This window comes from Glycine max, chromosome 16, assembly GCF_000004515.6.
Source record: "Glycine max cultivar Williams 82 chromosome 16, Glycine_max_v4.0, whole genome shotgun sequence".
NCBI lineage: Eukaryota > Viridiplantae > Streptophyta > Magnoliopsida > Fabales > Fabaceae > Glycine > Glycine max.
This window is the reverse complement of record NC_038252.2, coordinates 9431691-9503779: the sequence shown is the minus strand read 5'-3', so window position 1 is coordinate 9503779 and position 72089 is coordinate 9431691. Positions and strand designations below refer to the sequence as shown.

The following is a 72089-nucleotide window of genomic DNA, read 5'->3' as shown; positions in this document are numbered from 1 at the left end:
GGAATCAGCTTTGTGCAACAAATATTTAATTGTTGCATGACCAGTGTAAATTACGATTTTTGACCCCACCAAATAAGATCTGCATTTCTCAAGTGCATAAACAATTGCCAGCAATTCTTTCTCAGTGGTGGCATAATTGATCTGAGCATCATTCAAGATTTTGCTGGCATAGTAAATGGTATGAAAAATTTTGCCCTTTCGCTGTCCCAGCACAGCACCTACTGCATAATCACTTGCATCACACATTAATTCAAACTTTTGTCCCCAGTCTGGTGTTGTGATCACAGGAGCAGAGACCAACTTGGCTTTAAGGGTATTAAAGGCTTCTAAACATTCATCATTAAACATGAACACAACATCCTTGTTCAGCAGATTACTCAGTGGCTTAGCAATTTTGGAAAATTCTTTAATGAATCGCCGATAGAATCCAGCATGACCCAAAAAACTATGTATGCCTTTAACATTAATTGGAGGTGGAAGTTTATCAGTAACCTCATCTTTGCCTTATCCACCTCAATTCCTCTTATAGAAATCTTGTGTCCCAGCATGATACCTTCTTGAACCATAAAGTGACATTTTTCCCAGTTGAGCACCAAATTAGATTCTTCACAGCGTTGTAACACTTTCTCTAAGTTTGCTAGGCAATTTTCAAAAGATGCACCAAAGACAGAGAAATCATCCATAAAAACTTCAATACATTTCTCTACCATGTTAGCAAAAATTTCCATCATACATGTCTAGAAAGTAGCTAGGGCATTACATAAACCGAATGGCATGTGGTGATAAGAAAATACACCAAAAGGACATGTGAAAGCTGTCTTTTCTTGGTCCTAAGGATCCACTGCAATTTGATTGTAGCATGAGTATCCATCTAAGAATCATTAGAAAGATTGCCCTGCAAGTCTCTCAAGCATTTGATCCTTGAAGGGAAGCGGGTAATGGTCTTTCCTGGTGGCTTCATTTAGCTTCCTGTAATCAATACACATCCTCCACCCAGTAATTGTTCTTGTAGGAATTAGCTCATCTCTATCGTTCTTTATCACTGTCATACCTCCCTTTTTCAGAACAACTTGAATAGGACTAACCCATGAACTATCCGAGATTTGGTTAATGAGCCCTGCCTCTAGCAACTTGAACACTTCCTTTCTTACTTCTTCTTTCATTATTGGATTCAGCCTTCTTTGAGGTTGTCTCACTGGCTTGTAATCAGCTTCCATATTAATTTTGTGCATGCAATATGATGGACTGATTCCTTTTAAATCAGAGATGTGCCAACCAATAGCAGCTTTGTGACTTTTCAGAATCTATACCAGTTGATCCTCTTCTTTCTTCTGCAAGGAGCTGCTAATTATAATAGGTTTGGTCTCATTGTCCTCCAAGAATACATACTTTAAATGTGTTGGAAGGATCTTTAATTCTACTTTGGGCTTTTCTTTTGGTCTATTGTTTTCCAACACTTCAAACATCACATGACCAATAGATTCATCGTCTGAATCCCCTAACTCTTCAATACAAGCTAGCATTCTTCCTCCATCTTTATTGACTAGACATTCTGTCACATTCATATTCTTTCTCCCCAGGTGTCTGTAATATCATGGCTGAGGCTGTTAATTCCATCTCCTGCTCCAATATTTCTGCTTCATTTCTTTGATATTTCTGCATTAAGATATACATACCAACAACTAGGTTATTGTACCCTGATCCCTCGTGAAAATACGATAAAATAGCCCCATCCTATCAAGTTCTAAGGATCAAACCATTTCCCAATGTTGAATGACCCTAACTGAGCATACATCTACGTGATCAAAGCAAAGGCATACTAAAATGAAGAACTGATAGCACAAATAACACATGCAACATTATTAGATAGATATAAGAGTATTTACATCAAGTACCCTGTAGGAAGAACCAACTAAGGATTTAGCTCTCCATAGCAGGGAGGCTTCTTTTACAACAAATAGAAGAGAAAGTGAAAGATTGAAGAATTACAGGTAGTGGGGATGTCTCCTCCTCCTCTAGAAACCTACCAATCACTCAAAATCTTGTCCAATGCTCTGCAAAATAGCTTCCTCTTCAAGCTCGGTTCTCTCCAGTATCTTCCACAGCCAAAACTCTCCAAAAAACTCAACAACACCTCCTCCATTTCGAGATTCAGCTTTAAATAGGCAAGTCTGTTGAAAGGCGCGTGCTTAGCGAAAGATAGGCTCGCTTAGCGCATGTAAGTGACTTTTGGCTTAGCGCCAGTCATGCTCGCTCAGCATGGAGGTTCAAGCGGTGCGCTTAGCTAACTGATTCTCGCTGAGCGCATCATGACAACTCATCTGCTTCCAGGATCTTTTACATGCTTAGCCATGAACTGCTCCGCTTAGCAGATGGCTCGCTAAGCCAAAGAGTTGGCTTAGCGAGCGGCTCAAAATCAGCACTTCTACAAACTTGCTTCTTTTACCTGAAATTGAAATGGAAAGGTTATTAAATACATAAAAGTGGGATACTAAGTACTTATTACCTGTATTTAACAAAAAGTATTCACAATACTACAAAAAGAACTGTAAATGGAAGGAGTCGAATACAATTTACACAGCTTTTTACACAAAAGTTAGTCATATTAACCGACTAATAGTGACTCGTGCGCATTTTCCTTTTTGGAAGACGCACCCGTTGAGTCTCGCCTCGCCCTCCCATCGAACGACAGATTGTGACAGGTTGTAATCGATTAAAACAAAGAGTTTTTCCTTCTGAAGAAATTTTTCTAACTTAGAAAATTTTCTTATCACTTACTCATGATAATGCATGATGTAAAAAAGATATTATATTGGCTAAGATGCAACATTCAATATAACAACCAATACAAATGCCACTCAAGGGAGTTAAGCGTGTAAAAGACAACATCTTCAACCTTTTCTCCAAGCTTCAAGCTTTAGTCTTCATGTTGTTCCCCCTATCTCTAACATTAGCCTTGAAGCTTGAAGAAGTTTTGTCTTTTACATGTCTAACTCTCGTGAGTTGCATTAGTATTGATTGTTGTGTGTTGTGTTGTAGCTTAGTCTCTACCATTTCATATGTGCATAATATATCATCATGTAGGAGTAAGGAGAAAGTTTCTAAAGTTAGAAAATTTCTTCAAAAGGAAAAACTCTCTATTTTAATTGATTACACAAGTTTATTTATGCCATTAAGAATGTGAGAATACCCAAGTATTTGGACTTAGAGTGGTTCTCTTAGCAAGGTTTCAACTTCCGTAATTTGCTAGAAGCTCAAGGTCTATCCAAGCTTGTGTAGATGAAAGGAACATTTTATTCAAAGCTAGTGAAAGTCTTATACACGTGTACACGCATCAATTTAGAAGGTAATCTCTTTTCTATAGTTAATGGAGTAGAATTGGTTATAGACGCTGATGTATGGAAGGAAGTAGATGGACTAGACATGGGTGGAATTCACAAATTCAAAGAAATTTCTGATGGGTACAAGATATAGAGCTATAGGGGAATGCTTCTCAGCCCAGCAAGGAATTTGAGGAATTGCTTAGGTGTAGGTGGTCTGACGGCAGAAGACAAAATGATTGTGTCCCTTATTACGTACATTTTCACTCTAAGGTCAAGTAATCATGCACAGGTAATTGACAATGATCTGTAGATTGTATGTGGTCTTAAATCTGGTATCAAGATGAATTGGGTACTTTTTATTGAAGTCATTATGTTAAAGAGTCGTTGGTTAGTGGACTATGAATTTTTGTATGTTGTGTTTGCCTCAAGATTCATTTACGATTTCAATGTCGATTTATCTAATGAGATAGTGGATTTTACCAAAGCATCTAGTCAAATCACCAAAAGGAATCTCAAGAAGGTGGGGATGAGGTTTGTTGAACATAAGTGGATTATGGCTAGAGAGCCACCTATAGCAAGAAACAGGGATTAGATGGATGAAGAAGCTAAAGTTGAAGCTCCGCAAGAGCCTACACACCAATGGAGTCCTTTTGAGTCTCTCATGATTCAAAAGATGAATGTTATGCTTCACCTCCATCAAAAGCACTTAGCTGACATTCACAGTACAATAGAGAACATCACAACTCAGCTAGAGAACATAGAAACTAGGGTGACCCTTAGTACCCTCCTTAACCCTGATGAGATGAAGCTTAGTGTCGCAACGTGCCCTTCGCGGGCGAGCGAGGGCGAGGCTCACGGGTGCGCTTTCCAAAGGAGGAAAGATGCGCGGAGTCGCCACCAACGTTTATTTGTGGGAAACGTCGGGAAAACCGAAGGAAACCGGTCAAAATGAAAATTCTAAGTTCGGGAGTTGCATTTACGTTTGAGGAAGGTATTAGCACCTCTCACGTTTGTCTCAAAGGACAACAGCCTATTTTTTAGAATTGTGGAATTGTGTTATCTTAACTTTTATTTGTTTTTATTTTTTGAAGTCGACAAAAGCGGGGCTCTTGCTCCTACGTACCCTCCATCAAAGAGGAAATCAGACCTACGTAGTTCTTCCTTATGCATGAATCAAGTGATTCTTTTTACTTGAGGGGTGATCATTTTAAGGCGTTGGACCTTAAAAATGATCCTTTTTTACTTAGTAAGAAACTGACATGATAAACTTTCAAAAAAACCTATTTTTGTGGACGAGCTTGACTAGGCGAGTTGATTTTAGCCTTAGTTTCACTTTAGTTATTAGTCAATTCAATTAAGAATGAGAAGTCCCAAAGAGAAAACGTCCGATTGATCTTACGCTTTTATTTTACTAAAAGGTATTTTTTGATTATTATATTATTATTTTACCTCTTTTTTGATTTCCAACGTGGTTACGGCATGACCGAATGGTCGGAATTCATTTTAACCGAAATTAACGGATGACACAATTCAAACGATCGGTGGAAATTTATTTTATTTTTAGATTAAGCGAGAAATGACTTAAATAAATGGCTTAAGCACGTCAAAAGGGGTATAAAAAGTAAATGGAAACGAAAAAAAATACATGAAACGAAATGTGGACCACCACGGGTACATAGAATGAATTGAAAAGCTTGGTTTGAGGTACTTACCCGTTGAAGACTGAAGAAAACGAAGAACGAACGATGAATCTTGAAGAACGGTCGAGAATCTTCGCGTAATTACTCACGGAAACGTTACGGAAACGTTACGGAAGCGCCTCGGCTTGGATTTTCTTCACGGAACTAATTTTCCTCGGCAAATTCGAAAGAGAGAGAAGTGCCTAAGGGGCTGAACCCTTTTCTTCTTCACTTCTCCCCCAATTTATAGCAAAATAGGGGAGAAGCTTGCCGCCCAGCTCGCCCAGGCGAGCTCAGCTCGCCCAGGAGAGCAAAGTTGTTTCCTCCAGAAGCAACAGCCTTCTGGAGGAATCTTCTGGAGGGCCCAAGTGGGCCTGGTTGCTATTTGCACCCCCATTTTTACTAAATACACCCCCTTCTATTTTTTTGGTGATTCTTTTTCCGTAATGTTACGAAACTTTATGAATTTCATAACGATACTTATTTTTTCTTCCGAAAGGTTATGAACCCTTACGAATTATGTATTTACTCTTTTTTAGCTTTCGAAGAAGTTACGGAAACTTACGGATTGCGCAAAAACACCTCTTTTCAACTTCCGCCACATTACGGAATTTCACGGATCACGCAAGCCTGCTTCCTTTAGATTTCTGAGACGTCTCGGGACTTCATTTATTGTGCAACAAAGGACGCCAAGTATCTCAAAGCGGCTAACCAAAGATTGCATGTCATCAAGTAATAATCCCCGGACGAAATTAGGGTATGACACTTAGTCATGTTTTAGTGCTTGTTTTTGTTTTTTGATGGTCTGTTCTTCCAATATTATGTTTGCTTTTGTTTGTCTCTGATTGATCAAAAAGTTGAGACATCGTTTAGTAGTTTAATGATTAAAGTTGTAATGTTTTTATATTATGAAATGTTATGGCTTTTTCTGTTCAAATTTCTTTTGTATGTTTTGATTCTATGTATCATTCTAACTTTTTGGCCTTGTTAATGCCAAAAGGAGGAGAACTGGCATTAGCATTTGTTAGCATTAGCATACCATATTGCATTACATTAGCATTGTTAAGCATTTTGCCTACTGCATTGTGTAAAAAGATGAGAATATACTACATTAGCATTGCATCATTAGGTAGATATATAATGATACTTCTCTACACTTGTTAATGATGATGATGATATGAATTGATAATTCTCTTAGTGTTAAGATATTTTCAGAATTGACTAAGAAAAGCAAAGTCTCTACTCTTAAGACTCAGACCCTCCAAATGCACTCGCAAATTCAAGTTTGGCATCATCAAAGCCCAATAGGGAAAGATTGTTAGAGATAAGGAGAGCAACATGAAGACTTAGCCATAAAACTTGAAGAAGAGCTTGAAGAAGTTTTGTCTTTTACATGTCCAACTCTCTTGAGTGACATTTGTATTGATTGTTGTGTGGTTTGTTACATCTTATTCTCTATCATTTCATACGTGCATCATGCATCATCATGTAGGAGCAAAGAGAAAGGTTTTAAAGTTACAAAATTTCTTGAAAAGGAAAAACTCTCTGTTTTAATCGATTATAGCCTTACAACAATCCATTACACAAGTTGTTTTAAGCTTACAGAAAAATGTCTCATATTGGTTTAATTGATTACATGCTTATCGTAATCGATTACACAGTTGTTTTTTTAGACAATGATTGATTCATTAAGGAGTCTTTGCTTTAATTGATTACCACGTGATATAATCGATTGCTTCTCTTTCTATAAGTTTTTCAGAAGTGATCAAGAACACTTTAATCGATTACATTGAGGATCTAATCGATTACATTGTTCTTAAGAGGTTTCCAGTTTTTGAGAAGAACACTTTAATTGAGTGAAAAGATAATATAATTGATTACTTCATTGAAATAATCAATTACATTGTAGATTTAATCGATTACAGGAGGTTATAATTGTTTTCTCTATATATAGTCATCTTGTGCTCTCACTTCTATGTACAAGTTCATTAAGTGTGAAATTGCATCAGCTAATATAAGTGAAAGAAGAGAAGAAAATGCTTAGAAATAGTGACTCACAACTTCTAACCTTTGATTATGAAGATCTTTTTGTGATAAGTGAGTCGTGATACTTTCTTGAGTTCAAGAAGACACCTCATTCAGTCAAGCAACATTTTTGTGGAAAGGATTGATTAGGTTGTGTCTATCTTTGACTCTATTTCTTCGTGTGGTTTTACACATTACTTTTTTGGGCATGAATTGCAGAAGGCATGCTAGAATAGATTTTTCTAGTTTGGGCTAAGGGTTGGTTTCTCTTAGGCTCTTATTCATAGAGAACCCTAGGGTTAGGTACCTTAGTCTTTTTTTCTGGGTAGGAATTGAGATTGCTTGTAGGGATTTGATATGCATATTCAAAATCTAATTCGAGTTTAAATTAGATAACTTATTAGCTTCTCTAGAGATAAAGAGTGAACTAGTATAAAAAGTAGGGTACTTCTTCTCTTGATCTTATCTTTCTTTCTCATTTTTGTCTTAATCAATTTACTAAAGGTTAAAGAAAATATCTTTTTGAAAGAAAGAACTTTAACAAAGGATCTTGTGTAAAGGGTGATTGATTAAGTATTGGTTTATCAAAGTTTGGTGATACGATTTGTGCAAAATAAGTTGTTTTTTAACTCTGGTTTTAAAATTCTGTTTTGTTTTGAAAACCAATTCACTCCCTCCCCCCCTTTTGGTTTATGAGTTCCATCATCTTTTTTAGACTGGACAAAGAGTAAAACAACCAGTGGTTCTATTTTCTTCTGTGAGAATGTAAGGTTGCATTGAGGAAGTGGATGATAGACAGAGATACACTGGGGTGTAGTGGGCGGAGAGGTTCGAAAAACCTAGGGGAATTAGCGAGTGGTGACTACCCTGCATTTGGTACTCCTAACAGGCTCCGAGACTATGCTTTTTGAGTTGGAAGATGAGGGGTCGGTATACGATGTATCCATATGTAGTGATCACATCACTCCCGACTGTCATGCACTTGATTTTGTAAGACCATTAAGACCTGGGATGATTGGTGGCAGTGATTGGGCCTAATGGTGAATTAAGTGTGATAGTTACGTGTTTAGAATGTGAGAGTGTTGTTTGTTTGGATAACCACATGCAAAGGTTATGTAGATTGTATGTTTTAATTTTGTTTTACTATTGCCTGCTATTTGTGGCGTTCGAGGAGTAAAGGACTTACCCCTACAACCAACAACTTTCAAGTATTGATAATGTCGAGCACACCAAGGCGTCTACAAACTCAGCGTAACTCGCAAAGAGAGTAGGTATGACCATGTAACATAACACGGACTACACGTTACACATATGTAATACTTGAGTCCACGTAGTGCCAGCTGATAGATTGGATACAACATGCATCGAGTATACCCAGTGGAGGTTAAAAAGGACCAAGGTAACCATTCGGACATGTCTTCCAAGGAGATGGAGGAGTACCGAGAACTACTGAGGCAATTGGAACTAACGTCTAAGGAGGAGAGTGATGATTCTTCTATGGACACATCTTAGTTCTCTACTTATGGTGTGATAAGTGGTCTACTATGGTCCTAGTTTCTTTATTGTTTTGATATATTTTGAGAGATATTTTTTCCACATACATGTATTTTGTTGTAACAAGGATGAAAAATGTACTTTGCTTATTATTACACTATTATGGGATGTATCTCTATATTTCTCAGTGACACTACAAGTTTTATTTTATTTATGTATGGAAAGTGAATTACTTTACACGTGCTTTTATTTTAATTTGATGTAGCTATTTAGCATTTTCCAACTATCGTGTTTTGTTTTATTTTAAAAAAATACTATAGGAAGATGTTTTTTTATTATTTATAAGTAATGGTTAACAAAAGTGACACACATTTCTAAAATAAATCAAATTATAACATTTTCAAACAATATTCTTAGTTTAGAATTTGAGGTGTTACAATATATAAACTAGAAAAGCTAAAAGATAGTATGGCCTATAGTTATTAGGATGTGTGTTTTAATAGCCTGTTGATACTTGAATGTGCGTGTCATGCATCATAGGCTAGGAAAGCATTTAACTTTACAAGTTTATATATTATTTTCAATTAAAATGTTGCTCTATGTTTATTCAATGACTTAAATTCATTAATAATTAATATATAAACACCTTTAAAAATAGTTTTAAAAATAATATAAAAATATTATTTAAGGCAATTCATATAAAGTAATGCAGAATATAAATTTTATTGATAGTATTCTTCAATGTTTTGTCATTGATCATAGTCGTACAGAATGTTTAGGGTATATAAAAACAATTCATATATAAAAGTATTAATATTATTTAAAGCAACACATTATAAAAATTGTAGAAAAGTTTGGGGGGCATGGCCCCTCTTTGCTCCATCAATGCTCCGCCACTGAATTGAATCCTTTAACAACTTTCTTCTCTTTAACTTTGATTTGAATGAAATGCTGACTTAACAAGTTGCTTGGACAGCTAATCTTGCTACACGCTCGTCAACATTCATTGGACCAATTGCTACACCAAATGCTTCTTTTGTCACCATAAATCCACAACTATTCCTCCCTACGCATGCAGCTTCCACCACAGATTGGCCATCAGTAGCTTCCCATGTACCTTTTTTGAATGAACCACAGTTACCTGTTGGATTTCCAAAGCTAGAAAATTGGATCTGTGAGATTGTTTTCCCACCTTGGCATGATAGCTCTAACAATGCACCTTCCTGGACTTGGGCACAAATAGTTCCAGTTATCACGGTTTGAAAGGAAACATTTTGAGGATTTCCACCTATTTCTTCGAACAAAACCAATGTGTTCTTGTCATTTTTCAAGAATGACCTTGGTACATGGTACCACCTTTGTGATGGATTGCCACAATTGGTGTTGCATTTTTGAGCCGGTACGTATTTTCCACGGTAGTCACAAGTGTCACTGCACCCATTGGTAGCAGTAATCCAAGAAGTCCAATAACGACCAATGCTTTGTCCATTCACCCAAGCTTCTCCTTTACCCAAGCCTAGCAAGTCCACAACCACAGGGTCATTTCCGGAAGGAGCTACAAAGTCAGCCTTATACCAAGTCAAGGATCTCCCAATAGGATAAGGTGAATTAGTGCGCCATGATACACCAATGCGTGGTTGCGGATCATATAGACGCTTTTTTTCGCCATTCAAACCTATCTTGTAAGACCAAAGGTTGGTTGACAAATCTATGGTCTCATTATTGTTTCCAATTAATTGAACAGGGCCACCTGCTATACCAGTTTTAATCTTATCGAACTTTGCACCATAGTTTGGAAGCCCAACAGTGGCACTAAGCAAAGTTATGACGTTTAGTCCCTTCTTCAAAGAAACGTATTTCTCATATGTGAAATTGCCTCCCCATTGGCTAAATTTGTATCCTACATGCCTTCCATTAACATAAGCACGAAGGGTATGCCCCCTAGTGTTCACACGAAGAGTTGCATTGCTCCAAATGGAAGTGTCATTGATATCAACACTAGTCATGTACCACAAGTAGTCACTGACATCGAAAGTTAGCTCCTTCTGCTCAAGAAGTTGATTTACCTTGAAGTTGCCCTTTCCATGCATGGTGTCTTTCTTTTTCTCTGGTATCCATGCCCAAGTGAGCTTATTAGAAGCATCATCACTCTTCTTCACCATTATCGAGGTTTGACTATTAACCTTTGCAGTGTTGAAAACTTCTTTGTTGCAACCATCAAGAATGGTCACAGACCAAGCAGGGAGAAAGTAGTTTCCATCTTGTTGCAAGTCAACATTTGCATCCTTGCTATCGTTTGTATTGCTCAAGAAACAAAACCTTTCCCCATTTGTGTGGGTATATGTTGTTAATGTGACTTCATTGCCAAAATCCTTGTCCGTCCTTGTCCCGTTGGTGATGATTTTTTCCCCTAATTTTATTGCTGCATGAAGTTGCTTAAGATGTCCCCATTTGGGTTGATTCAAATTGCCATACTCATCAAGTGGCGCATCATACTCGTAAGATGTTGTCATATACGGGCCTCCTGCCGTGCGACCAAAGTTAGTTCCTCCATGGTACATGTAATAATTATTCAATATCCCTCCATTTTGGAAAAAACGTGCAACTGAGAAAGCTGAATCTTCAGCACTTCTGTGAGGCACCCTCTCGCCCCATTTTTGGAACCATCCAATCCAATTTTCAGTGAACATTTTGGGACTTTTAGGGTTATTGGGTTGAAAACTGTCACAATAGTGCCCATTGCAAGTGTTGATCATAGGTTGGGGAGCATCGTGTTGCTGACACATGATCCAAGGGACACCGATATTTTGTGCCAAAGCCATTTGTGCACACCATTTGATATATGTCTTCCCTGCCTCTCCGTAATCCGTCATAATGTTTCCATATTCATTTTCAATTTGAGCAAGAATAATGGGTCCTCCTTGTGATGCAAACAACTTTGCTTCTTTAGCCATGTTCACAATCTTTGTAGTGAAAATTTGCATTTCGTTCTTGTAAATTGGGTTATCTGTTCTCAGCTCAATCCCTGGCATATTGTGTAGCCACAATGGGAAGCCTCCAAAGTTCCATTCGGCACAAACATATGGACCAATCCTTAGAATGGCATACAACCCAGCCTCTTGGATTATCTGAAAAAATTTGATAAAATCTAAATTTCCTGAGAAATCATATTCACGTCGAACGGGTTCATGACGGTCCCAAAATACATAACTTTCAATGGCATCAAGCCCTCCATCCTTTGCCTTTTGTATGATGTCAGGCCACATCTGCACTGTGCTTCGAGGATAATGGACCGCACCAGAAAAAATAACACGTCTTTCTCCATTAATAATGAGAGAACGTGCATCATAAGTAACCTCTGTTGCAAAGCATGAGGCTGTGAAAGCTAAGAAAAATAAGGCAATCCCAACCCACGAAGAAGAACCCATTGGAAACATATATGACTATTCAATCTTTGTTATTACTTCATATATATGTATATAAAAAGTGAGATCTACATATAGAGAGAGAGAAAGAGAAAGATCGAGAGATAGAAATGTTACTTGCTTAAAATAGATAATGAATAACTAAATTGGGTTTGTTGTCAAATTTTGGATCAACAACGTGTTTGGTATTATGATAATCACAAGTAAGAAAGGATTAGAATGACACAAATAAGGAGCAAATATCCTTTGACTCCTTTAATATCCATAACTATATATATCCAACTATTTTTTAAAAGTATGACCTGTACCAACTAATTTTGTATCTTAAAATTTCTATTTTGCTAAAATATTTATTTACTCCTATCTATTTATATTCAATATTTGTTTTGTTACAACTATATATAGGATAGCCAAATGGTAGTTATATTGTGTATGTGATGTGTTATCTTGTTGTAGATAATAGGGTGTGTGAGATGTAAAATTGTACAATTTGTACATTGTCATTTCATTTTCTTTTTTTCATCTTGCAGTTAAGCCTATTATTGTAGCATGTGCATAATGCCAGGTTAATGGCATGTAATTCTCTTTCTTAGGAAAAAAAAACATCGATATTATTCACTTCCACGGGATTTCTCATTTTTTATTGAAATTAATATCTTTCTTTGTATTTGTCTTTTATTACTAAGACATTATTTTTCTTTTCAAGTTTTAAGTTTGACATACACCTTATATTTTTAGTGAAAACTTTTATTCATGGACAAATAAGTAAGTTTATTAATCAAATAAGGAATTAATATTAATTATTAATTAAAAAAATTATTTAGGGGGATATTTCAACCTCTTGACTTCAACCAGCATCACTTGTACTCCAATGATGCTGACTTAGGGGCAACTGTTATGGTAATCACCTAGGCTATGGGCTCATGCACTCCAAGTCACGGCCCACAAAACTACCATAGAGGAAATATCTATAGGGAAAAGCTCAAAATAACTAATTGAGAACATAAGAAACTCTAAAAGGACTTTTGTCTTACCGAACAAGGCATTTTTTACTATTACTAACTTTGAGAAGATTCACCCACATTCAATTGCAATTCTCGCATGATCTCATTTTCACCTCCAATATCACACCATTGTGTTCAAACCTTATGCCACCACGAGGGGCAACTGTTTTGAGGGATATCTTGACCTTTCGACTTTAGCCAATATCACTCGTACCCAAGAGATGCCAACATAGGGTCAACTCTAATGTTAATTGCCTAGCTTTGGGTTGACCCACTCCAAGTCAAGGCCCACAAAACTACCATAGAGGAAATATGTGGGGTAAGGCCCAAAATAACTAACTGAGAACATAAGAAACTATAAAAGGACCTCTGTCTTACGGAAGAAGGCAACTTTTACTTTCTCTTACTTTGAGAAGATTCATCCACACATTCAATTGTGATTCTTATTGGATCTTATTTCTACTTTCAATATTGCACCACTACATTCAAACCTTACGCCACCACGCCGAAGCTTGAATTCTAGTCACCTTGAGTTCAGATCACATCATTAGTGCTATCTATGGGAATCAATCATCAAAATTTCGATTTGATTCACCAAACATCTTGAATGCTTCCTAATTTGAGAAAGATCTCTCAATTTGTGATGGTAAGCACAAGGATTCGAAAAAGAGCCTTTGCGGCTTCACAGAAAAATCGACCACCACCTTCACAAGTGGAGGGAATAGAAGCCTCCATAAAAATGGAAAATAATGATAGGCATGAGTTTGTTAGTGAATCTCTGGCTAACTCCATTATAGGGTTGGCGACAATGCTCCAGCAACAACAAGGATGATTCATTGAGGAATTGTGCATAGAAAACAAAAATAGTCAAGAGCGAATGAAGGTTCCAAAAGAAAAAAAAAGGTCGATGAAACCATATGAAGGAGATGGAAGAAATGATTTCATTCAACATGCCATTATCTACAAGGATTTTGGTTGTTCAAGTTCCCAAACAACTCCAAAAGCTTTTGGCAATGGAGTTGTAATATGGATCTACTGATCCTAATGATTACCTGATTTTTTTAAGCTTTGTCTTACAAAGGTGCTTTTGTGTTGTTAATTTGAATAGCATTTCCATTGTCATTGAAAAGATCAGCATTAAAATGGTACCAATCACTTCTCATAAAGTCAATAGACTCTTACATGGATTTAAGAGAGAAATTCAAAGCCACCTATGTAGCAAGTCAAGTCATGCCGAAAATAGAGCAGGCTTAAAGAAAATAAGACAATGTGCACTACTACAAAAATGGCATTTTACGACATGGACACTACGACGGTTGATGGGGAATCGCCTTAGAAAGTTGTGTGGTGGCTTTTTTGTAATTATTTGAACAATAATAGCATTTTACGACATTCATTCTAAGACGGTTAATAAAAACTGCCTTAGAATGTTATATATAGTTAAATTTACGACGGGTTTTATAAAAAAACCGTCTTAATTGATTTGGATTAAAATTTCGCGGTGAACCTCACCTCTTGCCTGTCCCCTTTTGCGCTGAACTCTCTCTAACCCTAGTCTCACTTCTAACCCTTTTGCACCTCTTGCCCTTTCGCGCTGAAACCTTGCCTCTAGCTTCTTTTTGAACCTCAACACCTCTTTCTTTTTCTTCAAATCTAATCGCGCCCACGCATCACCTCTTGATTTTGTTCCACAGCCTCTTCGTTCCTTCCAATGAGTTCAACCTTCTCGGCAAGGCTTTCGCAACACCCCTGGAACTTCCGAATCAAGGACTACCAGCAGGGCTTTCGATCCAACGTCAGCAACAAAGACATTGGTTTGACTTCGAAGAAAGCAGGTTAGTGACTTAATTACTTAAGAGAATTATACCAATCAAATGTGATGGGTCGTTTAACCTCATTTTTAATTGGGACAAGTTAGGTACGTAACTCCATAAATCTGAATTGTGATGGGTTAGTTGCTTATGAATGTAGAGGGTGGCTTCTTATGGTGGAGTTTTAAGGGATGATGATGGTATTTTTATTTGTGATTTTTTTTAGTATCACGAATGGGATGAAATTAACATGGAGGAGAGGTTTTTGTCAGATAAAAGTGTATTTTGGTTCTCAAGAAACTTTAAATTTGTTGACTAAAGGATGTTGTTGTTCTTTCACATCCTTGTTATAGTATGGTGCATATGATCCATAGTATTTATCAACGCAAAATGCATGGAGTGCAATTCTTAGTTAATTTTCATGTTTTGAGGTGGTATCTGATTTTATTTGTAATGTCGCACACATAGATTTAGCATGTTATTAGCTCTTCTTGAGATTCCTAGTCAACAATAACCTTGCTATATTTTACTCCAATACACAGGTTGTTTTTAAAATTATTTTGTTATTCCTTTTCAAAGTAGTTTTATATTTAAATGTTATTTTGTGTTGTAGATAAAAACTGGAAATCAAATAATAAAGTTGAGTAATCACCAGTTTTCATGGGCTTTTTGACAGTAGTACCTTGGGCGGGACATGAAAAAAAATGATACATAGGAAGAGGTTGAGAGAGGTAAAATAAAATGGTAATGAATCGGCAAACCAAGAATTCAAATCCACAATGTTACTCCTTTTATGAATCTTTCTCTGCCTTTTTTTTCTGCATGATGTCCATTAATGTTTTCCCTGTTGCGGTAGTTATATCAATAATTTTTTTGTATATGATGTCATTGGTAAATGCATTTCTAATCTGGAGAAAGCTTATTCATTATTCACCGCACTCGTTATCTATTAAGGTGAAAAAACTTAAGACTTCAATTTTGCTTCACAGGTTTTATTTGTTTTAATTTTGTCTTAAAAGTTGCATAAATGTTGCATTCATTTCCTCTTACATAACTTCGACCAACTAGCTGGCTAGATTTCTGCTTTCATATTCGGAAGATCTAGTTGTTTACGTCCTCACTGTTCAAGTAAATATCTTGGTTAACAAATACATATTTAATAAAGGAAAATTGTTCACAGTAGACCCTGACGAGGGAATGATTAAGGAAAATTTGAATAAACTAATACCCAATGCATATCTCAAAACTCTACAAGATGAGTTATTCTGATGGAAGATATATGCAACTAATAATAACTAGAGTAATAAAAACAAGATAGGGTATATATTTGACTGCATGAAGTCTCAGAAAAGAATCAATACACTGAGGCTCTTCTGTTTTGTTTTATTTCTATTTAGTTAAGCTTGTGTTAGGCGATGATGTGACTGCCCTATTTCTTGTTTGAGAATATGTGACTGCCTTGTTTCCTTTTGTAATCTAGTCTCTACTTCTAGTGACCATTTGTTATCCCTATATATGTTTGAATAGTTAGCTAATAAAATTAAAATTTGCTAGATGGTGGATGCCATTCTTTAATGTTGTCATTTTCCTAACTTGTGCTCAAAACATGACAAGTAAATTAGATCCTTATCCTCCAAGAATGAGGATAAATGAGTAATTATGTAAATATAATAACAACGATGATAATTAATTGTGAAAATTTTCTATTGATGATATACTCCTTAATGATAAGGATAAAAAGGAATTAAGCTTTGTATATATAACAATGTAACTCTCACTGTGGTGCTTTGTTTGCATAATTGGTGTAATTGTCAAATTTTCCATCTAACTTCACCTAAATTTTGTTACTTTCTGAAATTGAAGAATATGAAAGAGGGATTTTTTTTTTGTACCAATCATATTTGGAGGGGCATGGATTTTTAGAATGGAACCTTAAGTTAGGACTTTAGTTCATAATAGGATTGAAATTAATAGGTTTGTTTGCATTTTTTGTTACTCTAGATACATTCAATTCTGTTTTTTTAGGTCAATGTCGAGTTTCTTTCTTTCATTGTTGCAATTTTTACTGGTGTACTAATTTTTCCATATTTAGCAATGAGATAAGCTTTACCATCCTCTCTTCTATCATGGTTTTTTGCCTGTAATAAGGTGTAAACCATCTAACCATCTCATAATTATTTCTGGTTATTAGGATTGGTTAGTAGTTATTCTATGATTTTTATTTTGGCATTTGTTAAGTAGACCTTGAAAAATTTGATAAAACACAATAACATACATGGCTGCAGAACATGCTATTAAGTATTGTACATGATGCCACCAATTTTATTTTACTAGATTTTGATTTTTGCTTTTGGAGAACTTTTGAGAATGAATTTTTCAGTTCAATGTATTCTGTGTTAGCTGACAACACTGTATTCTTAATTAGTGAATAAAGGGCTTAGATGTTTAGAATGTATTCTGGCAATCTTGAAAAGTATTACCGTTGGAAGAGGACTCCCCCTGTGCATCAGTCTATGGCATCTAGTACCTGTATCAGTTTTAGACTAGCTATGTTTTAGGGTTCTATAGTTCATTAAGCTTAAATCAATCAAAGGGATGATGCATTGACACCTAACTTATAGACACATATCAAAATGCTCATATGCTTGACACATGGCACAACATCACCACAACATAATTTACCTTTTAGAAAATTTTGTGCTTTCAATCTCAAATTTGTATAATATGATGGTTTTGATTAGGACTTGATTCTAACAAGAGAGACAATTTTCATAATCAGAGACCAGTCCTTGGAGATATAGCCTTTATGTTAAAACTTTTCTATCTAGATCTATTTCTCTTTATTGGATGTTAAATCACTATTATGGAAAATGGATCGGCTGATTAATTAGAGTGTAAAACTAGTGAACCAATTAAGTGTTTGATTAAAGAAAAAACCACAAACTTGGCCACAGAAAAACTTGTTCAAGGAAAACTGATCAAAATCCACCAAAAAAAAAGGGGCTACGACTGGTATTTGCAAGTGTGCATTTGAAGAAGGAATTTGCATTTAATCTTCAATGCCCTTGTTCTTGAAGGAAAACTGTTCTAATTATTTTTTTGAAAGTAGCTTTATTATATTTACATCTATGCATTTTATATTCCAACAATTTTTAGGCAAACATTTTTGGTCATGCATTGGTTGGTTGCATGTTTGTACATTTCTTCTTCAATTTATAAATTCGTTACAAATGTTTCATTTAAGTAGACAATTGTTGACTATTGTTACCTTTGCAGGTTGTATAACGTGGTTGACCTATGATGACTGTCTTAGTACCCTTAGAAAAGAGCCACATATAAAGACGGTTCCCAGAACCATCGTAAAAAGCACCACATATAAAGACAGTTCAAAGAACCATCATAAAACGTGCCACATATAAAGACGGTTCCAAGAACCATCTTAAATGTTATTTTACCTTCTATAAAGCTCGATTTTACGACGGTTCATAACAATCATAAAATGCTTTATATAACTGACTTTAAATGCGCTTTTTCTAGTAGTGGTGCTCAGGAACCATTAAAGGAATACTTAATTCATTTCAATCAAGAGGCAGGGTAGCAGAGAATTTGCAACCAATAGTTGTTTTAATGTTGGCCAATGATGGGATCGATAAGAAAAACTTTCCTTTCTTCATCTTAATCACAAAAATTTATCCCTAAGAATTTGAAGAATTTATGGAAAGAGCCGAAAAATATGTCAAATGTGAGAATGCCTTAGAGGCAACAAGAATGAATTCAAATGATGACTCAGTTATGGATGCATCAAATAACCACACAAAGTTGCTTCGATATGAAAATCGGGATATCTAAAATCATGATAGCGGAGAAGGCAGAGGTTTATTCTAAAGATGGATGAAGTAAGTACGGGAGACAATCCTGCTCAAGATTATTATAAATAACAAAGTACATTATTTGAGTAGTTAACATAATTGCATACTAAAAACTAAACTTTGCATACAAGGTTAAGTATATATATATTTATTACAAAATAGTTTTTGTCTCTATGTTTAATTACTTCATATATGAAAATTTTATTAATTTATATTTTGTATAAGGTTAATCTCATTTTCACATAGTTATAATAAATATTTAATATTAATTTAAATATATTTTTATTACAAAATATTGCACACTTAACAATATCATAAATTTAATTACTTTTAATAATATTGAATATTTTTCATAAATGCATAGTAAATATATTGAAATAAAATTAGTTAAGTTGGAATTGAGACCAGTAAGAAATGAACTATGGCTTCAATTTTCACATATTCTATAACAAACAAAGATTTAACTAGCCTTAAAATCAAGATTTGGTTGGATTATTTTCTTTGCTTGAATACTTTAATAATTTTTTTCATTTATATAGAATATAAATACCTAATTATGCGTGTTTTAATATTAAAAAAACTAATTTTATAAGCAAGTGTATTTTGAACATGAGTAAAAATGAGGCAGACCCTTGCAAATGCATGAGTATCTTGCTAGTAAAACTTAATACTTGAGCCCAATGAGACCCAATTTGATGAAGGACTACAAAAGGATGAAGATCTTAACTTGGGAGGAGTTGTTACTAGACCAAGGTTAAGGAAGCTACATGAGAATATTAATATGAAGATGATTTTACTTGTGGAGAAGAATGATAAAAGAGACTTGAAGATCATAAATTTGATCCTACTTCTAGATTAGGATTACTTATTTTTTATGCCCCTTTGTTGGGTTTTAATAATTGTGTAATTAAACTCATGTTGGAGTATTCATCTTATTTTAGTTTCCACGGCTTTTTAGTAGTTACCATGGTAATTCTTTATTGTGTTAGTTTTGAGCATGGGGCCAAGTGCTCATACTTTTTAGAAGAATAAATATACCTCTTAAATATTTTGTATGGACCGTTTGCTGATTATTGAAATATTAGCTTGTTGCAAATAGAGAGAGTGTTTCTCTTTGGTTATTCCTTAAAACCTTGATTCTCATAATAAATAAAAAATCATTCTTTGAGGTGGATCTACCTTAACTCATCAATTCATTCAAATTGTGGCATTATTCTTTAATCTTAATCCATCTTTTTATTTTTCTTAATTTTGTCAAAATTCCCAAAATTGATGATGCTAAAATTTGATCCACATTAGGGGTTTTATTACAATCTCACAAAACTCAGCTAAAATGACACAAATAACCATAAAATCATGCTAAAACTTGTAAAAGAATGAGTCATTAATCAATGCTAATAGTGCTCTATCAATACTAAAAAGGAATCTACACTTGATGCAATGCCAGGATCCAACATTGGCTATGCGTCTCAAACATTGGACTAAAAGTATATGAGGAGACCTCAAAATAAGAAGCTAGTGTAGCATCTCAAACATTGAATACTAAGTAAAAATTGTAGTAAGATCTGGATTAGATCCTAACATAACCCATTTTAGCATCTCTAGCATAGATCCTCTTGTGGAAATCAACAATTAATAGCATTAGATCCTGCGTAGAAACTTGAGATCAATGTGTCACACTAGGTTTTATTGAAAACATCAATAAAGCATGGGACATCACTCAACACTTTAGATGTTGCATTCATTCGTAAGTGTTTTTCTTTTTTTTCCTATAAAAAATAAAATAAAATTCTTCATGAAAATCATACTAAAATATTGTTTTTGATTCTTGGACATTTCCTCAATATTAAAAAAAGTAACAATTGTGTCAAGGAATCATCGATCATCATCATTAAAAGTAATCAATCAATCATCATCATTATTATTATAATAAGATGTGCTTTTGTTTCTAAAAAAATTGGTTAAATTTGACCTTATTCTTCCTTGCATTTTTAAAATTGTAGTTTTGTTCCATGAAGATTTAGTCAAAATTGATCTTATTCCTTTTTTTAAAAAAAAATCTTAGTTTTGGTTCTTGATGTCATGCGACATCCACATGGACGCCACATGGTAGGCATCAGTCACATCAACAACAAAAAATTAAGAGTTAGGGTGAGAGACTAATTCTACCTATTTTAAAAATTTTGACCACCAAGATCAATGAAAAAAGTTTAAAGACTAAATTAAAATTCAATAAATTTTCTAAAGACCAAAATCATATTTAACCCATATATTAAGTATCAAGGAAATTTTTACTCTATTGGTTAAATATATGTGAGTTAAGTTGATGTAAACTCCATCACACTCACGTTCAATTCCTAATAATCAAAAGATATAAATACATTAAATATTTAATTCCTTCATTATTTATAAAATTAAATAAACATAATAAATAAATACTTATTAAAGTTTTTAATTGTATGCATTAAAAGCATGAAAAAAAAGTAAAATGCATTAAGTGGAATTGATTAAATTTGAATAGAATTAATATATATTTCCTACTTGTCTAAAAATTGAGGTTTTGTTAATTAACCAGTGTCCTTACTCCTCAGGGCATTAATGGTTAAGGAATTAAAATAAAAATATATTTTATATAAAAATTGTAAAACAGAAAAAAGATTAGACAACATAATTTTTCACCTTCAAGAAAAATATTTATACTTTAATGTTTTAAGTAATGACTTAAAGACACTGATTCGTACTTGAAAATAAAGTAAATTTATATAACTTGAAATGCATGTCAGTAAACATACGCATTAAAAGAAAGCATTAAAGAAGAAAAATACATTTTAAATGAAATAAATAATTTTTAATAAAGTTAGCGTTTAATATTTCATGCTTTAGTAAATTTGAAATGACTTTTTACAATTTACTGTAAACGCATTTTAAATTTTAAAGGGGAAATTTTTGTTATATACTTCATGTTATTAGTTTTTATATTAAATAACTTATATTATGGTACAATATGATTTTTTTTTATGAGTAATTAATCTTAAGAAAATTGATGTTGAAAATAAGAGGTTAAAAAAACTCTAACAATGTTCTTGTTAAAGAAAAACTCCTAAAAATTTTATCACTAAAGAAAAAATCTTTAAAACGATTTTGTTGAAAAAGATAACTAAAAAGAAAAAACCTGTCCAGCTAGGTTAAAGGAACTTATATAAAAAGAGAGGATTTATGAAAAAAAAAAATCACAGTTTTCATAAATTAAATTGATGAAATTCCATTATAATTTTTTATATTTACGGTTCACTAACCAAAGTCCAAAACTCAGTTTTACGAAATAGATAATACCAAACTTTATTCTTCAAACTCAAATATTTTATATTATAAAATCTTGTAAATTTTATAAAATTTAAAAAACACCTTAAACATACAAATGCACGTTGATTTTGTGAAGGAAAGATCCGAGTATATAAAAAAAATACAACCTTTTGAGAGGAATCGCGAGTTTATGTGTGACTAAAGAAGCCAAATATTAGTGTCATAATCAACCCAAACAATTAAAACTTAAGGAAATACATTTAGCTTTCACTAAAAAGTCAAATGGCTATGATGATTAATCTATTTACTTTATTGGATAAACTAGCCTGTAATCTGTGCGTATGCACGGGTCGTCTGATTATTTATTTAGCAAGCATCATATTTCTATTTTTGCAAACACTCCTTTTGTCAATACTCAGTATGAATTTAAATAATCCTCTTATGAACTGTGTACTTCTTTATCTATGAAAGGGAAAATGATGCACATATATAATTAAATTCAGAATAAACATTTTCTTATGTTTTTATTCATGTAAATTTTAAAATTGTTCCCTTGCTGGTTGTCATTGTAAATCCTGGATGAAACATTAAATAAAAGCTGAACAACACTCATGTTGTATCTAAATCCTTCTGCTTTCACACAAACCTAAAGAGTAGCTCTTGCATGATTGCTATCCTACTCAATGCCTCTCTTGCTTTAATTGTTCATTCAGTTATCAAAGTAAACAACAATCATCTCCTACATCTTTTCTTTTTGGTTGGAATGACAACATGGTTTACGTGTGAATTATGATCCCCAAAGAGCTTTAGAAAAAATCTAGCATTACCTCAACAAATAAATGACAATCATTTTTCAATTTCTTGTTCCTATCTGAAGCAAACTTAATCTCATGCATGTCATTTGTACGTGACTTATATTTATATTTCCCCATTGAGAAATGTTTGTCACTAATAAACTCTTTTGAATATACTCTTTACTATGGATTAAAATTTACTCAAAATCACAAAACTTTGCTCATCGATGTGGCCTCAATCATAATTTTGTAGTTTTCATTAATTAACCATCGTAGAGGTGTTAGAGAATGTATTGCTAACACTCCTCTAATATCTCCCATTTGAATGCATAAAACAATTTCAGTAAAATATTCCATACTCATCATGATGGAGGTCTAGTTGGAATTTCTAATTACCTTCTTGCTGTATATAAAGATGCAAAAGGAAGGTTTCGATTGTCTTCCCACCAAGTCCCTGATATATGGCGCAACCTATTAAAGGATTTCGAGAAGACAAAGCATTGAAATATGATCGCAATGCCTATTGTATTGGCTCCAATCTCCCTTTCTACAAAATATGCAGGCAAAATGATAAGATGTAACCAAGAAACTAAACAACTAAACCAAAAATTAACTACTCACGAATTTAAAACAAATTGAGTTAAACACCATTCTAAATAAGGATAAAAGAAAGATAATTGCCTAAAAAAATCCATTAATAAGTAATTAAATGCAATTATCATTATATTAACATAATCATCATACATCTAGAGTAGCTTTACATCGTTGGATTAATGCACTGCATTTGCTTCTCTGAAATTGACAGTGACATTCTTTTAGATAAAGCTGCTAATTCAGTTGGGTCAGGGGATATGATTGTCCAAGACTACATGCAGAAATGAAGTTGTACCAAAAACTTTCTCCATAGAGAACGTAGTGAGGCTATAACTTAAATCTCAAGGCCAACATCTGCACAAGCCAAATTAGTTGTCTAAATATCAATACCTCGATCATTAGATGAACTTTGCAATAAAAATATGAAATAGAAAATTAAATACACACACACACACACACACACACACACACACACACACACACACACACACACACACACACACACACACACACACACACACACACACACACACACACACACACACACACACACACACATATATATATGCTACTTGCATGTTTCGAATAACATGATCAAACTGAAATGTTGTATGTGTAAGAAAATGACAATTGAAAAGAGGATAAGTGATTCATAAATAAAGTGTTCAAGGAAAATTCTTGTTAGTGTATGTATGCACTATGCAGTATACAATATATAATGATATCTACCAATGAAATACTTTGACCTTCATTACTCAATAGTTCGATATGATTGCTCAATACTTCAATGTGAAGTGGTAGATTTTTCTTTTAGTTAGTGAACTCTTGTTAGTGTGTGTATAGACTATACACCAGATACATGATATTTTTTAACCTTCAGTACTCAATAGTTCCATGTGAAGTGGTATATTAGCACCTTGCAGAGTAATGTCGCAGAAAAATGTGAAACATAGGATGTAGTTTTCAATAGCCAGAAAAAAAAATGAAATTTACATCGATCTTCAAAACAAACAATGACTTAGGTACCTTCAAATTTGCATGATATTAATGAAAGTAATTCTCATTTTACTTTTTGATATTATTATATTCATCTATTCATTTAGTATTTGAGTTTACTAAAATGAATGAATTTCTCTATGTGGTAGAAGAAGAACAGAGGAAGAGCCATACATTTCACGGTTAGGATCACCCCAGTTATACCAGCCTTTGGGAATGATGATGTTTTCCATATATGTGTAGGCAAAGACCACGCGAGAAAAGGGTCCCCAAGCCCTTCCAAGGTATAGTGCCCTTGATCCCGTGACCTTGGAGTTCACAACTGAGAACCCCGTGTCCTCCAACATACTACTCCTTCCTTGAGCTGTTACGACCCCTATAATCTGTGCAATGGCATGCACGTGACATCCCTATATATAGTATAGTGTCATCAACAAACATTATTAATCAACAATCAGAAATCATAGTAAATATGATTTTTAAGATAATTAAAGTAAAAATTAATACATTTGTGATTGAATAACAATGTGAAAATTCTTTTAGACAATTAGTGCATACTTACTCATACATTAATAATTTGCAAATGAGTAAAGAACTCATTTATTGCTCACAATTGTTAAATAATGAATGCAATACAAAATTGGTTATGGTTAAGTTATGCTGATGTGGCATGAATTAAAACTGGGATATTCCAATGTTTCAGATTAATTGAAAGCAATGATCGCAAATTAGAGGTATCAATTAATAATTATTATGGAAAGAAAATCTAACCTCAAATAGTGAGAGAGAGTTGCCAAATATGAAATCAACAGAGCCTTCGATGTAACAATCCTTATAAAAATGTTTTCCCAAATGATCATAAATTGTGTCTTGTGCTCCTAAGAATTTGTAGCCTACAAATGTTGTTGTGTCTGCTGAAATCCTTAATGCCACCGCTTGCTTTCCAACTACTCCTGGTGCAGGAACAGGAGTTGTGTTCTACATTCACCATATATATATATATATATATATATATATATATATATATATTGTTATGCTTGTAAAAAAACTCACATATATAGACAAAGCTAAATTGGGATTGAAATAGAGGGAGAGAATTTTTAATTTACTTACTTGGAATGTGATGTTCTTGGCAAGGAAATAAGGTGAATTCACAGCAAAAGTTGTTGAACCATAGGTTTTCTCACCACTATCACAGCCAATTGTAAAGACAAAATTTCAAATGGCCATGGAATGAAGGACGGGGGTATAAAAAGGAAATAACAATGATTTAAAATTTCAAGTTAGATGTTATAACTTCACACCACCTTGCAATGAAGGTGAAACATGTGTAATCAAAATTTACATACCTATCCAACAACCATTAAAGGGATAATCTAATAAAATTTTCTTCACGAACCTGTAGAGAATATGCAAAATCATGAAAGCATATGTAGATAGCAAGGAATAGCAGACAACCATCAAATCAAAGCAGTGATAGTCACCTATTTTATACACGGCAAGTTCATGAACTTAAAATTCAAACCTAAAGGAATTTTGGACAGATAAAAAGAAATATATAAAAATCATATCGCAACCTCTCTTATAGAATAAACCACATAATCAGAATGTTATCCATATAGCATAAATGTCATATCATATGCACAAACACTCAATTTCCAATCCTTCCATAACATATAGTCGCATTGATTTCAGTTTCATATCCACTGTAGCAGACCAATGATTTAATGATAATCATATTTTTTTTCAATATCATGAACAACTCCACTACACTAAGATTGACTTATGTGTGGGTATTCTAGAGGGGTACATTAACATGTCTAGGGGTTGCGTAAGACATCTAATCTTATCAAAAATATATAGGAAGATTCAGAAGTATAACCAATGAACACAAACACAACATGAATCAGAGAAACCATTTGAGTCATCAACATTAAATCACATCTAAGAACATACCAAATCTACACAAATTCCACCAGATCTACAACCTGAAAAGATAAAAAATGCAAGAAAAAAAAAGAAGAAAAAATATCAGGTATGAGATTTTAGGATAAAAAAGTTCTTAGAAAATTGTCATTTTCTCCTCAAAGGTGCTACTACATCATTGATCCAAAACATAAATGATTTGACAAATTTCCATATTAGCCACCGAATGCATAATATAATACTCCAATTTTACCCAAGCCATATAAATTTCTATCATTAAAAATATTCCAAATATGACACTTCTACAAGAAATTCAAAGTCCTTGCCTCAGGCAAAACATAGACAATACTTGTGTGAAAAAATTGAAGGGAGATTGAGACCATAAAACCTTGTTGAATAATGCCCAGTCATGCCAAGACAGTTAAAATTATAATTACCGTTAAATCAAGTCCGCAAAATGAAGCCATTGCCCCTCCCACTGAATGCTCTGTTGCTATAATTTTAATATCTCCATAAAACTTCTTTGCTCTTTCAACAACATCTAAAATTGCAGGCCGTATTGTTGTATTGTGGTACGCGGTATAAAAACCACGATGTACTTGGAGACAGTGATAATAATATGTAAGAAATAACACCAATACAGAGCAATTGAGCATAACCTAAGGCTTAACTTTTACACACCATTGCACCATCCGTGCTTGGATAATTTATATCATGATGCTTCCAATATAAATCTTCAATCCAATTATGTAAGCTGTATAAAAGTGATTACAAAGAAATCAGCTCAGAAAAATTTACCTCGTGAAGCACTGCCACAAACCGGATTGTAAAGGTGAAACCCTAATCCCAATTCTCCTTTCCCCCTTCCACTTCAATTCAAATCTCTGAGTTGTGGATCCTTATTTTTCCGATTTTTTTTTGTACTGCAATTGCTTTCGTCGTGATGGATTCCTCGGTTTCTTCGTGAAGCACCCCACAGGAGAGAGAGAAATGAAAAGATAAAACAATTTAGGGGGACAAACACATGAAAGAACTGTTGGATGCCTAATAAAATGAGATTTTATTCATCATAAGCATTCATCCCTCAGCATAATCTTGTACATAGAAACACACCAAAGTGTCTAGCAAACCATGAATAACCCAAGCCTGACAAACCACTGACAGAAATGCATAAAACCTTACAATACCTTATTTAAAATGCAAATTTTTTATTTGGTTGATGTAAGAAATCCCTCTATTTTGATTCAAATGCCTTTTTCAATCCCACAACATGATCGTAGACCTTCTTTTCATCAGGAAAAGTTTTGGACACAGTCTCTCTCTACATGCATCTCTTAGCCCAAGCCACAAGTTCAGGACACTCAGCTTCCATTTTGAAGTTACCATATGTCTCAAAAGTATAAAACCAACTATAAAAAGGGATAAGACCAAGATCAACAAACCCAAACGTGTCACCCCCATAGAAAGGTTTGTCACCTAATGCCTCTTCTCATGCTCCTCTCTAGTAGAAAGCCACATTTTCCTCCAAGTATCATACACCTGCATTGAATATCACAAAACCAGTATTGGTTACAAAATCATAAACTAACCCAACAAATTAAAGCATGTACAAAAAAGAAATCATGTGACAACAAAAAAGGAATCCTCAGACATAACATTCTACCTAATATTTGTCGATAAAAATAAATAAATTAAAGCACATACCTTTTTGTCGATGTAATCTACCTAGAATTTGGTTTGAGCTCTCTCATAAGGGTCAGAGGGCAAGATGGGAGCTCTGTCATTCCAGACCTCATCAATGTACTACACTATAATTGCATATTCACAAATGGGTTTGCCATTATGGATGAGAACTGGAATTTTCTTGTGAAATGGGTTCATTTGCAAAAGCAAAGTTGTATTCCTCTTGCACCCTACCTTGATTTCAATCAAAAACATTACCACAATCCCCTTCACTCCAAAGACTAAATCATTGCTATTTCATGGAGTGTTCTGGGGTGCTGCATTTCAATCATTTGAAGATGCAAATAAGTAAAACAAACATCTTGAATTTTAGTTGTCTAGAACAATATTCTGACTAATGATGCCTTTTTGTATATCACATCAAAATTTCATATGTTAGCAAAAAAAAGTTAAGAAAAAAAAAGTTCATATACATGTGATGTGACCATATGCAAAATGCTGCGTGGCAATAAGGTAGCTTTAAGAGAAAAGAAATTTCTAGTGATGTTGATGTTTAATTTGCGTAACCCATTTTACATATTGTCATATTCAATAATTGAAGACAGATGTTAACCATCCATTTCTTAAAGAATCATACATGCAGTGATGCAGGGAGAAGACATAAAGACAAACCTAACTTTATTTATTGAGCTCCAAAAGTAAGCTTCAATTCTTTCTTAAAGATATTAATAAGATTCAAGATCAAAATCCCTACCCTGAAGGAGAAGCTTTTGAGTAATCTCGTTGGGATCCATGGAACATTCCTTGAGCATTGCATAAACGTCTTCTTCACTGTGATTGCCCGTGATCTCCTTGATGTTCTGGATCGTCATCCTCACACTGCTCGGAATTGAAGCCCTAAACGCCACACCGCTAATCTTCGCAACACAAAGTCACAAACTTTGAGAGAAAAAGATATGTGGGCAATGAAGATCAAGGGGTCAGTGATTGATTGCGTCATGCAAAACAAAAAAAGGGCACTAAATAAGCATGGAGAGAGAGGGTTCAATGAGGATTGGGAGAGGTGTTATACAAGCGGCCTCAGATATCTTAAGAAGGGGGGGGGGTTGAATTTAAGATATTCCAAACTACTTGCCCTAATTAAAAACTATTTCACTTTTTATTCAAGTTATGAATTCCCTTAATGACAATCTTCTTAAATATTAATTCAAATAACACAATTTGAATATGAATATAAAGCAATAATAAATAAAGGAGATTAAGGGAAGAGAAAATGCAAACTCAGTTTTATACTGGTTCGGCCACACCCTTGTGCCTACGTCCAGTCCCCAAGCAACCCGCTTGAGAGTTCCACTATCTTGTAAATTCCTTTTACAAGTTCTAAACACACAAGGACAATCCTTCCTTTGTGTTTAGAATTCCTTTACAACAAGAGACCCACAGTCTCTTAATTCCTTAGAGAATGAGTAGAAGAAGAAGAATGAATCTCTCTAGAAAGAGATAGATTTTTACAGATTGAGCGCTCAAATAATTCCTTAATGAATTGCAATTGAATTGGCCAAGGAATTCTTAAGAGGATAAAATGAATTTGTTCTCTGAGAGGATAAACACTTTTTGTTCTGAAAAACTCTGTCAAAATCGTGTCTCAAGTCACACATATATAGGCCTTATGAAAGCCATTCAATAACCACATGAAAGGATGTGACTGATGAGAATGTTTTCTGAAAAACTCCTCTGGTAATCGATTACAATAAGTGTGTAATCGATTACACTCTTTAAAATTTGAATGAAAACGTTCAGAAACTGCTGGTAATCGATTACCATATATGTGTAATCGATTACACAGTGCAAATTTTGAATTCAAATTTTAATAGTTGTTGTAAATCAGTTTTGGCCACTGGTAATCGATTACATCCTCTGGTAATCGATTACCAGAGAGTAAATTTGTTGAAAAACACTTTTTAGCTTAAAATTCTTGGCCAATACCTTTTGCTAATCCAATTGGAATTCCCTTCCATTTTAATATCCTTTCTAAGACTCTATAGACTGTCTTGATCATCCATCTTGATTAACTCTAATTGCTTTGTCTTGAGTAAATCTTTGAGAAGCATATGATTCATGTAATCCTTTGGCATCATCAAAACTTTCAGCTTGATCCTTTGTCTACAAGAGGGTATGCATGATCTATGGGGGTTTGAATTGATCAATCTGAATTATTTTAATTAATCGAAAATGGGAAAAAAAGTTATCTTAAAATGCTAATTAGAAACCTGCAACCTATGTATATTACTTGTGATGAGCTCGCCAATTCGAAAATCTTCGAGCAATTTCCTTAGTTTGTCAGAATGAATGGCGTCAAACTCTTCAGTGCAGTCGATGCCGACATTTATGAGGATGCTATCGATGCCACAGAGGTGCTCTTTGAGCAAGCAGGTGTTGTCGTAGACATGTCCATGGACGATGATCCAAGTAGAGTCAGAGGTGCAGTCCTGGACCAAAAACATAGAAAAATGAAAACTTAACATGCATTAGAACAAAAATAAAACATGTATGAGAAGAACAGCAGGGAAAGAAAAGCAAAACCTCGTTTGTAGTCGAAAAAATGCACAGCAAAAAAACCAAGCACGACAGGAACCGAGCTGAAGAATGGACGAAAGTGAAGATGGAAGAGGGAAGAAATGAACGGATGATACAAAAGTGAAGAAAAGATCAACAGGAAAGACCAAAAGCCCAACACTAGATGTCAACCTCTCTCAACCCACCTGAAAGCTTTAAACATCAAGCAACATGACACACCCAAAAAATGAAAACCGGATGAAACAAACCAACGTGGCACAACCAGAGGAGTGGGAATTGGACACCCAAAAAACCATTAAAAGGGACAGTTGTCTAATTTTCAAGCATGGGCACACCAGTATTTTTGGTGGACTGCTCTTTTATAGAAGTATACAAAGTAATTTATACATTAGAGATATAAATGTGTCAAATATTTTTTCTTTTATTAATTATAAAATTTAAATAAAAATAATACTCATGAAAATTTTGAATGTATGCATTAAAAGAAAATATTAATGGAGAAAACCCAAACATATTGAATGAACTTTTTCGGTGAATAACATATTAAAGGAATTTGATACAATTTGAATTGAACTAGTATTTAATATATTATTCTTCAAGTAATTTAGAAAATAAGCATATGTTTTTTTTTATAGCTAACTAGAAACGAATGTTAAGCACTCTCTCTATTAATTTCTATGTTGGAGGAAGTTGGAGGAAATTTTTGTATAAAATATTTATATTTATATGACATTACAGGACTCACAAATTTAAGATAAGTGATAATTTAAACAATCATGCATTATAGATTCTCATATAAACAAATAAAAGAATTATCATTTAGTATTCTGTTTTAAAAATTATTTAGCAAAAATTAAATGATTTATTACCATTAATGGAAACCCATGTAAACTTTAAAGAATAATTTAATTATATATTATACGTTAAAATTAATAGATAAATACTTCTTAATATGCATTAAAAGAAAATATTAAAGGAGAAAATAAAACATATTAAATGAATTTTATAAAATTTGAATAGAAATATCATTTAATATAGTTTTTGTTCTAAACTAATCCCTTAACTTTTAAAAGTTCTAAAATAATCTCCTTACTTATTTAACTCTGGACAAGTTGATAATTTTCAAATTTTGATCATTTTTTAATATGATTTTGAACCTTTTTTCTTATATATATTCTTGATACCAAACTTGTTTCATTAGATTTACCTATATAAAAAAAAGGTCATAAATGTAGTGGAAATGGTCAGAAAAATAGTCTAATGAATAATAAGAAAAGAATGTAACATTAGATTTTTAGATTTTTAGCTGGTCATGAGACCCACTTTTCATGTATTTTTTACCTTGATTATGTCTTTTTTTGTATAAACATTAGGTGATTTTATAGTTTTTATGTAGATAAATCTAATAAGACAAATTTTACCTCTTAAATCAATAAAAAAAATGTTCAAAATCGTGTTCAAAAATAAAAAAAAATGATCAATTTTTTTAAATAACTAATTTGTCATGAATCAAATAAGTATGAAAACATTTTCACAACTTTTAAAATTTATGAGACCGATTTTGAAAAAAAAAATAAGTTAAGGTACTAATAATATAATTTAGCCTTTAGAAAAAAGTAAAAAAAAAAAAACTATTTGGCAGGGTGAAAATAGAGGGAAATAGGGAAGGAGAGAGTATTAGTGGAGAAATGTTTAATTGTGTAAGAAGATTTTCAAAAAAAAAAAATCAGCTAGACTAAAAAAATTTGCACAAATAAAAACAAACATTTGTACAAAATTACGATTTGAAGTATACAATAATCAACTATGTTACCTATTTTTAAAAATTTGAGCACCAATATCTATGAAAAAAATTTAAAGACTAAAATCATATTTAACCTATATTTATTTTAAATATCAAGGGGTTTTACTTAGTTGGTTGAACAATATCTATGAGTTAAGTTGATGTAAATTTCATGACACTCATGTTCAATTTCTAATCATCAAAACTCAAAAGATATAAATACATTAATTATTTATTTTCTTAATTGGTTATAAAATTAAATAAACATAATAAACAAATACTTATTGAAGTTTTCAATTGTATGCATTAAAAGGATGAAAAAAAAAAGTAAAACCCATTAAATGGAATTGATTTAATTTGAATAGAATAAGTAAATATTTCCTACTTGCCTAAAAATAGAGGTTTTGCTAATTAACAACGCTCTTATCCTTACGGTATTGGTTAAGAAACTAAAATAAAAGAAAATTATAAAAATTATTCATACACAATATAATTTTTCACCTTTCAATCAAAATATTTATACTTTAAGTTTTTGAGTAATGACTTAAGGACACTTGTTCGTATTTGAAAAAATAAAAGTAAATATATCCGATAACTTGAAGTGCATGTTAGTAAATATATGCATTAAAAGAGAACATTAAAGAAGAAAAACACATTTTAAATTAAATAAATAGTTTTTAATAAAGTTAGCGTTTAATATTTCATGCTTTAGTAAATTTTAAATGACTTGTTACAATTTACTGTAAACGCATTTTAAATTTTAAAGGGGAAATTTTTGTTATATACTTCATGTTATTAAATTTTATATTAAATAACTTATATTACGGTACAATATTATTTTTTTATTATCAGTAATTGATATTGAAAAAAATGATATTGAAAATAAGAGGTTAAGAAATCTCTAACAATGTTCTCGATAAAGAAAAGCTCCTAAAAATGTTGTCACTAAAGAAAAACTCTTAAAAACGATTAAGTTGAAAAAGATGGCTAAAAATAAAAAACCTGTAACAGTGGTCATATTTGTTGTTTTAATTATAAGCAACAATAATCAATTTTTAAACTTGTTCCGAGTTAAATATCTTTTATACCCATGATTTATTTTTAATTTTATTTATTAGACATCCAATCATTAAACTATAAATATTAATATTAAATGAAACTATTACTTATAATATTTAAATTTAATATAATTGTAAAATAAAATTTAAATTAAATATGACCACTAATCTCTTGATCTTGATAATTTACATTATATAACTTATATTTATATATATAGAACCAGAAATAGCATAATAAAAGTTAAAAAATGTTGACCCTTATGGACCCAGTACTAGGGGTGAGAATAGATCAGATCGACCTACAGGAGCCTATGGCTTGACCTATATAAAGCCTGGTCTGAACTGACCTATTTAATTAAAAGGTTAGACTTATGCTTTTTTAAAAACTTATTAAATTAAATAGACCAGACTTAGGCTTGTTAAAAAGCCTGATAAGTCTGATAGGCCAGCCTATATATATGTATATATATTTATATTATTTTTGGTATCAATTTATACTTATATTATTTTTTGGGTACAATTAATTTTTTTTAACAAGTTGATTACACATTACTGTTCCATAACTTCTATCCCTATAATCAAGTAAGACTTTAATTACAATTTAGGTGTGAGTCATGTGTTCCTTTATATTATTCATTATTTTTATTGGCTTTCTTATTCTGGTTAACGTTTTCTTTTCCATTAACTTTCCTATTACGTTCCTACCCTAAAGCTAACAAATATAAAAAGGCTTTTAAAAAAACTATTGTTAGGTTTTTAAAAAGGACAGGCCGAAGCAAAATAAAAACCTTTGATAGGCTATAGGCCAGACCTCAAAAATTCATCATAGACTAGACTCTTTTAAAGTGTGACCTGACCTGGCCTATTCCCACACCTAGAACCCACCCATAATGGATTATTGTGCTTTCTATAATCAATTAGGTTGGCTCTCCTTTTCTTATTATTATTTTCAAAAAAGTAAACTTTTACTCTAATATTTTATTTCTCTTTAATCATATGATTTTAATTTGTATCCAGTTTTCACCTGTAATCTTCTTTTCTTTTCCACCTACATATTTTCTCTAACTTCATTTCATTATTCTCTATCCAACAAGGGCCAAAATGTGAATAAAAAAACAAGGGTAAATTATTTCTTATAGTTAGATAGAAACGCAAGTTGATAAATGCATTAAATGAATTAAATAAATGCATTCATTAAAACAAAACATTATTCTTCACTTAAAAAATACATTAAATAAGAAATAAAATACATTAAATGAATTAAAAACAATTTAAAACAATTATCATTTAATATAGATAAAAATAATAATTGATATCATTATTATTTTATTCTTAAATTCATTTAATTTTGCTTTTTTTTTTTTATAAAAAAGGTGGATCCCATGCCTCGGGTTTCACTCTCTCATTGTACGAATATCAGGAAGAAACAAAATAAACACAATGAAATGAACTCCACCAATTCCCGAAAATCACCGTGCTGCAGCAGCATCCACCACCTCTTATTTCATATCCTTTTTCTCTCTCTTTCTCTTCTCTTTAATTTCTCTTTCCATATAAACGCAGTGTGAATGCATGAGTGAACTTTGCCAAGAAATAAAAAGCGCTTCATTTTCTTGTCTTCTGGTGCTTATATAATGACGTACTAGCTAGCCTCATTTTTCTTCATCCTTATTATTTCTCTCTCTTTCTTTCCCTATATTCATTTTCTGTGCTTTGAAAGATGACTGGGGTTCCTCAAGAAGCACCCGTTTCTCTTGATCAGCTCAAGCAGATACTGGATGAGTTTGCAAAGGAGAGGGATTGGGAGCAGTATCATAGCCCAAGGAACCTCCTTTTGGCTTTGGTATGCTTCTCTTTTAAAACCCAAATAAATAAAATTGTGCTTTTTTTTTTGTTCTAAGTTGCACCTTGCGTGAACATTGTTTGTTTGTGCCATTTTCCAAGGATACCAATTTGAATTTCTTTGAAAATTTTATTGTGTCCTTTTTACATTATTTCGTTGAGGTGTTATGTATGTGTGTATGATCCACAAAAGGGTCTAAACGAAAAAACGTGTGCTTTTTTTTTCCTTCTATTTTTGACTCGAATGAACATTGTTTGTTAATTTGTGTCATTTTCCAAGGATTCTCATGGGAATTTTTTAAAAAATTTGTTGTTTAGTTTTTACATTATTTTGTTGAAGTGTTATTTGTGTCTGAGTGCGAGATCCACAAAAGGGTCTAACTGAAGTTGAGTCATTTTATTGTTATTTTAATCTTTTTCGTTCTTCATGGGTGTTTGAATACTGACCCAGCATGTCTATCATCCTCATTTATGCATTTGGGAACCTTAAATTTTTCTTAAAAGTTGGTTTTTTTTTTTAATCTTTTTGACGAGTTTTTAGTATTATTTTATGCAACGGTGTGTATATTATTTCGGGTTAAAAGATTAAAATAAATATTTTTGTTAAAAAATAATTATATTTGTAAGAAAATCATTTATTGGATTAAAAACTTTGTAACTATTTTCTCTCGTAACACATGTGGACACAAAATAATCAATTTTCTTAATTGTGTGACGTTACATTTTAAAAAGATTATTAAATCCCAAAGCGTTTCATGTTCTTGCGCATGCTTTTATATTTCGCAGGTTGGAAAGTGAAAAAGGTGTGATATTTAAACTGAAGATTTATTTTCTGCATTTAAAAAAATATATTTAATTTTTATTTATTTTCATCAAATCAAAAGGAAATATATTATTGTGTTCTTTTCTCCTAATCAAACATACCATTAATTAGTATATATATTTGCCAAAACGGGTAAAAATCACTGTTTTGAAACTCGAACTTCTTGAAAATCAGTATATCTTTAAATAGGCTCGATATCTCTAAAGAGGCTCAACATCATTCAGCCAATTGGAAACCAATAAATAAACTGATTTAACCGCTTAAAATTATTTTTTTTAAGAACATTCAATGTTATTTTGATTTATATATATATATATATATATATATATATATATATATTAATTATAACTTATAAAGGAAATTTACTTTTTATTATTATTGTGAATTTATACACATTAAATATTAAATTATTACCTTCACCCAACCGGCCCGATTCTAACAAGATACAAATATACTTTACAAACTGCAAGTGTATTCTGTTTGTACGATGAAACCCACAAAATATATCCTCCCAATTCAGTTTCTACCATTTAAAAACCCATAATTCGAGCCTATTTATTGATAGTGTCAAGTCAAAAGACTAAGTTTTGGGTGCTATCAATTTTTTATTTCCTATTTATTGATTTCACAGGTGGGTGAAGTGGGAGAATTGTCTGAGATATTTCAGTGGAAAGGGGAGGTTCCAAAGGGTCTTCCAGATTGGAAAGAAGAGGAAAAGGTTCATCTTGGTGAAGAGCTTTCAGATGTGTTGCTTTACCTTGTGAGGCTCTCAGACATTTGTGGTGTTGATCTTGGCAAAGCTGCTCTAAGAAAGGTCCAACTCAATGCCATAAAATACCCAAAAAAGGTTAATGATGATGCAATTACTCAAGATGCTAATTGATGATAATCCATTGGTGCCTATGGTTGTTGTAGTTGCTATTTTAGGGGGGAACAGTAGGAAAGTGGTTTTGGTATATGTTCTTCTATAAATGGGTGGAGGCTAGCATTGTTGGATTGGTTTGGTACTAGGAACATTTATTCTCACCTATGGCATATTGAATCGAATCCTATTTGATGTATCAAATAATAATAGATTAGCTTTGGTGAAATGTGTCTCTATTGACAATATTTTGAAAGAATTTAATTTTGACATTTTTTATATTTTCAGTCAATTAGAAAATTAATTTAAATAAGATTTATAGAGTGATTATTATAAAAAATAATTTTTTAATTATATGATAATTTATAATTAGATCTTTTAGATGATAGTGTAAAAAAAATTACACTATCAATACTAGCAATATGTTGTTTAACGCATTTTTTAAATGCATTTTTTTAATTGAAATTTCAAATTTATGTTGATTTCTACTAATTTAGAAATATGAACATTTGAATATTTTTTTATTAATTAGAATTCATATCGATTACATACACTAACTAGAAAACAAGACGCACATAACATGAATTTCCCTCAATAAAAAAATGTGTTTAAGATTCTTGTTGACATCTTGGAACTATGTACCTTTCATAAGGAACAATTTTCATGGACGGTAAGAAAATTCTAAAAGTATTTAAGATAATGATAAAATTAAAATTTAAAATTACTGATTAAATTAAAACATTTTCCGTAGAAATCGCTAACATCTTTCTTATCCATCCTTTTCCATTAAATTTATTTTAAAAACCACTTGCATTCTAAACAGATAATTTGAATTGTTTTTCTTAAATACTTATTATCCAATTCGATTACTATGATTTAATTGATAAACTTAAATAATTAAATAAAATAAACTTACGTCGTAGAGCCTTACTAAAAATTTAATTTTCAATGGGGTATTTAAAATAATTTCTTGCAACAAATCTCAGTGTCCCAATGTAATGGCATTAAAGTGTTGTCATTTCCTTCATCCTTATTTGCTTCGACCCGTCTATTAGTTCTGACTGATTTTCCTGCGCACAAAAATACGTGAAAACGTTTGCACTATGGTATTTGGATTTTCATTTATTTTTAATGAATCGTATTTTGGATTTGAATTTTCATGATTTAAGACTTGGGAGGGATTAATGACGGGAAATGGAGATTTGTTTTTAAATTGAGGGTGAGACAAAATAGCCACATGGAATGGTCTACTAGGAGAAGCTTAGTAATTTACTAATAAATTTGTACAATGTCTATGATATTGGCCACGAAGGGATTACTAATATTGAGAATAAGCAAGGTGTTGGTAGTGATAGAGGTGCAACCAATCCGCCTAATGATTCTTTTTCAGGAGATTGAAAGTCTTATGATAAAGTTTAAGATTAAGAGGATGAAACAAACATTGCAAGGTTTGATGCTAAAGATCAAAGAGAAAGAAGACCAATATGAATTAAGGGTTGCACCTAAGTGGGTCACTCTCCTATAAATTGATGAAGATGCTTTAAGGTCAACTTGAGGAATCACTTTGGGAAGTCAAATTTACAAGGCAACAAGCATCCATCGATGGACCAATAACTAGAATCAGGAGTAAAAGATTTCAAGAAGAGCTTGGCGAGAGACTAAATTCTCTCATGCAGAAAGCTAAAGAAGAAGCAAAACTCATAAATTTTAGCCAACTTTTAAAATAGAATTTATCTTCATTTTAATTGTATTTTGAGCCTATTTTCATACTTGTAATGGGCTATCACGCTCTTTTATTATTATTATTTTAAAGTCTTTTAGTCATTAGATTAGTTATTGGACCTTTGGTCTAAATCAGGATTATTAGTAGGAATATAAATAGACTCCTTAAACACTTTGTTAACAGAATTTAAAGATTATTGAAATTTTAGAGTTTTTTTTTAGTGTGAGAGCTTTCCTTTTGTTCTTAGGCTAAGAAACGATGGTGTTGGTTCTATTGGCTAGTCGCGCTCATGGTCACGCTCATTTTGATAACCTTGGTTCCACCGGTAGGTCGTGGTTAGGGTCAATTTCCTTTATGTTTATACTTGTTTTTAAGACGATCCTAAGTGTTCTCTTATCAGTTGGTATCACAGTTCTCAAAAGTATTATTTAACTTTTGTGTTTTTCGTTTATCTTGTGTGTTTCTTCTTTTGTTTTTTCCCTTTGTTTAACTCTATATTATTATTTCATCTTCCTTGTTTGTTGTTTTATGTGTTTGAGTCTATCTTTCTTCTCCAAATGCTATCTACTATTAATATCTTCCTATCCTCATTTTTATATATGTATATTATAAAAAAAAAGCATGAAAAAAAATTCAATATTCAAATTTGGGTCAAAATTCTATTACAATCCATATTTGGATAATTAAAGTTGTTAGGATCTGAATTTATTTTTCAAAGTTAGAGTCAAAATTCTTTTATAATCCAAATTTGGATAATTGAAGTTGTTAGAATTTGAATTTTATTTTCAAATTTGGAACCAAAATTTTGTTATAGTCTACCTTTGGATCTGCCAAATCACATATTTGCATTCGAATTTGAATTTCGTGTAAAAAAAGTGCAAAAAAAAAATGTGAAAAAGTGTGACTATTGGTCTTATTTTATTTTCTTCTTGTTTTATCAATTTTCCTTTAGTTTTATTCTCCTAATGAAAAAACAAACAAATACTTTTCTTAAATCTCTTATTCCTTGTCCTTTGTTTGTTCACCAAGTTCTCATTGATCCCTTATTGTGCCTTGTCGTGTCATGTAATCAACCCCAAAGGTTCTACAAAAGCTCATGAGGAGAAGTTGAGTGGTAAAAGGCAAGAGTAGTGAGACTATTAAAGGGAAAAAGCCAAAAGGAGTTAAACACGAGTGAAAAAAATTATTGAGTATAAACACATGAGAGAGTTGTGTAAGGATATTTATTTTGTGTAAGGATATTTATCTGTTCATTTACAATCACTTCTAACATAATTCTTGCAACAATTTTAATCTTGAGTGGAGAAGAAGGAGTGGATCTCATGTTGTTTGTTAAAGTTGTTAATGAACAATTTCAAGCTTTAAACTTGAGATTGGATAGTCTGCAATCTCCATTTCGATCTAGAAGTCGTAGACAATCAACTTTAGAAGAAGAGGAGGAGGAGGAGTATCCAGATGCAAGAAGACCTGGTAGAAGACGAACAGACAAATCAAGAAGAGATAATCATTTGCGGAGCACTAAAATGGAAATCCCTACATTTCAAGGTAAAAATGATCCTGGACTGTATTTGGAGTGGGAGAAAAAGGTTGAACATGTGTTTAATTGCCATAATTATTTTAAGGAGAAAAAGGTTAAACTAGTTGTTGTTAAATTCACCGATTATGCTAGTATTTTGATGTAGCTCCATGTTGAGCTTGTAGGCCTTGGATATTCTTCATCAATGGAGTCATTTGCTTCTTGAAGATCAATGGCAATGAAATGGAGAAGGAAGAAAGATGATTGGAGATGCCACTTCAAGGAGAAGATGAGTCAAGAACAAGCCCACCATCATAGGAAGCCATAGATAAGAGCTTGAAGGTAGGAAAAGATGCATGGAGGGAGAAGGAGAGAATGAGCATGAAATTTTGTGCCTCAATTGAGGTTTGAACTTTGAAGTGTAATTCTCAAATGATCAAAGTTGAAAAAATGCACACACATGGCCTTTATCTATAGCCTAAATGTCACACAAAATTGGAGGTAAATTTGAATTCCACTTGAATTTGAAATTTAATTTGTGAAGCCAAAATTTTACTAATTATGATTAGTGAATTTTAGTTATGGTTTAGCCCACTAATCCAAGATCAAGTCCAAGATTCTCCACTAAGTGTGCTTAAGTGTCATGAGGCATGTAAAGCATGAAGGACATGCACAAAGTGTGACTATATGATGTGGCAATGGGGTGTAGCAAGCAAATGCTCACCTCCCCCTCTAAAATTTAATTGGATTGGACTTCTCCCAATTCAATTAAATTTATCTCCCAACACACACATCAAATAGTGCACTTAATGCATGTGAAATTACAAAACTACCCCTAATACAAAAACTAGTCTAGGTGCTCTAAAATACAATGACTGAAAAATCCTACAATGACTGAGAACCCTAGGACTTTCTCTTGAATCTTTGGCCCAATATTCTTGGAGTCTTCTATCCAATTCCCTTAGTGGGTAGGATTACATCATATTTGTTGGGATCAACTTATGACTAGTAGGCGCATGAATGGCAAAAGGCCTATTAGTAGATGGGAGGAGATGAAGACTGTCATGAGAAGGAGATTTGTACCTAGTCATTGTCATAGAAAATTGCAAACTCTAACTCAAGGTTCCATGAGTGTGGAGAACTACTACAAGGAGATGGAAATAGCCATGATTAGAGCTAATGTTGAAGAAGACCATGAGGAAACTATGGTCAGATTCATTGGAGGTCTAAAGAAGGAGATAACCAATGTGGTAGAATTACAATATTATATGGAGATGGAGGACTTGTTGCACAAATCTATTCAAGTGGAGAGACAATTGAAAAAAATTTCTTCCACTTCTTCATGGAAGTCAAATTGGCAAAACAAAAAATCTGTGACAAAGTCAAAAGATAAAGCTAAGTCCAAAAATTCATTGGTTGCACCTAAAGGTAAAATGGAAATTAATTCATCTTCTAGATCTCGTGATATCAAATGTTTCAGGTGTCAAGGAGTTGTACATATTGCTTTCCAATATCCAAATAAAAGAGCCATGATATTGCTGGATAATGGAGACATAGAAAGTGAGAGCTTAAGTGATGATGAAATGTCACCATTGGAGGATTGCAGTGATGTTAATGTTGCTGAACCTGTAAATAGAGATGCGCTTGTTACTACGCGTGCTCTTAACATGAAACCTAAGGTAGAAGGTGATGAGGAGCAGCGTGAGCATATTTTTCATACAAGATGCCACATAAAAGATAAGGTATGCAATTTGATCATTGATAGTGGAAGTTGTACTAATGTTGCTAGCACCTTGTTTGTTGAGAAATTGGGTTTGCCCACATTAAAGCACCCTAATCCATATAAAATTCAGTGGCTAGATGATTGTGAAGACATAAGGGTGACCAAGCAAGTGTTGGTTTCTTTTTTCATTGGTGAATACAAGGACGAAGTTCCTTGTGATGTGGTACCCATGCATGTTGGGCATATACTTCTAGGGCGTCCACGACAATTTGATAGAAAGGTTTAACATGATGGTTACAAAAATAGATATGCTCTTGTTTTGAACAATTGCACCATTGTGTTAACACCTCTCCGGCCCGCTATAGCCTATGCCGATCAAATCAGAATGGTAAGAGAGTGTAAGTTGAGAGAAGAAAAATTGAGCATTCAAGAAAAAGAGAAAAGAAAAGAAAAATGAGAGTGAACAAAAGAAAGAAAAGAATTAAAAAGAAGACAAAGAAAAGAAAGATAAGAAAGTGAGTACATTTGCAAACAAAAGAGAGGTTGAGAATGCTTTGATGGGAATAGCTACTTATACTCATGTACAAGGATGTTTATTTTACTAACAATCTTAACTCTTCATTGCCTTGTGAGTTTGTTTCCTTGTTACAGGAATTTTTTAGGTATTGAGCATCAAATTGACTACCTCCTTTAAGAGGTATTGAGCCTCAAATTGACTTCATTCTTGGTGCTTCACTTCCAAATAGGCCAACCTATAGGGTCAAGTACAAAAGAAGCAAAGGATATTCAAAGGCAAGTTGATGAGTTCTTGCAAAAGGGATTTGTAAGGGAAAGTCTTAGCCCGTGTTCTATTTCAGTAATCTTGGTTCCAAAGAAAGATGAGACATGGCGCATGTGTACAGACTGTCGAGCCATAAATAAAATCACTGTAAAGTATAGATATCCTATCCCTAGATTGGATGATATGTTTGATGAATTGCATGGTTCGTGTGTGTTTTCTAAAATATATTTGAAGAGTGGATACTATCAAATCCGCATGAAAGAAGGTGATGAATGGGAAATAGATTTTAAAACAATATATGATTTATATGAGTGGTTGGTGATTCCATTTGGTTTAACTAATGCACCCAGTACCTTCATGAGGTTAACGAACCATGTTTTGTGTGCTATCATTCAATAGAATTTGAAAAACTGGGAGAAATGCTTGCCACATGTTGAGTTTGCTTATGATGGACAAGTTCATTCTACTACTTCTTATTCTCCTTTTGAATTTGTGTATGGCTTTAATCCTTAGACTGCTTTGGATATCTTACATTTGCCTTCTAAGGAGTATGTTAATTTTGATGGCAAGAAAAAGGCAGATTCTATCAAAAAGTTGCATGCAAAAGTTGGAGCCAACACTGAGAAGGAGAATGAACAATATGCAAAGCAAGCAAATAAGGGTCGCGTCAAAGTTATTTTTAAATCAGGATATTGGGTCTGGATTCATATGAGGAAGGAAAGGTTCCTTGCTCAAAGAAAATCAAAGTTGTAACCAAGAGGAGATGGGCCTTTTTAAGTTCTAAAAAAGATAAATGACAATGCTTACAAGCTGGACTTGCCAAAAGAATATGATAACATAAGTGTTACCTTTAATGTGGTTGATCTGTCTTTCTTTGATGTAGGTAATGAATTAGATTTGAGGACGAATTTTTCGATGAGGGAAGGAATGATGGAGGTGCAAGAAGTTTGCATAATAATCCATTACAAGGGATTGAAGGTCCTATGACAAGGTCCAAGACTAAGAGGATGAAGCAAGCATTGAAAGGCCCGATTCTAAAGATCAAAGAGAAAGAAGACCAATGTAAATTAAGGGCTTTATCTAATTGGGTCACTCTCCTACAAATTGATGAAGATGCTTTGAGGCCAACTTAAAGAATCACTTTGGGAAGCTTAATTTACAAGGCAAGAAGCATCCATGGGCCGAGTTGATCAATTTTGATGGACTATTAATGTTGGACAAATTAGATAATAATTAAGCCCAACGTGGATGGACCAATCACTATAGTAAAGAGTGAGAGATTTCAAGAAGAGTTTGGCGAGAGAAACTAAATTCTCTCATGGATGAAAGAGGAGAAGAATCAAAACTCATAAATTTTAGCCAACTTTTATAATATGATTTATTTTCATTTTAATTGTATTTTATGCCTATTTTCATACTTGTAATGGACTGTCACGACCTTTTATTATTATTTTAAAGTCATTTAATCATTAAGTTAGTTATTGGGCTTTGGGCCTAAATTAGGGTTATTAGTATGAGGATAAATAAACTCCTTAAACACATTGTTGGCAGAATTTGAAAACTAATGAAATTTGAGAGTTTCTTTATTGTAAGAGTTTTTCCTTTGTTCTCGGGTTAATAACTGGTAGTGTTGGTTCTATCAGTAGATCGCGGTTAGGGTCATGCTCCTTTTGATAACTTTGGCTCTACCAGCAGGTCGTGGTTAGGGTCAAGTTCCTTTTTGTCTAGACCTGTTTTCAAGACGATCCTAAGTGTTCTCTTATCATGTGGGATGGATGATTTGTTCCTCCTGTCAGACCTTAATTTTGTCCGTGGACCATTTTTTGTTGATCTTTTGATTCTTGTTAGTCGATTTACGACATTGGATGCCAGTTATAGTGCAAAGCGATGAACCACTCAGTGTTTTGATCCAAAAAACAAAAGATACCAAGAAAAAAGGGCAAAAGGGTCTTTTCCTTGCATTTTCTAGGTCCCAACATGACTAGGCTAGCATCTAGCTTGCTTGGGCCATAAAAAAACTTTAGGGTTAAGGAACCAGCTCTCCTGGGCGAGCTCATGACTTCAGGAGTAAGCCTTAGCTCGCCTGGCCGAGCTGTAAGTCCCCAAAGTGACCTTTTTCCTATAAATAGGCGTGATAGGGGGACTGAGTAGGGGTTCCAACATTGAGTAGTGAAGGAAATTCAAAGAAATAAGAGAGAAGAATTGAATGTGATCAATCCCTACATTGTTCCTTGTTCGGTGTTCTTCGTGTGACCGTCGGTTAGTTTTGTTTTTAAGATTTAAATGTGATCTATGCACCCTTAAGGGTCCCCCTGGTTGTTTTCTGCATATTCATTTACTCCATCTATCCTCGGTAAATCTCATTTTTTTTTGTAAAGTTTAATCTTAACCGATCATTAGCACCGTAAAGTTTTCTTTTAAAGACATTGAAAGTTAATAAAACCAAAAATAAAACCAACACATAACTAAATTTCTCTCCATCAAAGTCACTTGAGATCATTCAAGGTCCAATGCCTCAATGACCCCTTTTGTTCTTATTAATTAAAAATGAACCTTTCAAAAGCATAAAAAACAATTTGACCCATAAACATTCTCACTTTTAAAGAACTACGTAGGTCTAAATTCCTTATTTCACTCGAGGATACGTAGGAGCAAGGGCATCCCCTTATCGATCCCAAAAATAAAAAGATATAAAAAAAAGGAAAAGTAAAGGTTGTTGTCCCTTGTGACGGGCATGTAGGGTGCTAATACCTTCCCTACACGTAAACAACTCCTAAACCCTTATTTTCAAAATTCGCAGACTTCCTTTTGGTTTTTCTAACGTTTTCCTTGAATAAACATTGGTGGCGACTCTCAAGCGTTCTCCTTTTTTGGAAGACGCCTTTTGCTTTTCGCCTCACCCTCCCGTCGAAGGGTAGGTTGTGATAGATGGTGACTCCACTGGGAATTGTTAGAGAGTTAAGCCGTTCGATCAGTGTGCAACATTTTGTCGTGACTTCTTCTTTATTTATGTTCCCTTTTCTCTTCTATCTTTGTTTTGTCCATATTCGTATGTAACCTTTGCCATGTTGTTGGGTTTGGTATATGTCTATCTATCTGTTACATTCATAGTTAGAAATATTTGTTTATTCTATGCACACATGGCACCTACACCTTTGCACACACAGGGAGGTATTAGGCCCTATACATGGGTCTGTGTGAGACATAGAGAATGGAGGTTGATATGTGGTCATGCTGGGTCTCTGACTCACTTGATAACAGTGAAACCTCATCTAGATTTTTCCTATTTTGATGATGCATTGTCCCTAGTAGTCCCTACCACCACAATGTTGTTACCAAAGAGGATGATATCTCTAGAAGCCTTTGAAAGTTACATAAACCTCCCTTGGGAGTTATCACCGGATAGCAAACTTTTGATCCCCTCCATTAGGTTCCTGAATTAGGGACACGAAACAAACTCATTATTTTTTGTTTCCTTGATCTAGTCATGCATACCTTTATATAACGTCATAATAGTATACATCATTCCAATGTTTGCCATTTTATTATGCTCGCATGCAGCATTTTGCATAAATCATTACATGGTCATACTCTTTCATTTAGCATGTTTCTTTGCGCCACCAACCACACACCTTCTGTTGTTGTTAGTCACTATGTTCACTCATGCATACCCCCACCATGTAGTTACTCATGCCTTGCATTCTTTTTCGTCGTCAAAGTCACAATGAAGGGTGAAAGTCTGCACCACTTTCTTAGTTGCATGCATTGGGTACCATGGTAATAACTGAAAACAAACCATGATGCCCAATGCATTATGGATAAGAAAAGATGGTCTTTCAGGCATCTTGTGTCAGTTGATAGATACCTTAGTCATGCATAGCATAACCATGCCCTGATGCATTAATCATATCTCCTCTATGATAGGGTGTTGAAGTATTGGTCATCATAATTTTCATTCTCGCAAACATGGGGTCGGACCAAACACCATCTTTTAAAAAAAGGTTTTATCATCTAGAGCTAGTAAGCTTGCGAAAAATGGGGCAGTGGATGGATCAAGTTCAACGTCAAGCCTTCATCAAGGTATATGAGAAGATCTAGGATCTGGTGATGATAGAAGAGGCCGTTGAAGTCATCACATCTCTCGCTCAATACTATGACCAATCACTCAGATGTTTCACTTTTGGGGACTTTCAGTTAGCGCCAACCATAGAGGAGTTTGAAGGGGTCTTAGGATGCCCACTGGGGGTAAGGAAGCCATACCTTTTTTCTGGATTCTATCATTCTATGGCAAGAATATAAAAAGTGGTCAACATCTCGGAACAAGAGCTAGACCGAGTGAAGCAGAATAGGAATGAGGTGGCAAGGATACCAAGGAAGCACTTGGAGGAGAAGAAGGGAGCTCTGGCTAGCCAAGGAGAGTGAGCAACATTCATCGACGTATTAGCTCTGCTAGTGTTTGGGATGGTACTATTCCTGAATATAGACGGGTTGGTGGATCTAGTGGCAATCGACGCCTTTCTTGCTTATCACCACAACAAGGAAAGCTCATTCATCGCTATTTTGGTGGATACATATGATACATTTGACTTAAGATGCGAGAAGAGCAGTGGATGAATTGTCTGTTGTATGCCTGCTCTTTATGTATGGTTGGTATCCCACATTTTTTTTTATCATGAAGGTAGATCTGTCTATCCCTTACAAGGTCATCGCATGTGCTTTGAAAAGGGTAAAGAAAACTGGGAAGAACTCTTGGCAGGCATGACGGGAGCGTCCATTAGTTAGTTCCCACGGTGGAAAGAAGGAGGGGCAAAAGTGTTATGCTCATGTGAAGGATTCCCAAATGTCCCCTTGATAGGGACGAGGGGTTGTATTAATTATAATCTTGTGTTGGTCATAAGACAGTTAGGCTACCCTATGAGAGGTCTGCCGTTGGAGGAAATCATCGCGCGAGGTTTTAGTGAAGCTAATGTGAAGATACTTCATAGAATCTGTAAAGCATGGAATAGAGTGGAAATAAAAGATAAAGAGCTTAGGGGAAGTAGCAATGGCGTCATAAGCGACTATCACAAATGGTTGAAGTCTAGAACGCAAGGGATAACTTGGCTCCCAAAGCTAAAAGGTCTGAGTGGGAAAGAGGCTGAAATTCTTGAGGAGAGTGAAGAAGTGCAAGTTTTGAAAGCAGAGCTCGAAAAGACAAGAGTTGTGAAGGAGAAGCTGAAGGTGGCAGTCACTAGGATTAGGAAAGAATGTGATGAGCTAAAAGATATCAACATGACCACGGTTGAAGCGTTAGAGCAGAAAACAAAAAAAAAGCCCGAAAGGAAGAATGGAGCAGGAACAAGTTCCAAGGGGCTTTGTGGGGGCAACAGTAACGAGCTCAAACTTAGAAAGGCCGAGAGGGAAAAATCAAGGATGTAAAGCATGGTGTTAGAGGATAAGTTAAAGAGTTGCCAGAGGTCAAAGAGAAGTTTGATAGAGCAGTTGAGCAAAATAAAAGAGAATATGTTGATAATCATTTATCAATATAAAGAGAAGGTGAACCTGGCTGTTAGTCATGGGTAGATGCTAGAAGATGAACAGGCAAAGGTATCGGCTCTGCAGATTGAAAGGGAAGCGAGAGAAGGGGTGATAGAGTTATTGCATAAGGAAGCCATGAAATGGATGAATAGATTTGCTCTCACTCTGAATGAGAGTCAAGAACTTCCAAGGTTGTTAGCCAGAGCCAAGGCAGTGGCTGACACATACTCTGTTCCCGATGAAGTTCATAGTCTTCTCGATTACTGCTAGCACATGGTTGAGCTAATGACCCACATAATTAGGAATCAAAGTCCTATGTGTTTAATGCTTTGGCTTTGACAAGATAAAAAATGTTGTTTTTAATGAAAATGAGATTTGATTCGACCCTATGTTCTAGTGAATGTCCTGTGTGAATTCAATACTTCAGCAACTTATCATTGTCATGCATTCACGTTTATTTAGTTGTTGCATTACTCATTGCATTCTATTTTTAACAGTCATAAAAAAGTAATCATAGTAATAAAAAAGAACGAACACGCTTTACGACACCCTTACCGAACACGTGCCAAGGCTAGAATCATGAGCGAGATAGAGGAAGTTCAAGAATAGATGAAGGCCGACATGGAGGCCATGAAAGACCAAATGACCACTATGATGGAGTCCATGATGAGCATGAGGAAAATGATGGAGGTCAAAGCGGCTACAATCGCCACTGGAAGTGTTGCCACTGCAGTAGACCTGACTCACCCATTTGGTATGAATCAAGTAAGTCGTCCAGTCCCGGATATGGTAGGTCAGGGAGTCGAAGCATTGGGAAGTATAGGTGACCCCTATTTTGTGCAAGTCCAAAGCAAGCATCCTTTCCCATCGTATGGCCTACCTTCCAACTATGCACCACCCAATGTTGTATATGTGCCCAATGAGAACTTTGACCATTCCGCTCCTATACCCCTTGAGAGCCAACATCCCCAGTCTGGGCATGCACATGTCACTCAACCCATGGGGGAGACACATGAAGTACCCCGAGACCACACTCTGGCTGACTTCGAGCCTTACCTCGGATATGCCACTAAGGGGCAAGCATTTGGTGGCATACCCTATCCAAACACCCCCGGGAGGCCTTAAGTATCATCCACAACTGCAACTACAACCCTTACATTTTTCAGTGAAAAGACTACCTCCTGCCATGGTGGAAAGGGAAAAATTTGATCACATAGAAGAAAGGCTGAGGGCCTTTGAAGGAGGTGGAGACTACCCTTCTGTTGACATGGCAAAACTTTGCCTAGTACCAGGCGTCATCATTCCTCCAAAGTTCAAGGTGCCAGACTTTGACAAATACAAGGGGACTACTTGCCCCAAGAAGGGGCGAAAGGATCGAAGTAGGCCTAAGAAAGGGCAAATTCGATTATGTTGCTTCAACAAGTGTTGGCAATAGGAAGACTGGAACAGGTAGAGCAAAGAAAAAAGAGGGAGACACCCATGTCGTAACCACAATACCCACATGGCCAGGTTCCCAACAAACCCCTCACCACCCCATATACCTATATCCCCCACACCAATACAATTACTTGACCAATTTCAGATCTCTTCCCTGCCCGATGCCCATCCGATCAAGAATGCCCAGTCAACCACAAAAACCTCCCCAACATCACCCACAAAATCCGTTCCTTGCACAGCCAAGACCAAGTTTAAATCCCAACCCCAATACAAACGCCAACCTAAGGAGGAACTTCCCAGAAAGAAAACCCTCGGAGTTCACCCCAATACCAATGTCGTATGCTGACCTGCTACCATCCTTGCTCAACAATCAAATGGTTGTGGTGAGCCTGGGAAATGTCTAACAACCTCTATTTCCTCGATGGTATAATCCTAACGTCACATGCGCCTATCATAGTGGTGTCCCGGGGCACTCTATCGAGCAATATGTGGCATTTAAGCACAAGGTACAAAGTTTGATTGATGTTGTATGGCTTACATTTCAAGAGGATAGTCCAAATGTAAGGAATAACCCATTTTCCAATCATGAAAGCTCGGCAGTGAATGCGGTGGAAGAATGGAAGTCTCAAGAGCTAAAGCAGATAGGGGATGTGTCGACTTTTAGGCGATTCATATTGGAGGCATTGCGCGAGGCCGATGTAATTGAACTTGACGATAACAAAGGAGATCTGTGCTTGATGCATCCAGAGGTGTCACACGATGTGGAAACATGCCTTATAGTTGAGGATTTGCTGCAGGAACTGATAAGCAGGGGCCAAATTGAAATTTGCAGTGCAAAGAAGGAGGAATGAGAGGTATGCATGCAATCGGGTGACAGAAACCCAAGTAAGCCTAAACCTTTGGTGATCCATTTCACCAGGGGCATTACCACTCAGATACCCCAAGGTTTCCAGCCCCCTATAGCAAAGACGCAAGTACCATTCCCTTACCTTACAGGAATGATATGACAGTACCATGGAAATATGGCGTACATGGGCCCAACGAAAGGTAGGATGCATCTGGCATATGTGTCGGGAATGGCATGCTGGCTGCTAAGATCATAAATACTTCCAGTACAAGTGGCATGACTCGTAGTAGACGCATTTTTGCTCCTCCTGAACTACCGACAAGGTCAAAAGACAAGGGAAAGGCAAAGGCGGATATAGGTGAGAGGGAGAAGACGACCCCGACCGCGAATAATGAGACCCCTATTGGAAAAATTGTGGAGGAAGGGGACAACTTTAGCAAAAGAGAGATATCAGCTGAGGAGGTAACTAAATTTATGAGAATCATTCAACAGAGTGAGTTCAAAGTAATTGAGCAATTAAACAAAACTCTAGCCAGGATCTCTTTATTAGGGTTGCTCATGAACTTCGAGCCTCATCGGGCACTGTTGGTCAAAATTTTGAATGGGGCCCATATAGCGCAAGACATATCAGTGGAGGGGCTTTGGGGGAATAGTCAACAACATCACTACAAACAATTACCTGACTTTTGCCAACGAGGAGATGCCAGTTGAGGGCAGGGGACACAACAAGGCTTTGCACGTGTCCGTCAAATGCATGGACCACAATGGCCAAAGTACTCATTGGCAATGGGTCTTCCCTCAATGTCATGTCCAAAACTACATTGGATAAGCTACCATTTGACGCGTCACAAATGAGGCCAAGCTCTATGGTGTTAAGGGCTTTTGATGGTAGTCGGCGTGACGTGAGAGGAGAAATTGATCTCCTGATTCAAATTGGGCCACACATGTGCCAGATAACTTTCCAAGTGATGGACATAAACTCTGCCTATAGTTGCTTGTTAGGTCGGCCTTGGATCCATTTTGTTAGGGTGGTCCTGCCAACGTTGCACCAGAAATTGAAGTTTGTGGTGGAAGGTCAGCTGATTATCGTATCGGGGGAAGACGATATACTAGTGAGTTGTGCATCTTCTACACCCTATGTGGAAGCTGCGGAAGAGTCATTGGAAACATCTTTTCAAGCACTAGAAATTGTGAACAATGCTTATGTGGAGGCTCCTCCAGTGCAACCATGTTTATCCGGTGCCTTCTTGATGGTGGCCCGAGTTATGTTAAGGGATGGGTATGAGCCCATAATGGGTTTAGGTTGGAATGGTGATGGCACGACAAGCTTGGTGAAGTTCGTTGAAAATCATGGAAGGTTCAGTCTGGGTTACTAGCCTACACATGCCGATAAGAGAAGGGTCGCTTTAGAAAGGAAATAAAGAAGCCTAGCCCATTTACAAGGGTAGAGACCACAAATGGAGAGGGTCCCTATCTGTCACATTAGCAAGAGCTTTGTCAGTGCGGGGTGGATGCATGAGGATCAAGTTGTTGTACTGGGCAAAGAAACCTATCAAGGCCAGTCAAACTGGGTGCAATCGTGCTCTCCGGGCTTTAAATTGAAGAATTGGCGGATCATGGAGCGACCCGAGATTTTCGTGTCAAATCCAATGTAATCCAGTAGTTTGAACCCTATTGCTGGGCCTAGGCTTTAGGGTCTGCTTCTTTTGTTAGGCATACCTCTTTCTTTAATGTTCCAACAATTATAAATATACAAGCCTTTTATTGATATGTTCCCTCTCGCACTTTCGTCCATTTCATTTTTTCTGTGTATTTATTTTCATTGTGATTAAATGATTTGACGCAGATCCAACAATGAGTCCTGTGAAAGTAGTGATACTGAGGACCCGGACGTTGACTTTGAGCGGCTAGTAAACTAAGCCGAGGAGGAAGAAAATGAGGATCAGGGACTTCCCCCCAGATTTGAGGAGAATGGTGGAGCAAGAAGAAAGAGAGGTGAAGCTGCACTGAGAGGAGACAAAGGTTGTGAATTTAGGCATTGGTGTAAAGAAAAAGGAATTCAAGGTTGGCACTTGTATCTCCTCGAACATCCGAGATGGGTTAGTGACTCTGTTGCGAGACTACCAAGACATCTTCGCTTGGTCTTACTAGGATATGTTTGGTTTGAGCTAAGATATTATGCAACACATGCTATCTTTGAATCCCAAGTGCTCCCTGGTAAAGCAAAAATTGAGGACAATGAAACCCGAGATGTCCCTAAAGATAAAGGAGGAGATGAAGAAGCAGTTCAACGTTGGTTTCTTGGCCGTTGCTCGGTACCCAGAATGGGTCGCCAATACCGTGCCAGTCCCGGAAAAGAATGGGAAGGTGCAAATGTTCGTGGACTATTAGGATCTAAACTGAGCCAATCCAAAGGATAACTTTCCTTTGTCGCACATCGATGTTCTTGTAGATAATACAACCAGTTTTTCCCTATTCTCTTTCATGGATGGGTTTTTGGGTTACAATAAGATAAAGATGGCATCGGAGGATATGGAAAAGATAACCTTCATCACTCTATGGGGAACCTTATGCTACAAGGTGATGTCATTTGGGATGAAGAATGTTGGGGCAACATACCAGCAGGCCATGGTGGCATTATTCCACGACATGATGCATAAAGAGATCAAGGTCTACGTGGATGACATGATCGCCAAATCAAGGACAGAGGAGGAACACCTAGTCAATTTGTGGAAGTTGTTCGGGCGACTGCGTAAATATAGGTTAAGGCTGAATCTTGCAAAGTGTACGTTTAGGGTAAAATTTGAAAAATTGTTCGGCTTTGTTGTTAGCCAGAAAGAAATAGAGGTGCATCCATACAAGGTAAAAGCAATCCTCAAGATGTCTGAAATTCATATTAGAGGTCCAGGGTTTCTTAGGAAGGTTGAACTACATAGCGAGATTCATATCATAGTTAACTACCACTTGCAAGCTTCTTTTCAGGTTATTGTGTAAAAATCAGTTTGTCCAATGGGATGATGATTTTCAAGTGGCATTTGAAAAGATTAAATGATGTTTGATGAATCCTCCTATGCTCATGCCATTGGTGCCCGGAAGACCTCTTATCCTATACATGACAGTATTAGATGAGTCAATGGGGTGTGTGCTCGGACAACACGATGAATCTGGAAAAAGGGAATGGGCCATCTACTACTTGAGCAAGAAGTTCACGGCATGTAGATGAACTAATTGTTCCTAGAGAGGACATGTTGTGCCTTGGCGTGGGCAGCTCACCGTTTGAGGTAGTATATGCTGAGTTACACTACTTGGTTGGTGTCCATAATGTATCCCGTCGAGTACATCTTCGAAAAGCCCGCTCTCACTGGGAGGATAGCTCGGTGGTAGGTTCTGTTGTCAAAATTTGATATCGTCTACGTCACTCAGAAGGCAATAAAAGGGAGTGCCTTGGCAGATTATCTAGCTCAACAACCCATAAATGATTATCAGCCTATGCATATAGAATTCCCTGATAAGGATATTATGGCCTTGTTTGAGGAGGAGGTTGAAGATGAGGACATGGATAAGTGGGTTGTGTGGTTTGATGGTGCATCTAATGTGCTAGGTCATGGGATTGAGGCAGTGTTGGCTTCGCCAGACAAGCAATATATACCTTTCATAGCTAGGTTGTGTTTTGACTGCACAAACAATATAGCGGAGTACGAGGCATGCGCCCTAGGGATCCGAGCGGTGATCAACTTTAGGGTCAAGTTGCTCAAAGTATACGGGGACTCGATATTGGTGATTCATCAGTTGAAAGGTGAATGGGAGACCAGAGACCACAAGTTGGTACCTTACCAAGCTTACATCAGGAAATTGAAGGAACTCTTTGATGACATATCATTTCATCACATTCCTAGAGAGGAAAACCAGATGGTCGAAGCCCTTGTTACTCTATCGTCCATGTTCAAAGTGAGCCCTCACGGAGATTTACCATACATCGAATTCAAATGTCGTGTTGAGCCTGCACACTGTTGTTTGATAGAAGAAGAGGAGGATGGTAAACCTTGGTACTTCGATATCAAACGATACATTAAGAATAAGGAATACCCACCTGAGGTCTCTGACAACGACAAGAGGACATTACGGAGGTTGGCAGCCAATTTTCTCCTTAGTGGGAATGTCTTGTACAAAAGCAACCATGACATGGTGTTGCTTTGATGTGTGGATGCAAAAGAGGCCGAACAAATGCTAGTGAAGGTGCATGAGGGATCATTTGGTACATATGTCAATGGACATGCCATGGCATGAAAGATTTTGAGCGAGGTATTACTGGCTCACTATGGAGAATGATTATTGCGTTCATGTGAGAAAATTTCGTAAATGCTAGACCTCCACTGATAATGTTAATGCTCCACCTATACCATTGAACATGTTAGCAGCACCATGGCCATTCTCAATGTGGGGCATAGACGTGATCGTGGCCATTGAACCCAAGGCTTCAAACGGGCATCGCTTCATTTTAGTCGTCATTGATTACTTCACCAAATGGGTGGAAGCAGCTTCATATGCTAGCGTGACTAGGAATGTGGTGATTAGATTCATTAAGAAGGAGATAATTTGTAGATATGGGTTACCCAAAAAGATCATCACCGATAATGCCACCAATTTAAACAACAAGATGATGAAGGAAATGTGTGAGGACTTTAAAATCTAACACCATAATTCCACGCCTTATAGACCCAGGATGAATGGGGCAATTGAGGCTGCCAATAAGAACATTAGGAAGATTGTTCAAAAGATGACCGTGTCATACAAGGTTTGGCACGAGATGCTTCCCTTTGCATTGCATGGGTATCAGACTTATGTACGCACATCTACTGGGGCAACCCCGTTCTCTTTGGTGTATAGGATGAAAGTTGTGCTCCCGTTTGAGGTGGAGATTCCTTCTTTAAGAACCCTGGCAGAGTTGAGATTGGAAGAAGCAAAGTGGGCCCAGTCACGCTTGACCAATTAAATCTTATCGAGGGTGAAAGATTGGCTGCCATGAACCATGGGCGACTATATCAGAGCAGAGTGAAAATGCTTTTGACAAAAGAGTGCATCCACGTAAGTTCAGCGAGGGGGACCTTGTTCTGAAGAAAGTATCGCAGGTTCAAAAGGATCACCGAGGTAAATGGGCCCCAAACTATGAAGGACTGTTTATGGTAAAGAAGGCTTTCTCAAGAGGAATGTTGTTGCTCATGAACATGGATGATGAAGAGCTACCTTCGCCTGTGAATTCTGATATCGTCAAGCGATATTACGCTTAATACTTAGGGCAATTCAAAGGCTCAATATTTGGACCTCCTCAAGGACTCATTAGGATCTCCACGTCTTAAGTTTTTTGTAAAATAATAATCGCATCATTAATAAATATGGGTTAATGATTTGCATCTCTCCCTAGTGTTGTGTCCTTTGCACTCTTTTATTGTCATCGGGCATGAACGTACACTCTCATTTTTTGCTCACTCACACGACCGGCATTCCAAATCCATTCAGCATATTTAGCAGGGGTTCCTGTCGCAACCTACCCTACGACGGGGCTATGGGCGAAAAGCCAAAGAAGCATCTTCCAAAAAGGAAAATCCATGGGAGTCGCCACCAATGTTTATTCGAGGAAAACGTTAGAAAAAACCAAAAAGAGGTCTACGAATTTTGAAAATGAGATCGTCGATGATCGATGTAGAAGATGAATGTGCAAAAAACAACAAGGGGGACCTCTAATGGTACATAGATCACATTCAATCCTCAAAATAAAAACTAATCGGCGGTTGCACGAAGAACGCTGAACAAGAAATGAAGTAAGGAATGATCATGGTCATGATTCGGTAGCGCTTCAGTCTCATCTCCTTTTCTTTCTTCTTCTTTTTTCTTTCTTCTCTCCATTCCTGACCTTTTGGACCTTCCAACCCCTTGACCAGCCTCCCTTGATTCCTATTTATAGGAAAAATAAGTATTTGGACCATGGCAATTTGCCAAGTGTTGAGACTTAGCCATGAAGCAACTGGCTCTCCCAAGCGAGCTGGTTACTTAACATGGAAGTCTTTTGGTGGCCCAGGCGACTCGCCTGGGCAAGCTAGGGGCTAGGAAACTCAAAGGAAAAACCATTTTGCCCCTCTTTTTGGTATCTTTCACATTCTTGATCAAAACATTGAATGATCCTTCATTTTGTGTGGTAACTGGTGTTGAATCATGTAGTTTGGCTAGCGAGAATCAAAAACATCAATGAATGACAGTCCCCAGACGAAATTAGGGTATGACAGTTTCCCCTCTTTACTTATCTTTTATTGGAAATAAAAGGGAACTAAAGATAAGGACACTAATTTTGTTCAAGCGACCTAGCTATTTGACTGGGCAACTGGCAAAAACCAAGGAAGACAAAACCATTAAACAAAAGGACATTGAAGTCCTGTAAAGCAGAAGACTTTTGAAGTATTTTTTTTCAAAGCATAGAAACAAAGGTCGTCGAGTCATATGAAGCACAAAGACAAGGACATTGAGTCCTATAAAAGACCAAAGACTTTGAAGTCTTATAAAGTGTAAAAGATGGAAGAGGTGGAAGTCTTTAAAACTTAAATAAAGACATTGTAGTCTTTTAAAAGCGTAAATGACTGAAGACATTGAAGTCTTTGAAATGTAAATGAGCACATTGTAGTCTTTTGAAAGCGTAAATGACTGAAGACAATGAAGTCTTTGAAATGTAAATGAAGACATTGTAGTATTTTGAAAGCATTCATGGCTGAAGATAATGAAGTCTTTGAAATGTAAATGAAGACATTGTAGTCTTTTGAAAGCATAAATGACTGAAGACATTGAAGTCTTTGAAATGTAAATGTAAATGAAGACATTATAGTCTTTTGAAAGCATAAATGGCGAAAGACATTGAAGTCTTCAAAATGTAAATGAAGACATTGTAGTCTTTTGAAAGCGTAAATGACTGAAGACATTGAAGTCTTTGAAATGTAAATAAAGACATTGTAGTCTTTTGAAAGCGTAAATGAATGAGGGCCTTGAGTCCTATGAAAGCATAAAGACAAAGGACTTTGAGTCCTATGAAAGATAAAAGCGAGGACTTTGAGTCCTATGAAAGATAAAGGTGAGGACTTTGAGTCCCGTGAAAGATAAAAGTGAGGACTTTGAGTCCTATGAAAGATAAAAGTGAGGACTTTGAGTCCTATGAAAGATAAAGGTGAGGATATTAAGTCCTATGAAAAATAAAAGTGAGGACATTGAGTCCTATGAATGATAAAAACAAGGACTTTGAGTCATGTGAAAGATAAAAGCAAGGACATTGAGTCCTATGAAAGATAAAAGTGAGGACTTTGAGTCCCATGAAAGATAAAAGCGAGGACATTGAGTCCTATGAAATATAAAGGAGAGGACTTTGAGTCCTGTGAAAGTCAAAAGCGAGGACTTTGAGTCCTATGAAACAAGCCAATAGGTACTAGTACCAAAGGGCTCAACCTCATGAGAAAGCAAGAGGTTGACTCTTTGAGAGGGTCTCTCATCCTAAACTCAAAAGATAGGACATTAGATTTTGGAAATTGGTATATAAAGAGAAATCTATGCACTTATGAACATGATTTTTGGGATGCAGATGCATGTAACCTTCACCTTGAAATGCAGTAAATGTAGGCTCCGTATCTAGTAATGGAAAAGGTTTTGAATCATGAAAATTGTGTAATGCCCATGACATTCTTTCCTATTTTTTGTGATCTTGGTTTGATTTTTTTTGCTTTTTTTCTTTTTGTGGAAAGCACAGATTGACTGTCTCTTTCTGAAAGACGTAATAACTCATGAGACATCATCCTATCTTTTTGCAAATCTCTTCGGGGACTCCCTCAGAGTGTATGTTTTGTTTAATTTAGTCACTTGACAATTTTGGAGTGACTGAAATGGAGTCGTTTGACATTTAACAAATCAACCAAAATATTTATCCTAGGTCTCATCCCTTTCTCTTTTTGAAAACATCAATTATTCTGCACATCAAGAAAACACAAGGCTTTGGGATCGATCGTGCACCCATTGAAGGATGTCAATGGATTGTCACACTTTGGTATATGACCAAGTGAAACTTTCCTGATTTAATATCATAGAGTGATGCCAAGGGTCAGTCGATCCCGCTAAAACTTGATGACATGGGTTGATCTCGAAAGAATTTATACAACAAAGGCCATTCTTGGATTCAAAAGGAATCCTAAGGAGTCTGCATGAGCGACTAACATCAAATGTACCCTACTATCACAATTGTCTTTGGACATTTTCCATGAGCTCCTGGTTGAATGAGTTTTCTTCTCAAATGTGCAAGTGCAAAACCTCAAGGATTCTCTTTATATATATATATATATTCAACAATCATAAACATGTGCGGGTTCCATTCCAGAATCCAAATTTAAAAGCAAAATTAGTCATTCCTTGATCCACATAGGCTTTATTGGGCTTGTATCGTGGTCAGGGGTAATAGGGCTATGAAAGAAAGGATTAGAAAGGCTCAAAGAGTGTTTGAGGGTTATATTAAGTAAGAATCTTGAGAGTCTTGCTTTTACTTTTGTTCCTTTCAACTCTTGGGTCGAGCTCTACTCCTTTTGTCTTATACATTAATCCTTATTGCACTTTTGTGCCTTCCTTGTAAAATCGGGAAATCTTTTGTCTCTCTTTTTCTCCACACGCCTTCGGTGGATTTTATTTTCATTTTTCCTTTCATTGTTGCCCAACTTCATGCATGTGTTTTTTTGCATTGCTCTTCCCATCGATTTAGCGGTGGTTCCTACTTAGGGTTCCTATTTTGTTTTTGTTGTTTTTTTGTGTTGTTTTTAGAAAACAAATATGCTTTGGCCCGGAGGGGGTAGCAAGGGATAAATTAGTGTTTGGGATGTTGAAACACGACCATGTGTCATTTCAAATCTTGACTAGATACTTTCAATAGTCTAGATTTTGGGACCAAACCTCTGATAAACACGCTCCTCATTGTTTTTTATTTTTTATTTTTTTATGAACCCTAATTTTTGCCTAGGTCGGCCTTTCGAGTTTTCAACCTACCTAGTGAGAACTTCTGATATGCCCCTAGGTTTGCTTGAGGCTCATGCATAGTGCCTCTCAATTCCCCAGTGTAGGACTTTAAGGTATATATTGTTGTCTTTTGTCATAACCTTGTAGCAAGGAAAAATGAAAGAAACTGTGCAGGCTTTTGAAAATGAATTTTCAAGGACGAGAAATATTTAAAGGATTTTCAATTAACAGATTAAGTCAAATGACTCCTATTCTTGATAACTCACTTTTCTCTCAAAAAGACAACTTTTAAGAACGATAAAATAAGGTCACATGAATGTTTGTACTTCTTATTTTTTATTTGAAACACAGTTAATCAAATATTTTTTTTTGAACTTTTTATTTTACTTATTGTTTACGGCACCCTCACCAAACATGGAGATCGAGCAATTTCTGATTGAACAGACTTGGAGATCAACTCAGGAGCGTAGGTCACTTGAGCAAACAAACCAACAACTTACATTCACATTCCAGTGAAAGTTAAATAAGCAAAGATGTAATTGTAAGAGAATGAGAGACCAGGACATCAAATTTATCCATATTATTAACATTGTGACTCTTGTTTACAGTAATGGCATAAACCTGAAAATCCTAACAAGTTATTGAAGACATCTAACAATAACCTTCAAATTGCCCCAAGCATCATACATAGTATTACTTGACGACATTAGAATTCATGAGTGATTCTCCTACTTGAATCTCAGCCAGCCTGCATCAATCAGGCTTTGCACCTTATGTTTTAGAGTCATACAATGCTCAATGGAATGCCCCAGAACTCCTCCATGATAAGCACGTGTTGCATTTGAGTTGTATCCTTGGGAAAATGGAGGTTGAGGAATCTTTGTTGGGATTATGGCTACCATTGCATTATTGAGTAGATATGGGAGTAAGTTAGCATACGACACCGGAATTAAGGTGAATTTTGCAGGCTTCTTTTCTAGAAAATTCCTTCCCCTGTTGGTGTTTTGGTTCGTGTTAAGGGTGGTGTTTGGTATCGGATGTGCATCAGGCGGGTTTTGTGGCTGATTTAGGGGTTGCCTTTGTGGATGATTGGTTTTTCTTGACTGATAGGGTGGTGCGTAATGAGAAGGGTTGATATTGGCTGAGTATTGATATTGTTGAACTGGTGGGAAATTTGGCCATGCAGGAACGACAGTCATAACATGGGTTCCTGTCTCCTTCTGTTAGATGGACCACCCTGGTCTTTATTGAACTGATTTCCAGGGTGATTTCTCCACTGTCCCTATTGTGAATTATATTGCTGGCCATATTGAAATCTAGAATGCCCACCTGCATTGAAATTTGGTCTTGGTTGGTTCCCTATATAGTTCTCTTCATGTGTTGTTTCTTCTTTGGGAATACAGCAACCAGAATCATGTGCTCCACCACATATGACACAACCTACAACCTGCAAAACAAAAGAGGGTGAAGGTTGTACAGAATGTAATTGGGTTGGCAACTTACTCAAAGTTTCACTTAATGCTTCCAGTTGCTTGGACAACAGCTTGTTTTGTGTCAACAATGCATCTTGTGATGAAAGCTCTAGCAGGCTTCTTTTGGTAGGAATGTGTGCTCTATCATGCAAAATTGCATGGTCACTAGCAGCCATATTCTCAATCAATTCCATAGCTTCTTCTGGGGTCTTCAATTTGATTTTCCCCCTTGCAGAAGCATCTAAAAGCTACTTGGACTGTGGCCTCAACCCATCAATAAAAATGTTGAGCTAAATTGGTTATGAAAATCCATGAGTAGGCGTCTTTCTCCGTAAGCCCCGAAATCTTTCCAAAGCCTCACTCAAAGATTTTTCTGGAAATTGATGAAAGGATGAAATGGCAGCTTTTCCTTCAGCTGTCTTAGACTCTGGGAAGTATTTCTTCAAAAATTTCTCAACTACTTCATCCCAGGTCTTAAGATTGTTACCATTAAATGAATGAGGCCACCTTTTAGCAACTATAGACAAAGAAAATGAAAACAAGCTCAATCTAACAGCATTCTCAGGCACACCAGCCAATCTAACAGTGTTGCAAATCTCATTGTAAGTGGCCAAATGTGCGTACAGGTCTTCATTGGGTAAACCTTGAAATAAATTATTCTGAATCAACTAAATTAATGAGTGCGGGTAGGTTATATTTTGAGCTTGCACCTCTGGCCATGCAATGCTTGTAAAGAATTGCGGCATAGAAGTACTTGATTAATCTTCCAGGGTCACTCGTCTTGGCTCCTCAGCCATGATATTTGCTTCAGCTAAAACTTTGTAAGATTTCCCTTGTGTTGGAAAACTGGAAGACGCCTCAGAAGATAGAGGTTCTTCTAGAGTTGTTGCTGCCTCAATGTCTTGCAAAAAAATTTTGTTTCTTTTTGCGTTCCTTTTCCTGCAAGTTGTAGAAGCAAAGCTTCCAAAGATTATTTTAATGATGTCAAAGATTATTAAAGATCCATTCAAAAAAGATTAAAGAATCAAGAAGATTCAAGTGAAAATTCAAGAGAAGACTCAAGATATGCAAGAACCTCAAGAAAAGCATCAAGATAAGTATAAAAAGAATTTTTCAAAGAATAGCACAATTTTCCCAAAAGAATTTTTCAAAGAAAAATCTTTTACCAGAGTTTTTACTCTCTGGTAATCGATTACCCTAAGACAGTAGTCGATTACCAGAAGCCCAAAACAGTTTTATAACTGTTTTACAAAGTAGTAATCGATTACCATGGGCATGTAATCGATTACCAATGTTTTTGAACGTTGAATTTTAAATCTCAAGAGCCACAACTTGTGACAAAATATTTTCAAAATAGTGTAATCGATTACACAATATTTGTAATCGATTACCAGTGGTTCTGAATGTTGGATTTCAAACTTCAACATGAAGAGTCACAACCTTTGATAAAATAAACTGTGTAATCGATTACACCATAATGGTAATTGATTACCAGTGATTGATTTTGAAAAATTACCAAGAGTCACAACTTTTAAAGTGATTGGTTTTGAAGAAATTGCCAAGAGTCACAACTTTTTAAAGTGTCTGGTTTTGAAGAAATTGCCAAAAGTCATAGCTTTTAACATGGCTTCTTCAAGAGCCACCAAATGACTATAAATATATGACCATGGCACGAATTTTGAAACACTGATTAACACTAATTCTCAAACATCTTTCTAAGAGTTTTTGTTCAACCCTTGCTTTGTCAAGAAAAGTTCATTGGGCAAAAACTTGTGCTATTCTATTTTCTTCCTCTCCTTCATTCTTACAGAAAGCTTTTCAAGAGACCTACTCTTGGTGACTGTTATCAAGAGAAGGTTTTCTTGGTTACAAACACTGAACACAAGGGACCAATGTTCCTTGGGTTCATTGCAAGAAGCAGGATTTTCTTCTTGGTTGATCACTGGACACAAAAGACCAACGTCTTTTGAGTTCATTGCAAGAAGTGGGTATAACTTCTTGGTTGTTATCACTGGACACAAGGGACCAACGTTCCTTGGGGTTCATTACAAGAAGTGGGAATAACTTCTTGGTTGTAATCACTGAACACAAAGGAGGGAAGTCCTTTGTGGTTCATTGCTTGTAAAGGATTTTACAAGGATAGTGGAAATCTCAAGCGGGTTGCTTGGAGACTGGATGTAGGCACGGGTTGTGGTCGAACCAGTATAAATCTGGTTTTGCATTCTCTCTTTCCTTAATCTCTTTTACTTTCTATTATGTTTATATTTCTTTAAGTTTACTTCTCCTTATTTGTTATTTGAGTAACTTACAATTAAAGGAATAATTGAATCTAGGGAATATCTAAGAAAGGGAAATTTTCAATTAGGAATAGTCAACGAAATCTTAATTCAACCCCTTCTTCTTAAAATTTCTGAGGCCACTTGTCCAACACAAGTTGCGTTAATTTCCAAGTCTATAGGAATCAAAGCACCTGCAAAAGACCTTATTTGCATGCAAAACAAGCAAAACAGGAGTGAACCAATTCCAAAGAACAATGAATTGTGCAGTAAATAAATATTCACAAAATAAACAATGAATCAAAGAATAATGAATTAATGCCTTTAAACTGAACTAAGATTTTCTAAATAAAAGAAGTTCTCCGGCAATGGCGCCAAAATACTTGTTGATCCACTTCCATAGTTTCTTTTTCCAAATTAGTAATTACTTGTATTATAGAGAAGTGGTTTATCGGCAAGTGCACCGGATCGTCAAGTATTTAATTAAAACGGAATGATCCGAGTATCGAACTCAGGGGACTTGTTTATTTGGTAAAGTTTTGTTCAATAATCAGGCATTTTGTAAATAGGAATTAATGGTTGTGAATTAAAGTAAAAGTGTGTTCTATCCTAATGAAAACAATAAATGTGAGCAAGTAAGTGTGAAAAATAGATTATCTAAAGGCGTTGGGTCTTCCTACTGAACACCGATGTCTCTCTAATTAAAGATGTTCCTGTGTTCTATGCTGAGGGGCTCAAGTACTAAACACCGATGTCTCGTGAGTTTAGCATAATTCTAATTAAACTTCGTTCGCAGATGTCTCTTGTTGAACTTAGAAAAATCAAAACAGCATTATAATCACAACATAATAGAAAACTAAATTACCGCACTCCGTGTCCAGACATACGGTAACCTAATCCTGCCGTATCCAGTTCTAAGGAAGCAATACATCTTTCAATGCTAAATTTCCTAACAGCACACACCAATGGGTGATCAGACCAAAAGCAAGTAACAATCAAGCACCAATAGAAGCAATGAACACATAAAACACACTTAATTAGATATGAAAAAGAGTTTACATCAACTGTTCAATAGAAATCCCCAACTGAGGGTTTTAGCCTTCCATGGCAAGGAAGCTCCTTTTACAATAAAGAAAAGGAATCAAGAGAAATTGCTTGTTTACACAGGAGGGGGGATGTCTCCTCCACCTCTTGGCACCTCACAATCACTCAAAAACTCCCTAATCTCCCTAAAAACTGGAAACTTGGCTCCTTACTTTGCCTCTTCATTCTCTGAAGTTCACACCCAAAAGCTCTTTGTGGTGATTATTCTCTCTAAAAGTTCACACCTTTAATTCTAATATTTCAGGCTTAAATAGGGCTCACAAAATTCACCGTCGCGCTTAGCGCGAGTAAGTGGATTTGAGGTTAGCGCCAATCTCATGCTGAGCCTAGAAAGTGATAGACGACTCGCTTAGCGAGCTAACCTCGCGCTAAGCGCGTGCTTGCAAATCAGATGCTCTTCCAGATGCCTTCTACACACTAAGCGTGTTGAAGCTGCGCTTAGCGGTGGATGTGCGCTAAGCTCAATGAGTCCGCTTAGCGCAACAACTAATTTGGCACTTCATGAAAATAACTCCTTTTTACATGAAATTGCAGAGAATTTAACATTAATTCCATTTAAAGAGGCTTCTAATGAATAGAGATCAAAGCAAAGCAAAATTTATGTACAATCCTAGAAAAGAACTATAAATTGGGTAAAAATATACATATTTTGTAAAAACTTTCTGTACAAAAGTTAGTTTTATAAGACGACTAACAATCTCCCGCTGCCTATATGCCAGTTGGTCTATGTTATCCTCATCCAGATTAGTGTTCATGTAGCATAGCTTATCTCGGATGCCATCTACCAGTTTGTAGGTATTGCACCACTGAGACATCCAATGGACCCAGAGAAGTCCAGCAGGGCATTATGATTTCCAGCATTGATCACATGCCTCTGCCAGTTCTACGGGGTACTGGTCATGCCCAAAAAGCTCATCCGACCCCCAATTAACAAGTCCTTCATTGAGAAGTATTGCATGCCAAGGCAGGCATAATAGTCGGGGCAAGACCTGCAGTAGTAGCCAGTAGTAGACGCACCACCACCGCCTCCACATTAGCCACTGTCCCTAAAGTCCATCTCAGCTCACATGCAGAGGATGGAGCTCCAGATGCATACATATAGGCAACATTTTGATGATCAACAGGCAGCAAACCATAGGGGCCAGATGCATTTGAACGATAGCTTCTATCAGTATACACTGCACCAGCAATGCTAGGACCCCAACCCTTACCCGTGGCCTACTCATGAGTAGTTTAGAACCACTATCGCATGGTCGGGGGACAGGCCTAATTTTCAAGGGGGTAGGTGCCACAGAGGCCTAAGGAGATGAAGATGGAGCTAAGGAGGATGAGATATGGAAATGTGATGGATTTTTTCCTTTGAGGAGACTGAGCCTCCCGACTAGGACCTTCTGAATTTGTGAACTTGTCTTTATCTTATTTATAGCTTTTAGTACGCGTGGTTTCATTTCTATTTTCGTGTGCTCTTTGATTTTTGATAGTGTAGTCTCGGATTACTACTTTGTCTAGGTTTCAACCTTTTTCTAAAACTAACATGCTTTTTTTAAAAGAAACAATCACTAGTATTCTTTGAAAATTTTGCGGATCAAGACACAACAAGATGCAATCCTACCCCCCAAGGGTATTGGATAGAAGACTCCAAGAGACTTGGGCTAGAGCTACTAAAGAAGGCCCTAGGGTTCTCATAAACCTTAGGGTAGATTTTTGAGCCCATAGGTCAAGGTTGGATCCATTCTTCTTTGTAAATGTTAGAATTGGTTTTTCCTTCTTTTGGACCTTGTATTTTGGCCATTCTAGTAGTATAGGGTTTTAGCCTTGTATTTCAGGGCATTTTGAGTAGTCTTTGTAATAAGGACTTTTTTTTATATTTTCATGTATTTTGGCATGGGGGTGAGCTTAGCTATTATAAGGGGTGTGTGTAGCTAAGCTCTAGCTTCTTTAGGAATCTTCTCAAGGAAGCTTCTCAAGGAGGTGAGCTTAGTTATTAGAGGGGTGTGTGTAGCTAAGCTCTAGCATCTCAAGGAAGTTTTCTCAAAGAAGCTTCTCAAGGAAGTTTTCTCAAGAAAGCTTCTCAAGGAAGCTACCTAGTCTATAAATAGAAGCATGTGTAACACTTGTTGTAACTTTGATGAATGAGAGTCTTGTGAGACACAACTCAAATCTCAACTTCTCTCCCTTTTTCTTCCTTCAATTTCGTGCTCCCCCCTCTCTTTTTCTCTCCCTCTTTCTTTTCCTCCATTGAAGCATCCTCTCCAAGCTTCTTATCCAAGGCTCATCTTGGATGTGAAGCTCCTTCTTCCATGGCTTATTCCTTAATGGATGGCGCCTCCTCTCACCTCTTTTCCTTTCTCCTATGCTGCATCTCCATGGTGGAAAATCACCATTAAAGGACCTCATTGAAGCTCAAAGATTCAGCCTCCATAGAAGCCCCACAAGCAAGCTTCCATCAAGTGGTAATCAGAGCACTAAGAGCTTCAAGTAGGTGCTCCTTAAACCTCCATTAATTTTTTGCTTTACCTTCTCTTCCATTGTTTTTTCTTCATTTTTCTCCATGTATCTCCTCACATGTCTTGTGATAAATGTTGTTAACATGATTCTTTAGAGTTTCCACCGATTAAACTTGCTATAGAAGCTAGATTTGATTTTCTATGGTTCAAATTTCTTGTTCTTGTTCTTGAACCATGAATTGTGTTGAGTTTAGGTTCCTTTGAGTTTTGTCTTGTTATTTTTTGTGGCTAAAACCTAAACCATAAAATTCTTACAAAAAAATTAAAGTAGAATAAAACCTCAAAAATCTAGAGTGACTTGTTCACCTATTGTAGTTTTGTCATAGAAGTCATGTCTAGTCATGAAACTTGTCACATAAGATTTCTTATGTTGTGCTGAATTTTATTTTCTTGTTTCTTTGTCTAACTCATTTGTTCATGAGTGTATGAAATTATTTTAGCCTATTATTTGATTTGAGTCAAATCTTTCATGTTAATTAGTCCTTAACATGTTCATGCAAAATTCTTAGAGATTCTTTGATTATGAACCTTTTCTTGAATTTTTAGGTTTCCTTATGATTGTGTCTATTGTGAATTTGAGTTTCGGTGATTGAATTGTTGGCTGAAATGTTGATCCTAAGTGAATATTGAACTCCTAAAACTGTGGTAAACAATACTAGTGAGTTCAGCATACATAGGAAGGTTGAAAGTAAGCCCAAGGCAATCAATATACCATGCTTAAAAAAAAATCGCTGGTGCTGGCAGCTTGGACATACAAACTTGTAAAAATTACTGAGAATTGGTTACTTCGAATTTTGAGCTGAAATTTTTATTGAATTTTCTAGACATCTGGAAAAAAGTTAGAAAAAAAGAAACAGGTGATTTGGATAAAAGGAAAAAAATACGAAAAATCACACAAGTTGGCAGGAAAATCAGTATACAGATAAAAAAAAGGTGAAAGGGAATGTGCTTGTTGTTTTGGCTCAAAATTTATTCTATAATTGGAAATTTCAATTGAAAATTAGTGTGAAGACAAGTGCCAAAGCTACAGGTTTGTTGAGTCTTTTTTTTAGTTTTTTTACTCTACTCTAGAGTCATTCTAAGTTTCTCTTTGAGTCCTAGCTTGCTTCTAGGTCCTTTTCATTGCTTTAATTGTTGAATAATCCTTGAAAAATTGTCTTGTTAAAACTCCATTGGTTTAGCTTTCATTTCATTTTTTTTTTTGGTCTTTGGTTATTGCTTGTCTCTTTGTTTCCTTGTTTGTGAGTTGCCATATAGGGAATTGGAAAGGAGGATTAGTGTCATCCCTTGAAGAATTTGAGTCAAGAAGCAAGGGGCCAACCACTTTAAGAGCTATTGGACTAAGAAGTACTCCAAATTGAGTGAATAACCAAAGAGAGAACAACCACCAAAATTGAGGACATTTTTTAATTTTTTAATTTGCAATTTACTTACCTTCATTGCTTTCAAGTTTTGTAACAAAAAGGTCTTTCATTGGAAATATGTTGGGAGCCTCCAATAGGTTACCAAACTTCCATTTGTGTGTAATAATTTTAGGCAATTTTTCCTTAGGATAGTGAGTGTTTTGTTGGGAACCTTGAATGTGGTCATCCAAACACTCTTAGGATTCACCTAGTTTACTTTTCTTGCTTACTTTCATAGCTTATTTCCTTTACCTTCCATTGTCAAACCGCCCAGATAGCTTGCATTTTACCAATTAGTTTTTTCCCTTATCTTTCACACCTCTTTTAGTGTTTATTTTGGCTAGTTTCAACCATAGTTTCTTTTACCTTTTGTTTTCAAACCTCCAACAAGAAATAACCACAACTTAGGAACCAGCGTGAGTCATCATTCATCTAGTGTTAATGGCAAGGGTACTAGTCATAAAGACCCTTTATCTAGAATCTTAGATGAGTTGAGTTCCCTCAAGTTATGGAAAGAAAAACAAGAGATAAAAGAAAAAGGAAAAAAAAGAGTTGAAGAAATAAGTCAAGGTGAAAGAAAGAAAATAAGAGAGGAAGAAAGAAGAAAAATAATGAAAGAAATGAAAAGAAAAAAACATGCCTCCTATAGTAGTCATAACTCTTGCAAGAGCCTAAGTGAAGAACTTCGTGACTATTACGAAGGAAGGCATAGGTCACATCTTAGACCTCACTCCCATAGAAGAGAAAAGGAAAGAAAGCCTCAAGAGGCTAACATTAACCTCTCATACTTCCATGGGAAGGACAATGTAGAGGCTAACTTAGATTGGGAAATAAGGGTAGAGCAACAACTTAAAAATAAGTCTACTTCAAAATCTTATGGCTCTCACTCTTATCCAAAGAAAGACCAAGGTCAAGGCCTCTTAGGGGTGACACCTTCTAAGCCCAAAGATGATAAGGGGAAGACAATAGAAAAGCAAGCCCCTAAGGCTAGTATGCAAGAGAAAACTAGCTCTATAAAGTGCTTTAAATGTCTTGGAAGAGGACACATTACTTCTCAATGCCCCACCACAAAAACCATGATTATGAGGGGCCAAGACATTTATAGTAGCCAAGATGAGGCTACTACTTCACCTTCCTCTAGTGAAAGTGAAGAAGCAAAAGGGGAAGAATCTAGTGAATAAATCTACCCCCAAGAAGATGGACCACCATTAGTGGTTAAAGAGAAGTGTAAGGAGGTAAGTGTCTCCTCCTAGAGGTTAGCTAAGAAGGAAACTCATTTTACAATAAAGACAAACATTAAAGAAACTTTCCCTCTTAGACAACCTCCACATTTTCTCTTTTGTAAAAAGACACTTGTTAGCACTGCCACACCTCTTGGACTTGAGGTTATTCCTCAAGTAAAGGAGTTGTTGGATGAGGGTTTGGTTCGTAAGAGCTTAAATCCTTGTGCTTTGTTGGTGCCCAAAATAGGTATTATTAGGCACCTAATCCCTACAATAAGTGATATGATGAATGTGTTGAGTGTTGCAACCCTCTTTTGTAAAATCATTCATGCACCCAACGTCTTCATGATTGATGTACATAGGGACTCATTAGGTAGGTTTGTTCTTATTTTTGGTTTTAATACAAACTTAGGTGCTCATATGGGACACCTTAGGTTTGTCGTATTTTTTTGTAGGAATAATCAACATAAAAATACAGAAAAAGGTACGCCTTATTGCATTACTTTCCTTAATTTTTTAAATAGTGATCAAGGGGTTCCCACGGACCCTAAGAGAATAAAGGTCATTCCTGATTGGCCCCCTCCACCAAGTATAAGGGAAATTTGGGGCATCCATGACTTAACAAACTTTTACAAAAGGTTTGTCCCATATTTTTCTATACTTGTAGCACCACTCATTGAGTTGGTGAGGAACCATGTTCCCTCATGGGAAGATGTCCATGAAAGGGGTTTTCAGACCTTACCCTACTCTAACATACCCAACACCACTAATACATATGTTTTTTTTACAGGTGTCGAGGGAAGGAGCCTAGAGTATGAAGAACCTTGGGATTTGAGGTCAAATCCTTTCCAAGGTGGAGGGGATGATGCAATCCTACCCCCCAAGGGTATTGGATAGAAGACTCCAAGAGGCTTGGGCTAGAGCTACTAAAGAAGGCCCTAGGGTTCTCATGAACCTTAGGGTAGATTTTTTAGCCCATGGGTCAAGGTTGGATCCATTCTTCTTTGTAAATGTTAGAATTGGTTTTTCCTTCTTTTGGGCCTTGTATTTTGGCCATTCTAGTAGTATAGGGTTTTAGCCTTGTATTTCAGGGCATTTTTGAGTAGTCTTTGTAATAGGGACTTTTTTTATATTGTCATGTATTTTGGCATGGGGGTGAGCTTAGCTATTATAGGGGGTGTGTGTAGCTAAGCTCTAGCTTCTTTAGGAATCTTCTCAAGGAAGCTTCTCAAGGAGGTGAGCTTAGTTATTAGAGGGGTGTGTGTAGCTAAGCTCTAACTTCTCAAGGAAGTTTTCTCAAAGAAGTTTCTCAAGGAAGTTTTCTCAAGAAATCTTCTCAAGGAAGCTACCTAGTCTATAAATAGAAGCATGTGTAACACTTGTTGTAACTTTGATGAATGAGGGTCTTGTGAGACACAACTCAAAGTTCAACTTCTCTCCCTTTTTCTTCCTTCAATTTCGTGCTCCCCCCTCTCTCTTTCTCTCCCTCTTTCTTTTCCTCCATTGAAGCATCCTCTCCAAGCTTCTTATCCAAGGCTCATCTTGGTGGTGAAGCTCCTTCTTCCATGGCTTATTCCTTAATGGATGGCGCCTCCTCTCACCTCTTTTCCTTTGTCTTCCGCTGCATCTCCATGATGGAAAATCACCATTAAAGGACCCCATTGAAGCTCAAAGATCCAACCTCCATAGAAGCCCCACAAGCAAGTTTCCATCACAACAAAAGGGGTTTTTGAATAAAAAAATGTGTGTATCTTGAGGATAAAAATAATGAAGTACTTTCCTGAATACCAAAGCTGACTCAGATGTTTTGCATGGACTTGATAAAAGAGCAATTGTTGAAACACTGATTTGATCTGAATGTGGAAACAGACCCTAAGCTTTAGTGATTGCGTAACCACAAAATTTTATATTGAGTGTCCGCATAGATATGTTCTACTATTGGTTTTGCTTGAATTTCTAATTGTCATAACATACGATTCATGGAAGTGATCTAGGCATTCTTTCTTTCTAAGCCATTGGCCAAATAGTTTTCCCAATGTACATTATTTTTTGCCATTTGAAAGCCTTTTAAGCCAGACATTTGATTTTTACAAGAACCTTGACCTAGGATGAAAGTTTCCTACCTTACCCTAGGATAGGAGAGCAGGGGTGTTTTTCAAGGGAGATTTCTATCATCTTTTGGCTAGTCATGGATTTTTAAAGGGAGTTAAATATTCATCAAACAAAAAAAGAAGAAGAAGAAAACAAGATAGGAAAAGAAAATCAATCAAAGATGGAAAAGAGCAAAATGCAAAATAGAAAGGAAGAACAAGTTCTTTGGAATAAACAAATATCTGAACCATGTGTGGAGTTGTTGTAAAAAGTGAAATGGAAGAAAAATAACGACAACTTGGTCAAAAGCATGAAAGGATAGGAAGTAATCACCCATTTAAAGCTACTAGCCAAATCTTTATGTTTGCTCTTCTATGCACAACAAACACACAAACAAAAAGAAAACCAAAATTTCCTATGAGTCCAACCTTAAAAAGACCTATTGATCCATGATGATTATGCACATTATCCTTGATTTGATGGGAAATGACTTGCAAAATCAATTTATAACATATCTGTGATTAGGAATTGAGATGAAACACTTGCCTATGTGAAGCTTTATACACCTTTG

The 72089-nt window shown here is 35.5% G+C and overlaps 4 protein-coding genes and 1 pseudogene across 4 annotated transcripts; 2 read left to right on the top strand and 3 right to left on the bottom strand.

The window, feature by feature from the left end:
• Positions 1 to 9228: 9228 nt before the first annotated feature.
• Positions 9229 to 11972, bottom strand: LOC100795578 (beta-galactosidase 15). The gene has a single exon (XM_003547718.4). It carries the CDS (start codon positions 11956 to 11958, stop codon positions 9478 to 9480), a length of 2481 nt encoding a protein of 826 aa, XP_003547766.1. The 5' UTR covers positions 11959 to 11972; the 3' UTR covers positions 9229 to 9477.
• Positions 11973 to 23477: 11505 nt separating this feature from the next.
• On the bottom strand, positions 23478 to 25739 carry LOC106796378 (probable pectinesterase 53). Its single transcript, XM_014768589.3, has 5 exons — positions 25717 to 25739; positions 25431 to 25506; positions 25089 to 25295; positions 24492 to 24727; positions 23478 to 23675 (listed from the first exon to the last, which is right to left on the bottom strand). The coding sequence occupies exons 1-5, from the start codon at positions 25737 to 25739 to the stop codon at positions 23663 to 23665; spliced, it is 555 nt and encodes a 184-aa protein (XP_014624075.2). The 3' UTR covers positions 23478 to 23662.
• A 1715-nt stretch (positions 25740 to 27454) lies between these two features.
• On the bottom strand, positions 27455 to 28266 carry LOC100798767 (glutathione S-transferase 3-like; annotated as a pseudogene).
• A 6663-nt stretch (positions 28267 to 34929) lies between these two features.
• LOC100306684 (uncharacterized) lies at positions 34930 to 37096 on the top strand. The gene is made up of 2 exons (NM_001251774.2): positions 34930 to 35187; positions 36641 to 37096. Exons 1-2 carry the CDS (start codon positions 35065 to 35067, stop codon positions 36890 to 36892), a joined length of 375 nt encoding a protein of 124 aa, NP_001238703.1. The 5' UTR covers positions 34930 to 35064; the 3' UTR covers positions 36893 to 37096.
• Positions 37097 to 53548: 16452 nt separating this feature from the next.
• On the top strand, positions 53549 to 54612 carry LOC102659989 (uncharacterized). Its single transcript, XM_006599754.1, has 2 exons — positions 53549 to 53626; positions 53839 to 54612. Exons 1-2 carry the CDS (start codon positions 53549 to 53551, stop codon positions 54610 to 54612), a joined length of 852 nt encoding a protein of 283 aa, XP_006599817.1.
• The last annotated feature ends 17477 nt before the right edge of the window (positions 54613 to 72089 follow it).

Bases quoted from the DNA above. Each gene is read 5' to 3' on its own strand.
- LOC106796378 (XM_014768589.3), bottom strand. From the start codon at position 25,739: ATGATTTTGCATATTCTCTACAG. The intron at 25,507-25,716 runs GTTCGTGAAGAA...TGGCTGTGATAG, and splicing joins ATTTTGCATATTCTCTACAG to TGGTGAGAAAACCTATGGTT. The intron at 25,296-25,430 runs GTAAGTAAATTA...TGGTGAATGTAG, and splicing joins CCAAGAACATCACATTCCAA to AACACAACTCCTGTTCCTGC.
- LOC100306684 (NM_001251774.2), top strand. From the start codon at position 35,065: ATGACTGGGGTTCCTCAAGAAGCACCCGTTTCTCTTGATCAGCTCAAG. The intron at 35,188-36,640 runs GTATGCTTCTCT...TTGATTTCACAG, and splicing joins GGAACCTCCTTTTGGCTTTG to GTGGGTGAAGTGGGAGAATT.
- LOC100795578 (XM_003547718.4), bottom strand. From the start codon at position 11,958: ATGTTTCCAATGGGTTCTTCTTCGTGGGTTGGGATTGCCTTATTTTTC.
- LOC102659989 (XM_006599754.1), top strand. From the start codon at position 53,549: ATGGGGTGTGTGCTCGGACAACACGATGAATCTGGAAAAAGGGAATGG. The intron at 53,627-53,838 runs GCATGTAGATGA...TACGTCACTCAG, and splicing joins ACTTGAGCAAGAAGTTCACG to AAGGCAATAAAAGGGAGTGC.